General features: G+C 43.1%; 3 protein-coding genes across 19 annotated transcripts; 1 reads left to right on the plus strand and 2 right to left on the minus strand.

The window, feature by feature from the left end:
* Nucleotides 1-9,289: 9,289 nt before the first annotated feature.
* LOC109908294 (coatomer subunit zeta-1-like) lies at nt 9,290-13,420 on the minus strand. 6 transcript variants are annotated; one of them, XM_020506902.2, is made up of 9 exons: nt 13,182-13,420; nt 12,693-12,761; nt 12,405-12,486; nt 12,091-12,182; nt 11,906-11,961; nt 11,635-11,712; nt 11,383-11,434; nt 11,241-11,279; nt 9,290-9,873 (listed from the first exon to the last, which is right to left on the minus strand). In XM_020506902.2, the coding sequence occupies exons 1-9, from the start codon at nt 13,197-13,199 to the stop codon at nt 9,805-9,807; spliced, it is 555 nt and encodes a 184-aa protein (XP_020362491.1). In that variant the 5' UTR covers nt 13,200-13,420; the 3' UTR covers nt 9,290-9,804. The 6 variants fall into 6 exon arrangements, with proteins under 6 accessions (XP_020362491.1, XP_020362493.1, XP_020362494.1 ...); XM_020506904.2 differs by having other exon boundaries at nt 13,191-13,417; XM_020506905.2 differs by having other exon boundaries at nt 9,290-9,852; nt 13,182-13,402.
* Nucleotides 13,421-26,554: 13,134 nt separating this feature from the next.
* LOC109908299 (chromobox protein homolog 5) lies at nt 26,555-45,740 on the plus strand. 6 transcript variants are annotated; one of them, XR_004203711.1, is made up of 7 exons: nt 26,555-26,840; nt 28,943-29,021; nt 29,275-29,412; nt 31,614-40,082; nt 40,689-42,321; nt 42,810-42,910; nt 43,192-45,733. XR_004203711.1 is itself a non-coding variant. In XM_020506916.2 (5 exons), exons 2-5 carry the CDS (start codon nt 40,748-40,750, stop codon nt 43,331-43,333), a joined length of 618 nt encoding a protein of 205 aa, XP_020362505.1. In that variant the 5' UTR covers nt 39,728-40,082; nt 40,689-40,747; the 3' UTR covers nt 43,334-45,740. The 6 variants fall into 6 exon arrangements, 3 of the variants coding, with proteins under 3 accessions (XP_020362505.1, XP_020362507.1, XP_020362508.1); XR_004203713.1 differs by lacking the exon at nt 26,555-26,840 and adding an exon at nt 28,492-28,682; XR_004203712.1 differs by lacking the exon at nt 26,555-26,840 and adding an exon at nt 28,617-28,794.
* On the minus strand, nt 34,706-39,583 carry LOC109908298 (heterogeneous nuclear ribonucleoprotein A1). Of its 7 annotated transcripts, none has more exons than XR_004203714.1 (11): nt 39,443-39,557; nt 38,791-38,907; nt 38,297-38,654; nt 38,111-38,206; nt 37,960-38,019; nt 37,749-37,838; nt 37,382-37,540; nt 36,764-36,967; nt 36,471-36,558; nt 34,910-34,979; nt 34,706-34,805 (listed from the first exon to the last, which is right to left on the minus strand). XR_004203714.1 is itself a non-coding variant. In XM_020506914.2 (10 exons), the coding sequence occupies exons 1-9, from the start codon at nt 39,452-39,454 to the stop codon at nt 36,482-36,484; spliced, it is 1,173 nt and encodes a 390-aa protein (XP_020362503.1). In that variant the 5' UTR covers nt 39,455-39,583; the 3' UTR covers nt 34,925-36,209; nt 36,471-36,481. The 7 variants fall into 7 exon arrangements, 4 of the variants coding, with proteins under 4 accessions (XP_020362503.1, XP_020362501.1, XP_020362502.1 ...); XR_002257645.2 differs by having other exon boundaries at nt 37,340-37,540; XR_004203715.1 differs by having other exon boundaries at nt 38,123-38,206; nt 39,443-39,555.
* Nucleotides 45,741-65,365: the final 19,625 nt, after the last annotated feature.

Consider the following 65,365-nt stretch of genomic DNA (forward strand, 5'->3'; position numbering starts at 1 on the left):
GTGACAAACAAAATGGCCTCCAAATAGTTGGATTCATTGGTAAATGCATGACTAAAAATAGATAGCAAATCAACTCTATGATGCACAGGTAATCACTTGATAAAAAAGCATACTAAAATATTTCTATATGTGGCCGATAAGAAATGGTCAATCCACGAAAATACGGCCTTTTAAGTAGAAATTGTGCACCAATATAGATTTTTAAAATCCTGTTAAAGTGCCCTATAATATAGACCACATTTACAATTCAATAAATCAGATTTATTTATATGAATAGACTTGAAGTCTCTCTGTGCCCCCTGTTTGACTTCTAGGAAGATTTTAACCAGGACGGGCTCATAGTAATGGCTGGAACGGTATCAATAGAATGGTATCGAACACAACAAACACACGGTTTCCATGTGTACCCTTTAATTCACTCCATTCCAGACATTATTATGAGATGTCCTCCCCTCAGCAGCCTCCTGTGGTAGTTATTTTCGCACAATGTTGATTGGCACATCAACCTTATTACCCATAGATAGACAGGCTAGAAATGTTTTAACAATAATAAATAAAAAAATGAAGGTTGCATTCAATTGCCACTTCCTGTTGCACACAACACGCTTCCATTCCCCCTGTCACAATGGGATTTATGGATGAATTAAGATGAAATCCTCAACCCTGTTACTTTATTTGGCATTTAATAGGCACTTACTATCGTCATTATTAAATTGTTTACCTCTAGAGATAGGAAGTCTTGTTTTCTATTATGTTGAACATGTGCCCGTTATGACAGAGTGTTAAAATTAGGTGAAATTAAAAGTTTTTATTGACAAAGTTACACTTCTCAAAAGGTACCGAATGGGTGGAATGACCCTAAAGCTGTGTGACACGCCAGGTTTACACTGTCAGTTTACTACGCATTCAGCTGCTATTGACACACTTTCCCCTCTCAATTAACACTCAAGATGAATTTGCTGAAGCATATTATTCCTGTTCCTCAACACTTCTGTCCCATCTGATCAAGTCGGGAAGAGAAGTTGTCACAATCAGAGCATATGATAGGTGACAAAGGATTTGAACGAGAAACAGTCACACGAATGGCCTAATTACCAAATCCTGCATATTCATGCATTAACCCATACGACACATACTAGAACAAAATGTTCATGTTGTCTCCTATCCACCTCATGCTGAGAGAGGGAAGGTCTGTTGGTGTTTTGGCTCGATAGTCATTCACATTCCCCTGGATAAGATGGACAACGCGGCCGGAGCCCAGCCCTTCCCAGACCACCTTTCTTTCCAAGCCAAGGCACCACAGGTGGCTTTCCACCACTTCTCTCTGCAAACGGAAGGAGACGGAGGGAGTCACAGGCATTTAGCGAGACAGACAGATACATTAACACACCATGGCCAAACGCCACCCCATTAATCTGTAGCTCGTTGGGGCCTGTCGGGGCTGGCAAGGCAGGGCTGGAGCTGCTCCAAGGAATGTTGAGCCTAGGCACAATGGGTGGGTCCCTCAATGAGTAGCGTGCCACTGCCATGGTACCACCCCAGCACTCTGAAGTCAGCAAACAAACCTGTATACCTAGAGGCCTTTTGAAACCCCTGAAACGTTTCAAATCTGATGTTGAAGAAAGGCAGTTATGACAACACATTATTTTACTGGTCTAAAAATGCCCTTCACATATTCTCCTGGACTAAAAAGGCCTTAAGTCATCTGAAATTTCCAAGGGCCTCTATAAAGCTGTTACAGCAACACACCATAAAGGCATGAACCCATAGGATTCAGGACCAAGAAGCAGGTAAGAAAAAGATTAAGAAAGATATAGTAGAAGTAATAGATCTGCTACATATGAAATATGATTTTCCTTAATGTGTTCTCACCTACTGACCACGCATATCGATAGAGGAGACTTTTAACAAGGTTTTTTCTAGGCTCAACTTCTAGGCTCAGCTGTAGGAGCGTGACTTCTGGGGGTATATCCCAAATTACACTCTATTCCTTATAAAGTGCACTACTTTGGACCAGAACCCATCTGGTCAAAAGTAGTGTACTTTAGAGGGAATGGGCTTTGGTCAAAGTATTGCACTTTATAGGGAATAGGGTGCCATTTGGGATGCAAGCCTGGTATGAGAGACTGTCTGCTATGACATGCTGAAGTCTTGTGGCTGATTTATTAAAGCACTATTTCAGCCCTGTTTGTAGTCAACCTCTATGACATACTTAGAGTCATTTCTGAAATGGATATGCATGGTCATGTGATATGCATGGTCATGTGATACAAGTATGGTACGTTAAAACCAGCGCTTTAACTTAAACATAGCGACAATAGCAAATATTTTTAATGCTCACTTGATAAATATTAGATGTTAATATGATTATACTAATCTCTTGTCATAATATCAGTCATGAGCTCACAGAAGTGAGCAGCCAAGGTCATCAAAAAGAAAGGAGGACCAAGGCACTCTTCATATAATTCATTATAATTCATGTTCAATAGAAACAAGGTTTTTTTAAACCACACGTTTCGGCTGCATGGTCTTCGTCAGTGCAGAACCTGTCTTCTCTCTAAGCACGACAGTGAGTCTGCGTCTGCCATGTAACCTCGAGCTAAGCAAGTTCATATGCCCGTCTCGCTCTTCGCTCTATCAAGGAATTATGCAATTACATTAGGGTAGTACATGGTTTCTCTCTCTCTCCCCTTCTCTCTCTCTATTTTCCAGCAATTTTCCACTTGAGCAGATGGACCTAACCTACCTGATCTTAGACCACCACTCCTACTCTGATGCTTTATGAATACAGGCCATGATCTGCAGGGGATAGACTGTCTGCCTGGCTGATGGAGACATAGATAGTAATCTATCTATTGCCTATCTGTATTTATGGCTCATAGGAGATATTGTACCAGTGGGTAGATAGACAAGGATTCAAAGTGACTTTGGCGGCTTGCTGCTGTTGATCAGCTATGCGATAGATACAGTGATTTAGTGATTTAGCCATTTTAGACTTATAGATGTTGATATATTATCAGTAATATAATTCTGCCTGGTTGATTACAGGATGTATGGGCTGGGGATGGACGGGGGAAGATAGGTGGATGGTTGAGGGGGTAGTTCAAAGTGTCCACTTATCCTTATGATACTTATCTTTACTGCGGGAAAATAGAGATCTGAGGAAGGTGCTGCGGACGGACAGAAAGACAGACACACACACACTCCCAATTCAATGAAGATAGTGGAGTAGTTGTGTGTGACTGGGGCAACCCGTACTTCTCCTTTTATCTGACTCTCTCTAGTAGTGGGTCTCTACTCCTCTCTTTCTCTGTGTGACTCTAGTAGTGGGTCTCTCCTCTCTTTCTCTGTGTGACTCTAGTAGTGGGTCTCTCCTCCTCTCTTTCTATGTGTGACTCTAGTAGTGGGTCTCTCCTCCTCTCTTTCTCTGTGTGACTCTCTAGTGGTAGTCAGTCTCTCCTCCTCTCTTTCTCTGTGTGACTCTCTAGTAGTGGGTCTCTCCTCCTCTTTCTCTGTGTGACTCTCTAGTAGTGGGTCTCTCCTCCTCTTTCTCTGTGTAACTCTCTAGTAGTGGGTCTCTCCTCCTCTTTCTCTGTGTGACTCTCTAGTAGTGGGTCTCTCCTCCTCTTTCTCTGTGTGACTCTCTAGTAGTGGGTCTCTCCTCCTCTTTCTCTGTGTGACTCTCTAGTAGTGGGTCTCTCCTCCTCTCTTTCTCTGTGTGACTCTCTAGTAGTGGGTCTCTCCTCCTCTTTCTCTGTGTGACTCTCTAGTAGTGGGTCTCTCCTCCTCTCTTTCTCTGTGTGACTCTCTAGTAGTGGGTCTCTCCTCCTCTTTCTCTGTGTGACTCTCTAGTAGTGGGTCTCTCCTCCTCTTTCTCTGTGTGACTCTCTAGTAGTGGGTCTCTCCTCCTCTCTTTCTCTGTGTGACTCTCTAGTAGTGGGTCTCTCCTCCTCTCTTTCTCTGTGTGACTCTCTAGTAGTGGGTCTCTCCTCCTCTTCTCTAATGACACCAGTCAGCCCAGCAGTGTTATCCAGCAGGCAGCACCACCTCCCTTCAGGGATAAGATTTTATGACTGAAACCTGACACCGTTTCTGTGTCCTATAAGCGACAGAGCTGTAACTCAATTCAAAGGCAGTTGGCATCGAATCACAGCACAGTCATAAATTCCCCTGTCACGCCTGGGCCAATCAGGATGCGGCACTAAATCACACCTGTCACTCTGGCGGCCAATGGAAAGACAGTGGCGGTAAATCTGTCAGAGGTACGTCTGTTAACAGTGTTGTGGTGTGGTTGGGCAATCCATGGGGAAGGAGGGAGGGGAGAAAGTGAGAGAGAAAGAATAGATGACAGAGGGAGGAGGGGAGGGAGAAAGGGAGTGAACTGAAAGCACAGAGGTATGACACAGAATAAAACGCTTGTTTTCTCCATCTCTAATTCTTAGGCCACGCCATGTTCAAAGCCACATCCATAATATACCACGGTAAAAACTAAAGGAGCTTAAAGAGGGCAGGCTGAGGAATTAGTGAGTAAAACAAGACTAAACACAGCCCCAAAAGAGGAGAAACACATCCCCCTGAGGGATGGTACTGGACTTGGATAAACCAGGATAAACATCCATAAAGCCTGATGCCTACATTGAAAATCAGTTTCACTGCATCTGTATTCTACTCCTGCATCACTAGCCTACTCCTGCATCACTAGCCTACTCCTGCATCACTAGCCTACTCCTGCATCACTAGCCTAGTCCTGCATCACTAGCCTAGTCCTGCATCACTAGCCTAGTCCTGCATCACTAGCCTAGTCCTGCATCACTAGCCTACTCCTGCATCACTAGCCTACTCCTGCATAACTAGCCTACTCCTGCATCACTAGCCTAGTCCTGCATCACTAGCCTAGTCCTGCATCACTAGCCAACTCCAGGCAAACTCTGTGTTGATACCAGTTGGCTGACAGTGGGACCAGCTGGAGACATTGGGGCAGACAAAGGGACTAACTGGCTGAAGGCAGGCTGGGCTGAGGCGGACACTTCCCAAGGTCTGAAGCTCAGGGTATGTGTCTGCGTGCCGAGAGTGAGCTGGCTGACCAGGTGTGATCCCTCCTACAGGTCTCTGCAGACAGCCGGTCCAAATGAAGAGCAGTTGTTGTCTGGGTACTACAGCACAGCAGGGCAGAAACCTGGATGTGAAAGGATTTCATTCTGCTTCTAAGAAAAGATAGGAGAGGGGATAGAGAGTAAGAAGAGAGAGAAGTGCTTCTAAATCACACAAACAGAGAGAGAGAAGAGAGGAGAGAGGATAGAGAGTAAGAAGAGAGAGGAGAGAGAAGTGCTACTAAATCACACAAACAGAGAGAGAGAAGAGAGGAGAGAGGATAGAGAGTAAGAAGAGAGAGGAGAGAGAAGTGCTTCTAAATCACACAAAGAGAGAGAGAGAAGAGAGGAGAGAGGATAGAGAGTAAGAAGAGAGAGGAGAGAGAAGTGCTTCTAAATCACACAAACAGAGAGAGAGAAGAGAGGAGAGAGGATAGAGAGTAAGAAGAGAGAGGAGAGAGAAGTGCTACTAAATCACACAAACAGAGAGAGAGAAGAGAGGATAGAGAGTAAGAAGAGAGAGAGAAAGAGAAAGAGAGAGAGACCTGGCTCTAAAGAGAAGACAGGCTATGTGCACACTGCCCACAAAATGAGGTGGAAACTGAGCTGCACTTCTTAACCTCCTGCCAAATGTGTGACCATACTAGAGACAGATACTTCCCTCAAATTACACAGACCCACAAAGAATTTGAAAACAAGTAAGGGAGAGAGAGAGAGAGAGAGAGAGAGAGAGAGAGAGAGAGAGAGAGAGAGAGAGAGAGAGAGAGAGAGAGAGAGAGAGAGAATGGGAAAAACAACCATATGAACTACTGCAAAAGGCATAGGGGAATAGTAGTGCAAAAAGGTGGAGTATTTTGTCAATTTACTAACCCTTGATAACGCATGTCATTAACCTTTAAACATGTTGGAAAATGTATTTGACATAGTTTGAGAAGCAAATGAAATGTGATAGGTGGATAAATATGTTCATGCAAAAGCACTGTTATTCAATGATGGGGTACAAAGCGGTATCCTAACAAACATGTAACTTTCCCACTGGAATGATGAACAGTAGCTAACAGACCAGCTCGGGTCCTGGTGACATACATCAACACAGAATTAAACACTCACATCAGCAATTGATCATCATCTTATGTAATTGATAGTTTCACCATCTTTTTGGTTGTTGTTGCAAAAACATACATTGTATGTTGAGTTTTGGCTGAGGAGACCGGGACAGAGAGAATGTGCAGTGGTGTGTTCTCTGGCACTGCTGTTGGCTGGCTTCTCTACGGAGCAGAGCAGCAATGATTTTCTATTCTATGGGAATACATAGAATAGAAAATGTTTTCCTGGTGTAATACAGATACATTGGGGTATAGTACTAAGGTCTGGTGTGTGTAATGTGTCTGCGTCTTACACATTATAGTCTAAGACTTCAACACAGGCATAATTCATGTCCTATTTTTATGAAATGTTTGATAGGGTAGAACAGGGGTGTCAAACTCATATTACGCCGGGGGCCGCATTCAGTCTTCAATGAGGTCCGGAGCGCAACATTGGATATTGATTGTATTTCCTCGCCGTTTTTTACTCAAACCACCCGCGTATGTTTGACACCCCTGTATAGTGTATTAGACCATTGCTAATTTCCCCAGCCTTGAGTCTTTGACTAGGGCAGGCCATTTAGAAGTATATAGCTCAGTCACCAGCCACACACCATGTAAATAATTATCATTTACTGACTCACACACACACTCTCTTTTATCGTACACAGCATCGATCAATTACAAGCCTCTAGCCCATTACATGCTCCTGACTGTTTAACAGCATGTTATGTACAGCGTGTCAAGCCATGGCGTTACAGACTATCATACTCATTCCTGTATAATTCATATAAATGACCTCTCTGTCTTTTTACGACGGTGTAACTATAATTAGCAGATGAAAGGGGGTCGTTGACTGCCCCAAGGTACCGCCTGCCCTGCTGAAGGAATACCTAGATGGGAAATGAGTGAGGGGATGGCAGGACACACACTCACAAGCACATGCACAAACACACACACAAAAATATGACTGAAACATATTGAATATCTAGATGAAAACTAAGTGATGGGATGACCCAGGAGGCACCAACGTGTGTGTGTGATCCATTTGAACCCTCTCCAGTCCCTCTGCCCTGCTGGGTGAGGACACAGTGAGGTGGATCTAATCTAATCACTTACTGCATTGCTGTTGTCTAGATCTGCTGTGCTGTCTAACCTTGTCCTCTTTAACCTTCACATTCTAGCCTGGATAAACTAGACTGAACGCTAATTGAAACAATGGAGCCTTTCACATCTCCCCTCCCCCAAAATCACACACGTGTTTGGGTCGGGACATATAGAATAGGGAATAGGCAGAATTTTAAAATCTGAATGAATAGATCCAACACTATATCCTAATAATTTCATAATGCTTAAAACAAAATTATAACGCACAAATGCAATTCAGTGGCATCTCTACATCCATTTAAGAGAGTAAAGAGCAGTTGACTTGTCCACCTAGCAACACAAACTGTAGGCTTTTACAATGGATCTGCCAGATGAGTAATGTTTCATTAACTTCACTTAACTTCTTCCTCTCGCTCTGTGTCCCTGGCAGACACCAATACAAGCATCCACTCTGCTGTTACTGCATCTTATAGACAGGCTGCAGGACATACAGCTATTCTCAAGCAATCACACCCGTCAGACATGAGTGCATTTCTCGATTGGTCAAATGAACATTTGGGGGCTCAAGGGAGAATGATACAATTACTCCATGCAAAGAGAAGGGGATTAGAGTCTAGCTCCCTTTCCTTTGACTATCATCATGAATGTGTGTGATCAGGCTCCAGGACAGAAGCAGCTCGATAACTGAACACCCCCTTTCTCTTTGATCTTGCTCTTCCCTTCATCCCTCTGCCAAATCATCATTAAAGATAGAGATTAGAGGAAGGATAGAGGGATCAGAGAAGAGGCCCAAAGGAAGGGGGGCTTTAGGTGAGTAACCCCATTCACTCACTGTGTTTGATAGTAGCAGTAGTACTGCATGGTCCTAGAGACAAGCTGGGGTTGTCAACTTACAACTGGCTTTGTGAGTTACTACAGCCAAGACACTAAAGGAAAATCTATGAAGGAGTTATGACTTTTATTGGATTCAGAGGAGGCTGGTGAGAGGAGCTATAGGAAGACGGGCTCATTGTAATGGCTGGAATGAAATCAATGGAACGGTATCAACCACATCAAACATACGATAACCACATTTGACTCCGTTCCATCAATACAGCCAATACAATGAGTCCGTCCTCCTGTAGCTCCTCCTACCAATGACGTTATCATGGACATTGAATGATATACTGATGCTTCATACAAACCAGACGTCTGAAGCAGAAATGTACCGCCATCTGTTTGTGTTGCCTCAGGAAAACATGAGTAATGCTGAAAATAGAGCCAAGGTCTGGACAAGGAGGACCGCTCACTCCAAAGTGGTCCACATTAGGCATGGATGGACCAGTTACACAATACCTTAAAGACGTCAGCTTAACATGGTGTGTAGCTACACCAGGGACAAATATTTTTGTAATAGACATCACTGCCAGGTTCACAGCGACATGATAGTCTGATCTCACATCCCCTTCTCTGGAGGGCATCTTTCATTTGCATTAAGATGAGCTTGTGTGTGTTTTTGTGAGGCAGGAGGGGGGAAATTATCAAGAAGAAAAAAACTGTTAGCTGAAGCACACATTTCATCTCTCTATTGCTCAGTTTGAAATGGATCACAAGTGCAGGACGATTATCAAGGGGAAAACCTTTATCTAATTAGTCAACACCACAATTTTACAGCATCGAAACACAACACATAACTGAAAATGTCTCAATAAAGACACTTCCATGTAAAGTGTTAACCTCAGGAATGTGTTTTGGTACATTGACCAGAAGATGGAGCCCTTGCTTTAGCTGTGAGTCGCTCCCTGTCTGGCTAGCAGAGTTCTCTAAGTACCAAGAGAACTCTGCAACCGAGGAAACAGTACATGGTTCAAGTGGACTGAAATTCTACATAATCTACAGTAAATATGCTCTTTTATATATATTATAGTGGCTACCTGAGCTTCCATTCAATAAACCCTGACATTGAAATATGTTAAAGTGTGACAAGAACAAAAAGGGCAAACAACCACAAAATATAATAGTCACAACTTTAGTGTCTATAAATGTTTTTATTCAAAATATTTAAATGCTTGAATTTATCCAGTATTCTGAAGGAACAAAGTGACTAACAACAAGGTTGCCTGATCTGACCATATGTCGGTACCATAGAAATAATTCCTTCCTATTTCTGTACTATAGTTAACACATGGAATGTTATCAGAGATGAGGGACATAAAGCTGTCAACTTAACTGGTAAGAAAATGCAAACCAGGCAGCAAGAATGTATTGACACACTACCATCCAATATCCCTCTCACAGCTAGCTACATAGCCAGATATAAGAATACCCTTTTACAGTAACTACCCATGATAGAAATAATAAATCCAGACAGACAATACTCAAAGATATCCCTGGCCCTGGGAGTCTGATTGGATGAGTGATCAGCCTCTCCTGAGTCCTGATTGGAGGAATGGTGTGGAGTGAGTAGAGGGGAAGAGATGACATCAGAGAGAGGAGGCATGTGTAATGGTGGTACAGTATTAGATGAGGGGAGTTGACAGGTCCTATCGTAGCAGAGACCATTTGATCTGTTCCTTGGCAGACTGTAGCACCTGTAGAAGAAAACTGGCCTTCTAAAATAGATCATACAAATAACATACAAACACAAACGTTTGTATAATGAGCCTCCAGTCTGTGTTTATGACATCCATTTGAACTTTCTTTGCATTTAAAAAATGAGGCTTTCCCTTTCGAAACAAATGTAAATTAATACGACCAAGATGGATAGACGGAGACCAACTGTCCAAAGCAGACAATTTTATCTCAATAACAAATCATTTCTGGTTAACAATTAAGCACCTTACTGTAATAGTTTTCGATTAAAATGGTCAAAGGAAACAAAGATTATTAGCAAAAATATATTTTTTTAAATACAAACAATCTTGATAGGACTGTCTTGGAGTTGTCTGAGTGAGGGACCTAATGGGAGTGGCCTAATGGGAGTGATATGTAAGCAGAAACTATACGTGTTATTGTAAGATGTTTGAGAGTCAGTTATTGGTCTATTCATTTCTACCGCCTGGTAATGTCACCAGGCAGGCCATAATTCCACCCATGCAAAACCCGCAGATGAGAAGGTCCAGTGCAGATAGTTGCTGGTTGTAAAAACTCAGGAAATAATACTGCTCAAAACATTTTTTTAACCAATTTTACAGTGTTCGTTTCATTAGCTATTCTACAAATATGACAAAACACAGGAAACCCTCATTTTGACTGCACTGGGTCTTTAAGTAAATGAAGGGAGACCACATGATTTACACATTTACCTCAAACTTTGACAAAGACTAGATAGAGAAAGATGAGGAATGCAAGTAAAGCAAAATATGCAGGAATGAATTCATGATCAATTTGTTGAAGGAAAAGTACCACAAGGAAGACAGCCAGCCATTAATCATTAGACAGGGAGGGAGAGAGAATGGATGGGAGGACAGCAGCTTCTTAAATGAGAATATAATCAAGACTGGAGAGGACCTCAGCTCATAGGCCACACACACACACACACACACACACACACAGGAACCACCGCACCACCTGCCTATAATTAGCAATCGTGGGCTTTCCATGCATAAGGAAGAGTGGAAGCAGTAGGATTGGAGAGTGATGTTGAAGTATATGAGAGCGGGACGTTGGTAGCCTGGAAACCCAGACTTAATTCAGCTCCATTTCAGTTAGGTTTTCACTAAATTAGTTAAGTGAAACAAGTAAGGTAAAATATAGTTTGATTCAGTCTGGATTCCCAGGCTAGGACGTTGGGCCCAGCTCTTAAGCTTGTTAGGCTGGGTCCTGGTCAAAAGTAGTGCACTACATAGGGACTAGGGTGCTATTTGGACACATCCTAAGTCTCAGGAGAGTAGAGAGTGAATAATGTAATGGTGCATGATCCACACTGAACAATGTAGTATGCTGAGATGAATGAGGTAACTAGGGCTGTTGTACTCACCTGGGTGACAGTCTGCTCTGAGTAGGGCACATCTTCCCCCTGTAGAAGAGATTACATACTGGGGTTAGGCAACCACACTCAGAACATTAGAGTCCACTTGGTTGAGTGAAGAGTGTTTTCTGAAGAGGAAAGGGACCCTTACCCTTAGTGCCACGCGGTGGACGACTTGCTGAGGATCACTTTCCAGAATCACTCTTTAGGAGACACCAGAGAGAGAAGCTTGTTATCACTCACACTGTGCAAATAGACAGCCACACTGGACCAGACGACAGCTGTCTTATGACTGTGTTTCACCAAGATCATACAATCATGCTTATTGGATTGGACGGTTGAAAATAAGCAGTGGTAATACATTTTGAGTCAATATTCAAACATTTTAAGACATGGACCTCACCCCCCATCCACAATTTCATCCACAGCGAGAAAGAGACCTTCCATATTCTCAAGTAGAGCTCTCCTCTCAACATTCTTTCTACAGAGAAAGACAGATAATTATTCAAGGTTTGCCTTTTGATGAAAGATGGCAAAAGATGTGATGTAAGATTTAGCTCTCACCTCAACATTTGGCTCAGTGAGTCAAACAGACAGTTTAGAACAGCCAGAGATCTCACCTCAACATGTCTCAGTGAGTCAAACAAACAGTTCAGAACAGCTTTAGGTCTCACCTCAACATTTGGCTCAGTGAGTCAAACAGACAGTTTAGAACAGCCATTAGCATCAACTGTTGGAGGGGAACAAAACACAGAAACAACAAAAAGGTAATTTAGAGCATGGCAGAGTGCACTGCACCGAAATTAAGCATACAATTTATTAATTATGTCTCCAATCACGGCCTTCCAATATGATTTACCTCATTTTCATGCGAGCTTCCAACGACATAGAAGAAGAGATCAATGTTGCTCTTGTAGACAACTGTGAGGCCCTCTAGCAAAGCGATCTCACCTGAGTATGCACAGACACATGACAATGGCTGCATTTATACATGGAGGCCAATTGTGATGATTTTTTTCACGAATTGGTCTTCTGACCAATGAGATCAGCTCTGAAAATGATCTGATGTGAAAAGATTTGATTGCTCAAAAGACCAATTAGTGGACAAAAGACCAGAACACTATTCACTGACCTGAGAATATGTACATGTGTGTATTAAAATGCATTTCATACTGTCAGTCCGGTGTGTCTTGCTGAAGATGTTCTTCTCAAAAGCTTTCTGTTCCTTTACTGAAGGGTAGGTGTCATCATAATACTGTAAATAAAGCATTCATCAAGGAGGCGTTAAACCACAACTAATTGTTGTTTGTACATTTCATATGGTATGCTAATAATGCAGCTGTGTATTACATAATGACAGAATGAGTTACATAGCAGGGATCACCAACTTTGGCCCTAAGGTACTGGGTGTATGCAGGCTTTTGTTCACACCTTTATGTAATACACTTATCAAAGACTTACTTTAGCATAGAGTCGTTCTCCATCATTATCCAGAATGAGGACTGCTTTCACGGTGTATAATGACGGTTCCTGTTGTGAAGACACACAGACATGACTGCCTTGCAGATAATTTACACATCATCAATACACAGTAGCTAGCTAGCTAGCTAGCTAACGTTAGCAAACTAGCAAGCTACCTAACTAAAGAAAAGTACACTTACTAGCGGAAACATGTGTCATTACTACGCTGATAGCCATTCCTAGTAACTACGCATTGTAACCAGATATTTTCTGCTGTAACTAACTAGCAAGTTAGTTTTCTAAAACACCGGATGGTGAGTTCGCCAGGTAACGTTACCGTCTATAGCTAAGTAACTAACAGCTCCTTCCCAATTCTAAGCAGGCAGCAAGCACACGAATCTCTCTTTTGCAAAGGTTGCTACACTCCCAACAAAAATCGAATCAGGAAATATAACATAAAGAATGATTTTTTTAAATAATAAACGTTACCAGCATTACCGTATCCATCTTATTTGCTAAGTTGCGAGCTAGCAAACTTCCTAGTTAGCTGCCTAAACGTTTATCTCGTCTTCCATTGGATGATAAACCGCATCAATCAAAACGCCCCGCTATGACACCGCTCATTCTGTTCTGAGGACAGAGTTCAAGCACAGACAGAACAATGGCTTTAGTTATAAAAATCGTTGGTACACAAGCCCATAACAACAATTTATATACACATTAGATGACAAATTAGGAGTGCTGTGTTGAAGCCACAGTGCCTCCATTTTGGCACTCCCCCACAGTTGCGTAAAAAGGTTGCACATTTTAAAATAGTTTTCCGAATTTCAGTTTATGTGACAAAACAAGCAAGTATGGTGTATAGAATGATTTTACCATCTAACCCACTGTGAAATGTATTTTTCCATAAACAAAAAGATTGTATTTTCAGCTATTTGAAGCCCGTGTATAAAACCGAAAATAAAAGATGCAAAAACTAAACTGAGGGGGAAGCATAGAAATAGCCCACACAGAACAAATCTACGGCTTCTTAAGGCCAGTTTATACTTGCTCTACTGACATGTCTGTAGACAATTAGATTGCTACAAGTGTAGTAGGTCAAAACAACATTTCATTTATATTCCGGTGGAATGTCTGTCCATGGCGACTGTCAGTTTCCTTGTTGTACAGACTTGAAAAAAGTTTAAATGTCTGCGACTGTTACCGGACTGCCACAGCAACCAGACCAAATCCTCCAGTGACAAGATGATGCAGGAGTTCTAATATTCTCAGATAGAATTACCTACTTTTATTTCGTCACACTGTGGCAGTACGCTATTTTCTTTTAAGGTCGCTATTACATTGTAAATAATTTTCTTGTGGGTTTATTTTCCTGTAATAATGAAAGCTAAAGTTAAGACATTATAGATATACCATGGACATTTGGTTTGTTGCTAACTAGTTAAATGTTAATAAATACATACAGCATTTAACAAAGTGAAGCTGTTTTTTTTGGAACAGAAGTCTCATAAGCTAACTAGTTAGCAACACACCAAAACATTGTTTAGAAAATTGCTTTTAGTTGCCTGGCTTGACATTTACTGAATTCGTTTTTTAACGGATGGATTTATTGGTGTTAAAATAGAGAACGTATGCTATTTGGAGCACCGGACTGCTGATATCAAGCAGAGGCTGTTGTTTTGTGTTTATAGCTTTTCAGAACAACAACGCCAAGTTTGATGTCGGATGGCAATAGAATGTTCATGATGTCGCTACGAGAATTGACTACAGACATGCCAATAGATGGACTGTAAATCAGCCTTTAGACTTGCTTTTAATGAGACTGACAGATCTATAACTCATTTCTATGTGAATTTGGTTGGGTAGCCCACAATGTCAGATATTGCGGCTTTAAATACATGTAACTCTGTCCTTGAAACGTTTAATTGAAATCTGTAGATCTCCATTCATTCCTATGGAAGACTGCGCCTACTGGGGAGTGCCAATATGGCTGACCAGTGGCTTCAAAGCCTCTCAATGGTCAATACATAGCATCAGCAATCAAGGGTTTATATACATTGCATTCGGAAAGTATTCAGACCCCTTGACTTTTTTCACATTTTGTTACTTTACAGCCTTATTTTAAAACTGATTAAATTGTTTATTTCCTCATCGGGGCGGCAGGGTAGCCTAGTGGTTAGAGTGGTGGACTAACAACCGAAAGGTTGCAAGTTCAAATCCCCGAGTTGACAAGGTACAAATCTGTCGTTCTGCCCCTGAACAGGCAGTTAAACCAATGTTCCTAGGCCGTCATTGAAAATAAGAATTTGTTCTAAACTGACTTGCCTAGTAAAATAAAAAATCAATCTACACACAATACCCCATAATGACAAAGTAAAAACAGGTTTTTAGAAATGGTTGGAAATGTATTTTTTTTAAATATTTTTTATATCACATTTACATAAGTATTCCGACCGTTTACTCAGTACTTTGTTGAAGCACCTTTGACAGTGATTACAACCTCGAGTCTTCTTGGGTATGATGCTACAAGCTTGGCACCCCTGTATTTGGGGAGTTTCTCCCATTCTTCTCTGCAGATCCTCTCAAAATTTGTCAGGTTGTATGGGGAGCGTTGCTGCACAGCTATTTTCAGGTCTCTCCAGAGATGTCTGGGCTCTGGCTAGGGCTCTCAAGGACATTCAGAGACTTGTCCCGAAGCCAATCCTGCATTGTCTTGGCTCAGTGCTTAGGGTTGTTGTCCTGTTGGAAGGTAAACCTTCGCCCCAGTCTGAGGTCCTGAGCACTCTGAAGGAGGTTTTCATCAAGGATCTCTCTGTTCTTTGCTTCGTTCATCTTTCCCTTGATCCGGACTAGTCTCCCATTCCCTGCAGCTGAAAAACCTTGGAGTGTGCCTTTTAGCACACTCCAAGCATGCTGTCATGTGCCTTTTATTGAGGAATGGCTTCCGTCTGGCCACTCTACCATAGAGGCCTGATTGGTGGAGTGCTGCAGAGATGGTTGTCTCTCTGGAAGGTTCTCCCATCTCCACAGAGGAACTCTGGAGCTCTATCAGAGTGACCATCAGGTTGTTGTTCACCTCCCTGACCAAGGCCCTTCTCCCCGATTGCTCAGTTTGGCCGGGCGGCATGCTCTAGGAAGGGTCTCAAGAGCAAGTCGCTCTTGCTGCTGGTGAGTCTCTGATCCACCTCTACGCAGACGACACCATTCTGTATACTCCTGGCCCTTCTTTGGACTCTGTGTTAACAACCCTCCAGACGAGCTTCAATGCCATACAACTCTCCTTCCGTGGCCTCCAATTGCTCTTAAATACAAGTAAAACTAAATGCATGCTCTTCAACCGATCGCTGCCTGCACCTGCCCGCCTGTCCAACAACACTACTCTGGACGGTTCTGTCTTAGAATATGTGGACAACTACAAATACCTAGGTGTCTGGTTAGACTGTAAACTCTCCTTCCAGACTCACATCAAACATCTCCAATCCAAAGTTAAATCTAGAATTGGCTTCCTATTTCGCAACAAAGCATCCTTCACTCATGCTGCCAAACATACCCTTGTAAAACTGACCATCCCTACCAATCCTCGACTTCGGCGATGTCATTTACAAAATAGCCTCCCATACCCTACTCAATAAATTCGATGTAGTCTATCACAGTGCCATCCGTTTTGTCACCGAAGCCCCAAATACTACCCACCACTGTGACCTGTACGCTCTCGTTGGCTGGCCCTCGCTTCATACTCGTCGCCAAACCCACTGGCTCCAGGTCATCAACAAGACCATGCTAGGTAAAGTCCCCCCTTATCTCACCTCGCTGGTCACCATAGCAGCACCCACCTGTAGCATGCGCTCCAGCATGTATATCTCTCTGGTCACCCCCAAAACCAATTCTTACTTTGGCCGCCTCGCCTTCCAGATCTCTGCTGCCAATGACTGGAACGAACTGCAAAAATATCTGAAACTGGAAACAGAGCAGCTCACAGATTACTGCACCTGTACATAGCCCATCTATCATTTAGCCCAAACAACTACCTTTCCCCCTACTGTATTTATTTATTTATTTATTTTGCTCCTTTGCACCCCCATTATTTCTATCTCTACTTTGCACATTCTTCCATGCAAATCTACCATTCCAGTGTTTATTTTTTTAAATATTTTTTACTTGCTATATTGTATTTACTTTGCCACCATGGCCTTTTTTGCCTTTACCTCCCTTATCTCACCTCATTTGCTCACATTGTATATAGACTCATTTTTCTACTGTATTACTGACTGTATGTTTGTTTTACTCCATGTGTAACTCTGTGTTGTTGTACGTTTCGAACTGCTTTGCTTTATCTTGGCCAGGTCGCAATTGTAAATGAGAACTTGTTCTCAACTTGCCTACCTGGTTAAATAAAGGTAAAATAAATAAATAAATAAAAAGTCTTGGTGGTTCCAAACTTCTTCCATTTAAGAATGATGGAGGCCACTGTGTTCTTGTGGACCTTCAATGCTGCAGATTTTTTTGTTACCCTTCCCCAGATCTGTGCCTCGACACAATCCTGTCTTGGGGCTCTACGAACAATTCCTTCGACCTCATGGCTCGGTTTTTACTATGACATGCACTGTCAACAAAGGGAAGCAAAGCCACAAGCTGCCCAGTGACACAAACCTACCAGACAAGCTAAATTACTTCTATGCTCGATTTGAGGCAAATAACACTGAAACAGAGCACCAGCTGTTCCAGATGACTGCATGATCACACTCTCCGTAGCCAATGTGAGTAAGACCTTTAAACAGGTCAACATTCACAAGGACGCAGGGCCAGATGGATTACCAGGACGTATACTCCGAGCATGCGCTGACCAACTGGCAAGTGTCTTCACTGACATTTTCAACCTGTCCCTGACTGAGTCTGTAATACCAACATTTTTCAAGCAGACCACCATAGTCCCTGTGCCCAACAACACTAAGGTAACCTGCCTAAATGACTACCGACCCGTAGCACTCACGTCTGTAGCCATGAAGTGCTTTGAAAGTCTGGTTATGGGTCACATCAACAAAATCCCAGAAACCCTAGACCCACTCCAATTTGCATACCGACCCAACAGATCCACAGATGATGCAACCTCTATTGCACTCAACACTGCCCTTTCCCACCTGAACAAAAGGAACACCTATGTGAGAATGCTGTTCATTGACTACAGCTCAGTGTTCAACACCATAGTGCCCTCAAAGCTCATCACCTAGCTAAGGACCCTGGGACTAAACACCTCCCTCTGCAACTGGAACCTGGACTTCCTGACAGGCCGCCCCCAGGTGGTAAGGGTAGGGAACAACACATCCGCCACGATGATCCTCAACACGGGGGCCCCTCAGGGGTGCGTACTCAGTCCCCTCCTGTACTCCCTGTTCACTCATGACTGCACGGCCAGACATGACTGCACGGCCAGACAAGACTCCAACACCATCATCAAGTTTGCAGATGACACAACAGTGGTAGGCCTGATCACCGAAAACGATGAGACAGCCTATAGGCAGAAGGTCAGAGACCTGGTAGTGTGGTGCCAGGACAACAACCCCTCCCTCAATGTGATCAAGACAAAGGAGATGATTGTGGACCACGGGAAAAGGAGGATCGAGCACGGGGCTGTCGTGGAACAGGTTGAGAGCTTCAAGTTCCTTGGTGTCCACATCATCAACTATCATGGTCCAAACATGATCAGAGAAAGGCCCAAAAAATTGTCAAAGACTCCAGCCACCCTAGTCATAGACTGTTTTCTCTGCTACCGCACGGCAAGTAGTACCAGAGCGCCAAGTCGAGGTCCAAAAGGCTTCTTAACAGCTTCTACCCCCAAGCCATAAGACTACTGAACAGTTAATCAAAGGGCTCCCCAGACTCCTCTTTTACGCTGCTGCTACTCTCTGTTTATAATCTATGTATAGTCACTATAACACTAACCACATGTACATATTATCTCAACTAACCGGTGCCCCCGCACATTGACTCTCTACCGGTACCTGCTGTATATGGCCTCACTTGTTATTTTACTGCTGCTGTTTAATTATTTGTTACTTTTATTTTCTATTTTTTTCTTAAATTCTTAAATCATTGTTGGTTAAGGGCTTGTAAGTAAGCATTTCCATGTAAGGTCTACCTACACCTGTTGTATTCGGCACATGTGACAAATAAAATTTGATTTGATTTGAACTGTGGCACCTTATATAGAAAGATGTGTTCCTTTCCAAATCATGTGCAATCAATTGATTTTACCACAGGTGGACTCCAATCAAGTTGTAGAAACATCTCAAGGATGATCATTGGAAACAGGATGCACCTGAGCTCAATTTCGAGGCTCATATCAAAGGGTCTGAATATTTATGTAAATAAAGTATCTCAGTGTTTTACTTTTAATACATTTGCAAAAAAATGATAAAAACCTGTTTTTGTTTTGTCATTATGGGGTATTATGTGTAGTACATTTTAGAATGAGGCTGTAACGTAACAAAATGTGGAGAAAGTCAAAGGGTCTGAATACTTTCCAAATGCACTGTACATAATTGATCCAGACTATTGTTTGACTTGGGCAGGAGCTCACTGGAGCTGAGTACCAGAACCTCAAATTTGCTACTGCTAGAGCTCCTGTAACCACTTGTAGAATATTAGCTAATAAGCATTGTGAAGCTCCTGCACCTAAATATAAACAGTACCGGCACCCAAAATGAGTACAGGCACCTATTTCAATCAAGTCAATCACTGGTCCAGGTCATTCTAATTAGATGTAATACTTGAGAGAATATACTTTGAATGTAATGTTTCTGTTACTTCAAATTAAACAATTGGTCATATAATTAATTATGCAGGCTTTAATTGTGTTTAGGTATCAGGTTCAGGGGCCAAAGTTTGTGGTTGGAGGAGCTGACTGTATCAAATCAAGACAAAGTCATGGAGGGACTGTGCAGTTAGGTAGTAACATTTCCAAGAAGCAGAGTGGTGGTGGTATACCACATAGCCACAATAGGGGTATTATAAAAGGCTCAAGTCAGTTAGTTTTCTTTGACCAAAGGACATGCTCTTTGAGGGCATGTTCTTCAACTACACCACTGCAAACATTAGATTTGACATTGCAGCATTATGTAACTTTTATATAACCATTATATAAAGGCCTACGGTAATGGAGGTAGGCCAACTGTGTTCCACTCTTGCCGTAGATCCTCTGATTTCCTCTTTGATTCCAATGTCTGTCTGAGTATATTCGGACATGTCATATGAAACGTTTTTTTAAAGATCCTCCCACATTAAACCAACCTAATTATCCTGGTTGTTTCTTCTGGGAAGTATCAATCTGGAAACTCATGGATGTTGATGCTGATGGGATTTTCCCTGTTTTTTTCCCAATCCATTCAGCATGACATCAGTGTTTACATGTCAACCTCTATTTTGGTTAAGACATCAATTATGTCTGTTATTGCAGGCAGTATTGTGATTGTAATATTGTTTTCAGGGGAAAGGCACATTGCCATTAAAGTTATTATTTAGGTCCTAGAATGTATGCTTCCAAACATAAAGGTAAATTCATATTATAGATTATATAGGCTGCATTAAATGATAGCATATGATTCCAAAAAAATACACTTGCAACAGTCCTGTGGTTAACCGACACATTTTGCAATGTTGCAATGGTTTTTCACAATTTTACCACTAAAGATTTCGAAATGACCCTTGATGTCTGAGAGGAAACACAATATGCAGCCTTGAACTGTTCAGTTAAAAGGTTGATGCTTCTCAGAGGAATGTTGGCATGCCATATTGTTTGTAGTTTAGAAGTATAAGAACATTTTGGTTTTAACCGAATCCTCTGATCTTGTACTTGAATTGCCTGTGTTTTTACTGTATAGACTATTGGCGATATAACCATGACAATGGTGACTGTTGCTACTTTACATGCCTAATCCAAAAATGTATTAAGAATTTACCCAAAGATTTGTATAACTAAACCAAGATAGACCACAGCCTGTCATTTCCAATGGGAACAAATTAGTCATAGTGTGTAGAACAAGCAAGGAAGGGGGCAGAGCCAAGCACCAGCTAGCAAGATCCTATTGGCGCATTTTAGCATGACCTGCATATTTCCGTTAGGGAACGCCTACTATGTGAAGTGCACGTGTTCAATAACTCAAGGAGTGCCTTTAGAAGGGTTGCCTTTGCACTCCTTCTAAACAACTCAATATTTAAAAAACTTTGGCAAAGGGTAAAGTCTACAAACCTTAGTCAACTCTGTTCATAACAAATTCTAAGTTTTGGGAACAGAAAACTGTTTGAGATCAAATGTTTCGTCAATGAGAAAATGTGCAGAATGTCGGCCAAAATCCATCTTGTTCCATCTTCTCCCACTGCCCGACAGTGGGCTTGCTCTCACTACCATATTTTGTAGTGAGTGGAAACGCCAAGTGGATGCTTCACATTTAAACATCCAGTGAAATATCTGTCTCCTTGTTGTATCTGGGATTTACCTCTTTACAAGATGGGCAAATGGGTTTTCCTTTCAATTCAATAGTATTGAATCTGAAAGACAGGTCACAGAGACGGGAGAAGCCTCCATAACCATAGCTACTAGCTTTTCAAATAAAACACTGTTGTAGTGAGAGCTAGAGGAGAACATGTTTTCATGTAACTGATGGAAAATCGTAAGACGTTGACAGTGTAAAGTCTAAAGGTGACACTTTTGCATTATGCCTCCTTCTAAAGTACTCAAGCCACTTCAAATGAACACCTTAATCAATATGATGACTACATTAAACAACAGGATCTCCAAAAAGCATATACTGGTATAACAAATATCCACTTTCTCTGGTAGTTCTATCACAGTCATCATTACAGTAAACCTGATGGCGGTCTGTTGCGGTTGAGTAAAATGTTTGCCATTGACCAATCATTACACCTGACAAACAACAAATGAGGAACATTAACCTGCAGTATCATTGCATTCATTGGTAATGTCTCAATATGACCAATGATAAGATATACAGATTAGGCGACTTGTGATATTTCACAATACAGCGTCACCTTTTCAAACCTCACATTTTGAAAAGCTATTATTTTATGACTTTGTACTTCAAACAATAATGAGATGACATTATTTATCAGCAGGAAGTATAACAGGAATGTGTATGGTCATTAGTGGGGTGCGAAGTAATTGGAAGTGTGTGTGTGTGTGTGTGTGTGTCTGCATCCATTCATGGATACAGAAACAGAGTGAGAGAGGGAGACAGGGGAGGAAAGGGAGGATGCTGGGTGGCGGAAGCTCTGCTCGGTGCTGATAAAAGCAGCGTTGGGTGCTTATGAAGGGAGCTGCTAACTGCTGTGGTTTTAAGCCTGAGATGGGGAGAGGGGAGCAGCCCATGCTATCACATTGTCCCTTAAACCTCCCTGCCTTGTACCGTCCGTTGCACAATGCTGGGCGATGTCTACTGTCCACTAACTGTGAATACACATTGATATTTACTTAGGAATTGGGCTGGGGTTTATGTTGAATAGTATCATCATTGCTATTGGACCATGTCCTGTCTCTGAACATGATGTATTGTTGATATACTTGTGGTGATGCATGACATTCCCCTCCATGGTATCAATAAAGTACTACTACTGCTACTATTTCTACTTTCCATGTCATCTCTCTTTTCCTCTCTCTTCCAAGCCGCTACTGGCTCATTGTTCCCTTCTTCAGACCACAACCAGGAGAAACAAACAGAATCATGTTGTTCAGTGCTGAGGTATTTTTTCCGCTCGAATCATATACAGCATATTTTGGGAATGTTAAAGCATGACCTCCAATACCGCACCTCTTCCTCTCTAATGACACAATGGTGACAATAATTTAAAAAATACCTATTTAGAGGAATAAGGGAAAAACACATTATTAATCATGGAGTAGAATGAGTAGGACATGCACCTCTTCTTCTTATTGCTGTCCTTTAGTAGTTGTTTCTTTGCAGCAATTCGACCATGAAGGCCTGATTCACAAAGTCTCCTCTGAACAGTTGATGTTGAGATGTGTCTGTTACTTGAACTCTGTGAAACATTTATGTGGGCTGCAATCTGAGGTGCAGTTAACTCTAATGAACATATCCTCTGCACCAGAGGTAGCTCTGGGTCTTCTTTTCCCGTGGCGGTCCTCATGAGAGCCAGTTTCATCATAGCTCTTGGTGGTTTTTGCGACTGTACTTGAAGAAACTTTCAAAGTTCTTAGAATTTTCCACATTGACTGAAATTCATGTCTTGAAGTAATGATGGACTGTTGTTTCTCTTTGCTTATGTGAGCTGTTCTTGCCATACTATGGACTTGGTCTTTTACCAAATAGAGTTATGTTCTGTATACCCCCCCTATCTTGTCACAACACAACTGATTGGCTCAAACGCATTAAGAAGGAAAGAAATTCCACAAATTAACTTTTAGAAAGGCACACGTGTTAATTGAAATGCATTCCAGGTGACTACCTCATGAAGCTGGTTGAGAGAATGCCAAGAGTGTGCAAAGCTGTCATTAAGGCAAAGGGTGGGACCTTTGAAGAATCTCAAATATAAAATATATTTGGATTTGTTTAACACTTTTTTGGTTATGATTCCATGTGTTATTTCATGGTTTTTATGTTTTCACAATTATAATACAATGTAGAAAATAGTAAAAATAAAGAAAAACCTTGAATGAGAAGGGTACTATTTAATGAAGCTGCCAGTTGAGGACTTGTGAGGCGTCTGTTTCTCACACTAGATACTTTAATGTACCTGTACTCTTGCTCAGTTGTGCACCGGGGCCTCCCACTTCTCTTTCTTATCAGGTTAGAGCCAATTTGCACTGTTCTGTGAAGGGAGTAGTACACAGCGTTGTACGAGATCTTCAGTTCCTTGGCAATTTCTCGCATGGAATAGCCTTCATTTCTCAGAACAAGAATAGACTGACAAGTTTCAGAAGAAAGGTCTTTGTTTCTGACCATTTTGAGCCGGTAATCGAACCCACAAATGCTGATGCTCCAGATACTCAACTCATCTAAAGAAGGCAAGTTTTATTGCTTCCTTAATCAGCACAACAGTTTTCAGCTGTGCTAACATAATTGCAAAAGGGTTTTCTAATGATCAATTAGCCTTTTAAAAGATAAACTTGGATTAGCTAACACAACATGCCATTGAAACACAGGTGTGATGGTTGCTGATAATGGGCCTCTGTACGCCTATGTAGATATTCCATAAAAAAATCTGCAATTTCCAGCTACAATAGTCATTTACAACATTAACAATGTCTACACTGTATTTCGGATCAATTTGATGTTATGTTAATGGACAAAATGTGCTTTTCTTTCAAAAACACTGACATTTCTAAGTGACCCCAAACTTTTGAACGGTAGTGTATATATGTACAGTATATATTTATATGATGGGATGTATAGACATTATGGACAGTATATGGATAGAATATGTAGTATATCTGAAGAATAGTATATGTACAGCAATAGTTGAATAGGTTGACCTTGACTAGAATACAGTATATAAATATGAAGTCAGTTAAACAGTATGTAAACACTATTAAAGTGACCAGTGTTCTATGACTATGCACATATGGCAGCAGCCTCTAAGGTGCATGGTGGTGTAACCGGGCGGTAGCCGACTAGTAACAGTGGCTAAGTTCAGGGCAGGCTACTGGGTGGTGGTCAGCTAGTGGTGACTATTTAACAGTCGGATGGCCTTGAGATATAATCTGTTTTTCAGTCTCTGTCCCAGCTTTGATGCACCTGTACTGACCTCGACTTCTGGATGATAGCGGGGTGAACAAGCCGTGCCTCGGGGGGCCAAGGGGACAGGGACAAAGGAATAAATAAATAGTGAGTTTGGGGGATTATACTCAGAGATGTTATACAAATCATGGGAATGGACAAGAAATCTTATCAAAATCAAGAGACACTTTAAAGCAGAACAAATTGAAAAGTACTTACCCAAGATGTCAAAGACCAATTGCTGCAAACAAACACCACCACAAAGAGAGGGCGTTGAGCTAGGAACTGCAATTAGGGTGAAAACCATTGTGGTCTGGGTAATAACAGCCTAGTCTTTGGCATCCTTAGGAGGTGGGTGAGTAGGGGGCTGGGTGCTAGGAAGCTGAGAAGTTGGGAAGTCCCTTCTCTCTCTGATTCCTGGTAGACACCCACCTCTCTTTACTCTGTCAGCCACCTACTTGTTAAAATTTTTTAGAACAATGACACAAAAACATCATCATAATCTGTGGCTTGGAGCTGGGATCTGACTTGATAATATGACTTTTTAAAACTTCTGCCATGTTATTTTATGTGTACTATTAGAAGTACACTGAGTGTACAAAACATTAGGAACACCTTCATAATTTTGAGTTGCACTCAGAACAGTCTCACTTCGTTGGGGCATGGACTCTACAAGGCGTCGAAAGCATTTCACAAGGCCCATGTTGACATCAATGCTTTCCACAGTTGTGTTAATGTTGCTGGATGTCCTTTGGGTAGTGGACCATTCTTGATACACATGGAAAACTGTTCAGTGTGACAAATTCTTAACAAATTCAAACTGGTGCGCCTGGCACCTACTACCATACCCTCGTTCATAGGCACTTTAATATTTTCTCTTGCCCATTCACCCTATCAATGGCACACATGCACAATCCATGTCTCAATTGTCTCAAGCCTTAAACATCCTTCTTTAACTTGTCTCCTCCCCTTCATCTACACACTAATTGAAGTCGATTTAAGAAGTGACATCAATAAGGAATCATAGCTAGGTGTTCCTAATATTTTGTACTCTCAGTGTATGTTCCTTGTGATTTGCAAATATGACTGGTTTCTTGTTTCTTTATTCAACGTTTTGTAAATATGAACCCCACCTTTATAAATCGATTTTGTAGAATTCCCCTTTCATATTGTTTTTTGGAAAAACATTAATGTTGCATGTCGTTACTATGCATCCAGATTTGGAACATGAGAATACCACACCAGCACTTTGGACGACCGCTATATGTACATTACTGCACAGAAGTAAAACTACTCCACCAAGCTCATCAAATAATCGAGATGAGTTAAATTGGCTTATTACCAATTACCAATTCCTGTATGTGTATAGATAAGTCTAGTAAAATGTCCACCATGCTAGTGTTACTCATTAGACAGGCTAGGCTTGTCTTTATAAATACAGAGTGTGTTAGATTGGGGCAGTGTTGGGGAGAGTTTTGTAAGTCACGCTCCTCTCCATTCTCCCCCTGCTCCTCTCTCTCCCTCAGTGGTTGCTCTGCCAGATATAAGAACAATGTAGCCTTTCTTACCTGGTGGAGGTGTACATTCCATCCCTACTAAACTAAGTCTCAATCCAGCCTGTCTGCAACTCACCCCCGTCCCCCACTTGCACAGGGCCCTCTCTAACAGCAATCAATACCAGGGAGGTTTAACTCCAGGTGCTCCAGATCACACTCCACAAACCTCTCCTTTCAGAGGACTTCTGAGGGAATCTTTCTTATAGGCCTTTAATACGAAGCGGACTCGCGATCAGCTAGATTTGTATAAGGATTTGTGCATCATGTTGTATCATGTCTACGAGTAATAATGGTTCATTAGTCTGAGAATGTAGGCAACATGTAGATTAAACATCTATTCATCCTAGCTAAGACTAATTTGTATTTGTTTTAAAAGGTAACAAGGGGTTGTTTGGGGGGTATGCCGTGTTCTTGGTCTGTGGTTTTCTATTGTGGGGAAAAAGGGATTTTTTGTTGTTGTCAGAGTGCAAGTGTTTTATTAATGATAGAAGCTAAAAACTGTGGTGTGGTTGCTTTACAGGAAAGTTGCTTACATCGGAGGCAGAGACACCCCTTTTCTGCTGGGGACTGTCTATGTAGCAGAGCAGAGAGCTAGAGATTGGCAGAGAGAGAAACACAGAAAGAGAGAGTGAGAGAGAGTGAGAGAGAGATAGATAGAAAGAGTGAAAGCACATGCACTCCCTATAATGGTCGGTTAAAAGTGGACACGTTCACCTTCGTCCTCACAAAAGTGAATATAAAGTCATTTTATTCATCTCTACCTGGATTATTATGTTTCTACTGTGTCATTCTGAAGAGGTTTGTCTCCCGAACACGTGTTGAAGACTCAGAGACATGTTGCTCAGGTATGTTCTTTCTCCAGCTTTTTTTCATTGCCAGATAATGCTACTTCTTTCATGTTTTAAATATACCCTGTTTTTCCCTTTTCATACATTCATTATTACCTTGTCATCACTGTGCAAAACAGGTTCTCAAAAATATTAGAAGCAACTGATAGCTGGTTATTCAACAAACATAATCCCCTTGACAACATACAACTGACAATCAATTGCCACTAAATTCAAAAAATAGTCACAAGCATATATTTAAAACATTATGCAAATGCCCAATATGAAGAAGAAGCATATATTTATAATCACTGTCATCCTAGTAGCCTATATATTGACTAGAAAGTATTTAGGCCAGATAACTTATTGAGCCATTAATTTATCTCCAGTTAGTAAATGACCTATTCACTGTTACTATTCATGTCTTATTTGTCCTCTTCAGGAATTAGTGTCATGGTTACCTACTGACCATTTCTAAGATATTACTCTTCAGAACTACACAATGCATCCTTTTCTCTTGTCCACAGTACTCTGGGTTAGCATTGCTACCCTTGTGCCTAGTATCGTGAGTAAAAAAATGTATGCTGAGTAGTAGGATTGTGATATTCATGTATAGCCCACCACCTTCTCACTCTGAGCTGTTTTTTGTGTTAATGCAACACCTGATGTAAGGTCTGTAAGACCTGGTTGATAGCCAGGCCAGGCGACTTTATCTGCCCCCTCAGTACTAGAGGAAACAGCCTTCACCACAAACATAACAGTGGTTATGGCAGGATATGAGTTACAAGCCCATCTACGTTGTTTATGCTATGCATGGGAACCTGTAGCTACAGATCACAGAGTACAAATATAAAGATGGATGACCATGTAGTGGTTTGATGAATTAGGTGACCGTATTTACTGGGATAATGTCACATTTTTGCAATAGTGTTCAGGTGAGAGCCATCACCTCCTAGCTGTGTGAGAGTGACATGCGAATGTGTGAGCCAAAGTAATGAATCAAGTTTTCTCCTCTGAAGCAGCAATGTATACTATGTTGTAAATTACATACTTTATCACTAAGATATTTAAATCAGGAAATCTTGGAATATACAGATTGCTTGAAAATATTTTGTGTTGCCGGGGAGATGAGAATTTTTGAGAAAAAAAATTATAAAGTAAATAAACAATTGTGGTAATGGAAGATGGAATGGTCATCATTGTGCTGTTGCAGAGGATTCCTGCTCTGTTCCTGAGTATAAATAAGTTGCTTGAATGACGTTGAGTTCCAAACAAAGCCAGTGAGGAATGCTAGTAAATGCTGGAAGATGCATAACTTGCCTGTTGCCTCTCATCATCCAAAGTATCTTAGAATCTATAGTGCCAACAACAATACATAAAACTAAATATGAAATTCATGTGTGGTACAATGACTATAAAAACCAGGACAATGTACTGTCTGCTACTCTCAAATGAGCACTTATTAATGGGAATTTCCCAGATGTATGTCCACTATCATCATTACTGATCCAGAGCGTCCACAGAGGGATAAAATACATTACGTCTTATAAAGCATTTTAAAGGTTAAACCATTTTTAAAGGTTAAACCATTTATTAAGGTTACCAAGCCCTCCCTGCATAGGCCTGACTGCATAGGCCCCAGCCCCTGTTTACTGCTGCAGAGGGAGCGCAGTGCTGTCTCCCAGCAGATTGTCTTATCAGTGACTGACATAGTAGCACCACAGCTCAGCTGATAGGAGGGATCCAGCCCAACGGAACTCTGTGTGCCTGGTCGTCGCATGTCCCAAACAGTTCAACACAGAACATCACCCAAACACACATCTAGTACATGTAGCCATCTCTAGTGGCTCTACCTTTATGGTATGTGCATCTTTCTGCAGTATGAAATGAGGTGTGTGTTCAGTTTACGGAGGTGATGAATACACCAGGTTATCTTCAAGGATTGTAACATGTAGTGTTTTTCTTAGATGAGGTGAGACTTCTAGTGTTTTTCCTTTGTGTGTTAGCATCTATGTATTGAATCAATAGAGACGAGTTCAGCATGTAATCAGTGTATTCTGATGGTTAAATAAAAATGAAAAAAGCTGATAATAATCGTTGTTTCTGTCGGTCTGTTCCAGGAGGGTTCCCTGCAACCACAGCCTGTCCTGAATGTGTGCAGCAGCCAACTATATACTCCCACTGAGGAGACAAAGTGAGGTGGGTGACATCATGTAATGAAATAGACCGTTGAGACAACGTTGTGTGGTGGTTGTGTATTTGCTGGGCATCGGATTCTTTCCTGTGAAAAAGGGTTTAGTTTTGTGTTCAACTATTTAAAGAAGCAAGTAATCATTACATTACTTACATTGTAAGTATAGATATTGTCAAAATAGGGTTGTAAAATAAAGCATAAAAATGCCAGAACTCAAAGATATCTAAGATTTACAGCATTTACCAATTCATTCTCCAGGGCTTGGCGAATCCGGGCAGGCTGTGTGGGGGGGTGTCGATGCCCACCCATGCCCCTGGAGCCCGGTCACGTGGAGCCCCCCACGACCCAGAGATGGACCTGGCCTGGCAGGAACTGATGGCCATCACAGATCTTCAGGTAGGAGGATGAGTATTCAATAGCCTGATAATTATGTAACCATATAGCTGAAATGTGATTTGCATTTGATTGAAAGCCTCTCTCTTCTGCCTACATCAGCTGGTCATGTAGCCATAGCGATATGGAAAACTATAGCTATTGTTTTTAATGATATCCTTACTGTGTGAGATGCAATTTCATTCTGTTGGCCTCTCTTAGCAAAACACTCCCATGGCAGTGAATTAGGCAACCACAAACAGACAGACAGAAAAGAGAAAATGACACAATCTTGCAAACCAACCACAGTAGTGTCAAGTTTATGTATACACATTTAATCTAAGGAAAGGCTGTGTATTCCCACTTAAAAAGTAACACACACTCGACAATGGGCCAATTGAGTTATGGCAAGATGAAGAGACAGGGAGTGGGGGCAAGCACAGCACTGTACATCGTAAGCAGCCCCTTGCACAGCACAATGACCACCTGTTTCCACATGAAACTTGATAACACACCTAAGAGAGACTTGCATGGGCAGCATGAGCTATGGGTGTATACCAAGGTGGGGGTGACCTGTGTGTATACCAAGGCGGGGGTGAACTGTGTGCTATGGGTGCATACCAAGGTGGGGGTGACCTGTGTGCATACCAAGGTGGGGGTGAACTGTGTGCTATGAGTGCATACCAAGGTGGGGGTGAACTGTGTGCTATGGGTGCATACCAAGGTGGGGGTGAACTGTGTGCTATGGGTGCATACCAAGGTGGGGGTGAACTGTGTGCTATGGGTGCATACCAAGGTGGGGGTGAACTGTGTGCTATGGGTGCATACCAAGGCGGGGGTGAACTGTGTGCTATGGGTGCATACCAAGGTGGGGGTGACCTGTGTGCTATGGGTGCATACCAAGGTGGGGGTGAACTGTGTGCTATGGGTGTATACCAAGGCGGGGGTGAACTGTGTGCTATGGGTGCATACCAAGGTGGGGGTGAACTGTGTGCTATGGGTGTATACCAAGGTGGGGGTGAACTGTGTGCTATGGGTGTATACCAAGGTGGGGGTGAACTGTGTGCTATGGGTGTATACCAAGGTGGGGGTGAACTGTGTGCTATGGGTGTATACCAAGGTGGGGGTGAACTGTGTGCTATGGGTGTATACCAAGGTGGGGTTGAACTGTATGCTATGGGTGTATACCAAGGTGGGGGTGAACTGTGTGCTATGGGTGTATACCAAGGTGGGGGTGAACTGTGTGCTATGTGTGCATACCAAGGTGGGGGTGAACTGTGTGCTATGTGTGCATACCAAGGTGGGGGTGAACTGTGTGCTATGTGTGCATACCAAGGTGGGGGTGAACTGTGTGCTATGTGTGCATACCAAGGTGGGGGTGAACTGTGTGCTATGTGTGCATACCAAGGTGGGGGTGAACTGTGTGCTATGTGTGCATACCAAGGTGGGGGTGAACTGTGTGCTATGTGTGCATACCAAGGTGGGGGTGAACTGTGTGCTATGTGTGCATACCAAGGTGGGGGTGAACTGTGTGCTATGTGTGCATACCAAGGTGGGGGTGAACTGTGTGCTATGTGTGCATACCAAGGTGGGGGTGAACTGTGTGCTATGTGTGCATACCAAGGTGGGGGTGAACTGTGTGCTATGTGTGCATACCAAGGTGGGGGTGAACTGTGTGCTATGGGTATATACCAAGGTGGGGGTGGACTGTGTGCTATGGGTGTATACCAAGGTGGGGGTGAACTGTGTGCTATGGGTGTATACCAAGGTGGGGGTGAACTGTGTGCTATGGGTGCATACCAAGGTGGGGGTGAACTGTGTGCTATGGGTGCATACCAAGGTGGGGGTGAACTGTGTGCTATGGGTGCATACCAAGGTGGGGGTGAACTGTGTGCATACCAAGGTGGGGGTGAACTGTGTGCATACCAAGGTGGGGGTGAACTGTGTGCTATGGGCAGCAGGTGACTTATAGGTAAGATAGCCAGCCTGCCCCCCCCACACACACTGCTTTAGAGTTTCATTTCTTACACTCATTCCCCGTAGATGATTTATTCATTCTCCTATGAAATTATTATTATGCATGTTCACAAATACACATAGCAATTTAAACTTCAGGGATAAACATGTATAATTATTTTGTTTTATACATAAAGTAACATAGTAATGATAAACTAATGAAAAGAGAAAGCATCAACTAATGATTCTTACTTTGTTTTTCATTTTAGGAGTTTGAGGTCCCCCATGATGGCCCATATGAAAGTATTCAGTACCATCCCACAGAGCCACCTAGATCCCTGGGAAGTTATAGCATAGCTCAGTCTCACTCTCATACACAGTCTCTCCCCTGTTGTGGTGAGACAAACCGTGATGTTGCATATGAGGGAACCTACTCTGATGTAATGCCAGCCTGTCAGCATCAGGCTACCAGTGAATTAACTGAGGCACTGTACAGACAATCTGGAACTCATTCTGGAGCCCAGCTGAATCCCAGAGTTCTGAACCCTCTGCCACCACCGCAGATGAATTTTCTAGAACAAATGAGTCTGATGAGTGTCAGTGGTGAGGGGTCTGCTGGAAAAGACAATGCTGGCCTCTCTCAAGGTTCGAGTCGACACATGCTAGGGACTGATCACAGGCAGGGCAAACACCAACCATGCACTGTGGATGATCTGGAGTCTGACTCGGGCCTATCGCTGGGGTCTAGCCCACCGCTGGCCTCACCGGATGATGTCATGACCGGCGTACCTGCTTGTTCAAGCACAGAGGTTGGTCTGAACTATATTCACAGGGGGATGGAGAGTATGGGTGAGCAAGGTAGGAGAGCTAGCCTCCTTTACTCCTTGGATTATCAGCAGCATCCTACCCAGTCCTACCCCTACTCAGGGCCACACCCCTCTTACTTCCCTGTAACACAACCATCCCAAATGCAACCACAGCCTCACTTCCTGCCTCCCATGTCAATGAAACATCAACAGGGTTTACCGGGTGCATTGAATGACTTGCACCTTAACAGCTCTGTCAGCATAGGGAGCTCTTCTCAGGCGTTTTATGTAAAACCCAGAGGCAACCCTCCTCCTGTCCCTCTGAGCCGGGACGAACGCAGAGCTCACGCCCTCAAGATCCCTTTCCCTCTGGGGAAGATCATCAACCTACCTGTGGACAACTTCAACGAGCTCCTGACCAAGTACACGCTCACAGACTCCCAGCTCGCCCTCGTCAGAGACATCCGCCGGCGGGGGAAGAACAAGGTGGCGGCTCAGAACTGCAGGAAGAGGAAGCTGGAGAATATAGTTTACCTGGAGGGAGAGCTGGGTCAACTGCAGGCTCAGAGGGATCACCTGGCCAGAGAGAGAATGGAGTTCCAACACAACCTGGCTATTGTTAAACACCGCCTCACAGACTTGTATGCGGAAGTGTTCTCTCAGCTCCGGGATGAGGATGGACATCCCTACTCTATAGAGGACAACTCTCTACAGCAGACCCCTGATGGGAACGTATACCTGGTGCCACGTACTGACGTGTTGGATGGAGAATAATGTAAAGATGAAATCTATTGGACAGCTATTGTATACTGCCTCACTGTTTATATACCATTATGAAATGTTGATACATCTACAGTACATTAAGTATACTGAACAAAAATATAAAACGCAACAATTTCAAAGAGTTTCACTTCATATAAGTTAATTAAAATAGATCAATTAGGCACTAATCTATGGATTTCATGACTGGGAATAGAGATATGCATCTGTAGGTCACATACCTTTATAAACATTTTTTTTTAATGGGCCTCAGGATCTCACAGTATCACTGTGCATTCAAACTGCCATTGCCAAATGCAATCGTGTTCATTGTCCGTAGCTTATGCCTGCCCATACCATAACCCCACTATAGTGCACTCTTGACATCAGCAAACCACTCGCTAACACACGGTGTCTGCGGTTGCGAGGCAGGTTGGGCATACTGAGCTGTTTAATCAGCTTCTTGATATGCCACACCTGAATTGGAAGGATCATCTTGGCAAAGAGTAATGCTCACTAACAGGGATAAACAAATGTGCACAAAATGAGAACATTTTTGTGCATCTTATTTCAGCTCATGAAACCAACATGTTAATGTTGAGTGTATGGCAGCTAAAAGTTTATTAAGATACTGTGCTCATGTACAAGCGAGTCAATAGTTAGTTACAAGTGAAGTAATATGGCTATGCTTGTTCTGGATACATTTTATTCAATGTTGTAAGACCAGTGCCTTCAGAAAGTATTTATACCCCTTGACATAATCCATATTTATTGAAAATGAAATTTTACAAGTATTCACACCCAAATCAAAAGCTGATCTAAGTCAAAACTAAGCCACCCACATTCAATATAGTCTTGGTAAGCAACTCGTGTATATTTGGCTGTGTTTCAGGTTATTGTCCTGCTGAAAGGTGATTTTGCCTCTTATAGGGTCTGATGGAAAGCAGACTGAACCAGATTTCCTTTAGGCTTTTGCCTGTGCTCAATTCCATTGAACTAAAAAAAAATACAAAAAAAAGTCCTTGCAGATAACACCCATAACATGATGCAGCCACAACTGTACTTAATGTGTCAAATTTGCCCAAAGCATAACACTATTCAGAGCATAGTAATATCTTGCCAACTGGATGCATGGTTGGAATATTTGTTCTGTACAGGCATCCTTTTCACACTCATTTAGGTTAGCATTGTAGAGTATCAATGTTGATCCAGCCTCAGTGTCCTCCCATCAGCCATTAAACGGTTTTAAAGTCACCATTGGCCACCATCTCCAACAACAGCGTTTTGAAGGACACCTGTATCTTTGTAGTGTAATTAGTAATGTCACCATGTGCAAAGTGACATTCAATAACTCCCTGGTCTTGATGTTAAGAAATGCACTGCTCAACCTCAAAGATAATTGTATGTGTGGGGTACAGAGATGAGGTAGCCATTCATATCATACTTACTGCAGAGTCCATGCAACTACCTAAGCAAATTTACTCTGCAAAATAGTCACTCCACATTAGTGGTCGACATCTTTACACATTTCAAAAAACAATTCCACTGACATGGGGTATTGGTGTAGGACAGTGACAAAGCTGCAATTCAGTCCATGAAAGTTCAGGCTGTAACACAAGGTCGAAAAACTCAAGGTGTGAAAACTTCTTGAAAGTTCCTTGTCATGCAATCAAGACATACATTTGGGGAAATTATATTATGTCCCTGCATGAATTGTATTAGAGGATGAAAATTGTTTACCATCTATGCAGCTGTTTAAGCATAGTATTTAGCAAATGACAAACCAAAATAGAAGATATTTATGTAAAAATATTTTATTGATAAACAGATGTGGGTAAAAAAACAAGTTAAATCCTGCACAGCAGTAACAAAAACCATTGCATTTCTCCAGGCACCCTAAAACAGAAGACAAATCACAACAGCCTTAGAGATGAGGCTTCAGATATTCTCCCACAATAAAAATTGTGAATATTTCCAGCCGTTATTAAACAGTCACTTACCTTGTGCAATGTTACAGTGTGCAACGCCATCAAGCTTTCAGTAGCAGTCCTTCAGAGCAGAGTTAGTTTCCTAGGAAATATCAGAAGAAAAGGAGACTGAGACGATACAACATTGAAAGGCGTTAGTCTGTTACCATTTCATAGTTTGACTGCCAACATAAGCATGCATTACAAGGATTGTAGCATATCTTTACGATTAGTGCCAAAGGTCAATGCCCCTTGTATTACCAGATGAACAGGGGCCGGTGATTTGTACTAAAACATCTCTGCACATCCAAATAAACTGTACATGGTCATGAATGCTATACTATTCATGTCTACATTAACTACAAGAGTTTGCGCGTACTAACTACAGAACATGTTATTTAAACTAACAGTAGTTGGAAAAATCTCCTTACCCACAGACAGCATTTAAGCCATTTGGTAGCGGCTGCCTGCTAGTCTCATGCCTTCTTGCTACTCACTCTCCCCTGCTTCACACTGCTCCTGTCAGGCGATGGGCTGTTTACTATGACTCGCCCTCAGCTCAGCTGGCTTCCATGGCTGGCTAGCCTCAAGACTGCATCATGTAAGCTAGCCTTTGCTGGCAGGTGTGCTGTATGACAGGCGAGTGATCTAGCCAGCCAACTCAAATCTCCGGTGCAGTTCTCAAAGAGATCATGAACTGTTGACTGAGTATTATACTACCATAACTTAATCCATTGGGACCGTGTTCAGCAATGACTTCAAAGCTATGGTATCACTTTGCCAAACCTTCCTTTGAGTGATGTAGAAAATAGCATGTATCCAGCACATTCTGTAGTATGTGCATTGGAAGAGACTAAGGATGTCCCACGCAAGAAATAAAACATGAGGCTAGGAAAGTCTCCATTAACAAGTGGTACTTTTCTTCAAGAGTCATTGACCTAATCCATCAGTCGTGTGCACCTGTATTTGTTCTAATGCATTAAACACCCTCCCCCTCATTCCCCTAAAAGACACTAACAAGACTGAACGACAGTTTAAAAAAAACGGAAAGGTGGTTTATTTCAACTTGATTGGTTGCAGTTACACAAAAATAAAAACGACTCAAAGAAAAACTACATAAAACCTCATTGGAATGCTTGCTTTCCAGAAACATCAAATAATCCTGTTTGACAACACAGAAAAACAAATGAAGCCCCTCCATGATTTCTCTATTGTACACATCTCTTCTTGTAGCAGATGTAACCTGCCACATCTGTTTGGCTGAGCAGATCTAGGTTGTAAACCTGCAGCTGCCCTGTCACTTGTCTCGCTCTCCTCTCCTAAGTACTGAGTCCTGTTGAACAATATGGAACAACATCAAGTTAAACTGTGTACTGACTGATGGAATGACCAGAACCTACTACATGAGATCCAGAGCCAGCATTCTTAACACTTGGCTCAAGAGCTAAAATCACAACTACAAGGACTCTATGTATCAAAGTGTAAAAGAATGGATCCCGTAGTTTCAGAACACTACATATTTAACAAATTCTAGAATATGCGTAAATCTCATCTACACACGTTATGTTTCAAACAGTCACATTTAAAAACATACCTTCTGAACATTTAGAACCGTCGTCCACCGGAGCCCCCACCATATCCGCCACCGCCGCCACCCCCACCTGAGCTACCCCCATAACCACCTGAAAAGAAACATGCAAAAAGGTCAAAGGTTGAATCAGAAAGAGCCTCCAGAAAGTACAAATTAAGGTGTTAATTTACAGTCAAATGCTTTGACAAACGAACCGTTAGTGACATACTAGATTCTCAGACGAAGTGCCAAAACAACACGTCAGGCGATCAACTGCTCAGCCAGTGCTAAGCAACCAGTAAACGTGTGCCACCTACCACCATATGGGCCACTGTTCCTGCCACCGCCGCTACCCCCGCCACTGCCACCACCGCCGCTGCCACCACCACCACCGCTGCCACCACCAAAGTTGTTACCCTTCATCGGGCCGTAGTTGGAAGCCTGGTTGTTGTAGCTGCCAAAGTCATTGTAGCCATTTCCGCCACCATTGCCACCGCCACCACCACCGCCGCCGAAGTTACCTGCACACAATTTAAAAAGTCACTTAGTGAAGATTAGTCTGGCCATTTTACACAGGCTCAAGGATATTCCCAATCATTTGTGTACAGCTCGGATAGAGTATTTCATGCATCACTTTCATCAAGTCAGCTATGACCGAGTTCTCATACTACTTCTTATTTAGTAGGCCATTTCGGTTTCTGGCCCAACACTCTTAACTGCTAGGCTACCTGCCTACGCCTCTAAGGTTTTGTATGCGAAATCTCAGGTTTAATATGGTAACATTTTATGCTTACTACATGCCACTTAGAAGGGAAGTATAGGTAGATCAATACTTTAACCAAACAGAATGTAGTGTGAGAATTTGATCACAGCCTACGAAGCCATCCACTTACCAGCAACTGGTGCTGCCTCTTGTGGTGAAGCCATGGACTTACCGCCGCCAAAGTTCCCGCCGTTGCCATTGCCATTGTTGTAGTCGTTATAACCATTTCCGCCACCGTAGCCCCCACCCTGTCCTCCGCCATAACCTCCTTGTCCTCCACCGTAGCCACGGTTACCACCACCATAACCACCGGGTCCTCCTCCATAGCCACCTATAGAAAGTAAGGTTCTAGTCTAAATACACTCCCAGCAACAAGCGTACAGACTGTAGATATACACGGAACCCTGTGGGTTTGATTTCACTGAGGGGGGGGGGCATCTGCTAAATGACTAAAATGTAAATGGACCAGTCTGTTGCTGTGAGTCTCATGTTATAGCTCTTCCTGCTGTCATTTGTCCTACAGAGAAATCAAATCTTACCATCTCCTCCCCCATAACCATTGTTGTAACCACCATCTCCACCTCCATATCCACCCCCTCTGCCTCCTGAAACAGACGAGTCAGCATCACCTAAAGTAGATTGAAACAATCACAAGTGGTTAAGTATACAGGTTCAAGCAGAGATATTGAGTGGTTCAGGACCACCACATACCACGGCCACTGAAGTATCCATCACAGCCAAAGTCATTACCTCCGTATCCCCCACCTCTGCCATAGTTGCCACCACCGCCGCCACCACCACCACCACGGCCTGGGAAGAAAATTATAAACCATTAGTACCAGACCAACCTCAGAAATAATTAAAGATTAAACCACTTGCCATGAAGAAGTCATGGACTTACCACCCCTCATACCCATTCCTGTAGTCTGCATCTCCTGTCTGGACAAGGCTTTCCTCACTTCGCAATTGTGACCGTTCAGTGTGTGGTACTTCTGAACTGGGGATATAAGATGGACTTAAAATTACAGCAGAACACAAAAGGCCAGTGATTTTAATTATAAAGAAAGACATTCAGACCACTACTTACTAACAATCCTGTCCACTGCATCATGGTCATCAAACGTGACAAAGGCAAAGCCCCTCTTCTTGCCACTGTTGCGGTCAGTCATAATGTCAATTACTTCAATCTTGCCAAATTGCTCAAAGTAATCTCGCAGGTGGGAGTCTTCTGTGTCTTCCTTGATACCCCCAACAAATATTTTTTTCACTGTGACATGAGCACCTGGTCGGCTGGAGTCCTCTCTGGACACCGCCCTCTTCGGCTCTACGAGCCTACCATCAACCTTGTGGGGACGTGCTTCCATGGCAGCGTCAACCTCATTCACACCAGCATAGGTGACAAATCCAAACCCCCTGGAGCGCTTGTTGGCTGGATCTCTCATTACCTGTTGTTAATATAGAGAGTAATGCAAAAATATTTAACTTACACCGATGTTCAATGTAAGTTAACCAATCAAACCCATTCCGTAATACTGCAGCCAACTAGGTATAAAGGTTTCAAATGTGTACACAAACACTCACCACACAATCTGTAAGAGATCCCCATTGTTCGAAGTGTGCTCGCAAACTCTCATCCGTAGTTTCGAAGCTCAGACCTCCGATGAACAGCTTGCGGAGCTGTTCGGGTTCACGTGGGGCCTGGACATAAAGGGAGAATGCATTTAGAGCGAAAGAAGCAAATGAGAGCGAGCGCTACATTGTAGCGAACTAGGCCAATCATTTTGACATATTCCTGAAGTTACCCGAAACAAGTTGTGGAGATCGAACAATAACATATGATGCCGTCAGCACGGTGTAGTAAAAGAAAGGCCTTGACCACGGGTGGTGGGGGTCGACTGCGACTCCATATTGTACATTCGGCAAGTGTACACCAAACAATATTTTTTTTTAAACCGGGAAATGTGAAAAAACGATCGATTAATATTATAGCAAGTGTAGTGTAAAACACAATGGATACATTTAACGTCCGCTTTAAATGGCTAAACAAAAACGCAATAACGATCAACGCCATGAGGCCTGTAGCTAAGATGGCGGCATCCCCACAATTATAGCTGCAATAGACGCTCGTGAAGGGAAAGCCATTTTGACTAGATTGGTCAACGTGCACGATATATTAATACACTAAACGTATATATCACAAAATTGCAGGTAGATATTAATTAGAAAAACTTACCTCCTTCGACATTGTGGCTGGTAGTTTCCGATCCCTTGTTCCTTATTCGAGGACAGAAATTCTGCGACAGAGAGACGACCGTGCCTGGAAAGAAAATAGTATAATAAATAGGGACGGATACGCCTCTTGGATTCAGCAATTGGTTAGCTGTTCCCGCTGAATTATATTGTTCCTCTTCCGCTGCTACTCCGATTGGGTACTTCACAGTCAGTTATCAGCAATATCCAATAATAAAACGACACCAGCCGGGGGTGGGAGTGAGTTTACGTTTTATATTGTTTTAATGTGTACGTCAAAATACGTCACTTCAATGGAATTGAATTTGATGTTCTGGCAAGTCTGTATAAATAAACGTAATATAGTATTTGATCAAGCTTGCCAAATGATCCTGAAATGTCTGCATATTTATTTAGTGGACATCTCTAGCCATAACATTTACTTATTAAATTACAGTTATTTAGTTTGACGCCGTCCTTTTCGTGGGCGTGCACGGTCTGCTATTGTGCTTTTGGCGCGCAAGCAAGTCGTGTGGGGAGGGGGAACAAAAAGCCCAGAAAAAGCATCCAGCCAACTGCTGAAGCTAACCGTGTGGTGGAAGAAAGCAATTTGGGTTTCCAATAAATTCATCCGAATTACAAAAGTGAGTAAAAACATGAAGCTATTTCTTAGCTAGTTAAAAAAAAAAGCTGAAAGTCTTGAGCATAACGTTTGCAAAATGGCTTAGTTATAGCTAACATTATCTAGCTACGTTGGTAGTGAACGGTTAGCTAGCTGGTTGGGACAAACATGTTAGCTAACGTTTGTGTAGCTACACGCTTTCGCCTACTTAGATTTGAATGTCCCTGTGCATCGTTTTCTAACAAACTGCAATGAATTAAAACCGCAATTTGCTAACTAAGTACTTATTTTACCCATATTGAGAGGATATTTTTATGTGTTTTATCAAATAAGTCAAATATACGCATGCCGGCTAATTTAACAGTATTGGTTGACTGAGCAAACGTTAACCTAGCGTACTTTATAATTCAAGTGATTCCTTTTAAACGGACAATCAGCTGTCGGGACATGGTTGAGGAATAATTCATTTAAGCCAGGGTTTAACCTAGATGACCCTCGACAAGTTAACTAGTTTATCGGCTTTATCATTTTGATGACTTCATAGTGTGCGTAGTTAGCTAGCTATGGACAGCAGACCAGTGTGTAACTTTATTGCACACATTTGTAAACTTGTTTCGACGTTTGCTAGGTTCTCAAAAGTCGAGACGTGCCACTTAACTCACCCTAGGTACTCTAACCTAGCTAGCCATGGGAAAGAAGACTCGTGAAAATGATGATGGTGCCTCAGGCTCATCTTCAGAAGAGGAAGAATTCATTGTGGAGAAGGTGCTGGACAGGAGGACGGTGAAGGGCCGAGTTGAATTCTTCCTGAAGTGGAAAGGTTATTCAGAGTAAGTCTGTTCCTCATGTGATTGTGATGCAATGTTACTTTGACATGTTTTCAATATGAATATGCTTCCTGTAGCAGTAGCTAGCTCATTTCTACCTTTAGCCATCCAAATAAAATAAAAATATGTCATGCCTTCCAGTATGTTTCAAAACGAGAGTCTAAAATGTTACATGCGTCTTTTGCTGACTAAACTGAAGGAAAATTCTGATCAACTCCACCAACAGAGTTGAGCAGAGACCAGGCTCTGTGGAATTCAGCCCAGACTACATCGATTCACCCAAGGTCAATACTTTCAACAATTTTTAATTATGAAATGCCTACCATGTACCTACGTTTGTTCTCTGTAGTTGTGCGCCTTTGTTAGCTGAAAACCATACTTTTAAAATAATATCTAATCAAATACAAACACTGACCGTTTCCTTGTTGAAATTCAATTGGCACATGCACATTTTCATAGCGTTACCATCCTAGAGCAACAGCAATGAGTAAACAGTGGTTGTATTTGATGAACGTTTCATGAAAAATTGTGGACTTCAGCAAACAAAGGCATGCAACTACAGAAGACAAACATTGGTACAAGGTACACGTTTCATGTTACCTATTTTTTTTTGTGACCTTGGTTAAATTAAGTTATTCTGAGCTGAATTCCTCAACGCCTGGTCTGTTTAACTCGTTGGTGGAGTTAATCAGACACGTCACAGTTGAGTTTAGTCAGCTACTGTGTCTAATGTTCAACTCTGACTCCTACACATGAAGGGTAAACATTCTTTGGAGACTCGTAAAATGACCAATGCAGTTGTTTTTTTTCTTCCTTCCATAATGTGGCTTAGTTAGTGGGCTTCGTGGCCATTAGCTCAGCTGCCGACCTAACATTTGAGGCCCTCCTTATGGCTGCAGAGACTATGTAGTTTAATTTTTTATTTATTTACTGCAATTCTATACATTTTGCCATGGCTTATGCTGAGTGACCCTATGCCATGACAAAAATACTCCCGAATGCATAATTTTTAGATTCTCCCTGATTGTCTTTATTTTGGTAATTGTTAGTTCTCAGATCTTTATTAAAAAAATAGGGCCATTCTTTTCAACATGCTTTAGTTTTTCTTTGTTCACACTGAATTGTTTAAACTGTTGGGACACTAGTGTGTATACCTCCTGTCAAATGTCAAGCTTGCTTTTACAATGCATGGTTCATTGCAGAAAGCACAACACATGGGAGCCAGAGAAGAATCTTGGCTGCCCTGAGCTCATTGCTGGGTTCATGAAGACCTACAAGAAGCCTAGCAGTAGTGGTGCAACCCCCAGCAGTGGAGGATCCAAGTCCAGTGCGGGATCATCAGGCCGTAGCAAGGAAGGCAGCAGCAAGAGGAGGAACTCTGATGATGATGACGATGAGGAGGGGAGCAGCAACAAGCCCAAGCGGAAAAAAGAGGTGTGTAACCTACCTCATTAATTGGTGTAGATAAACCCTTTTACCCCTAAATTGGTTTATATACCAGGCTAGGTTGTTTACACTAGACAAGATCTAGGTGAATTGACTGCCAGGTGCAAGTCTACGAAACCAATCCTCGATTACTGAAAGGGGGTGACTTTCATTGCAATTTGTTACCTCCAGCATTTGCAGCCAACTGATAGGTGAGCTGACACTTAACAACCTCTTCAGTGGTGCTGCAGCGTTATTGTAGGCTAGAACAGTGGCTTGATCTTCCTGGTGAACTTTTCATTTGCAAAGAGCTCATTTTAAAGTGAAATGGTAATCAACACCCTCTTGATCGACTTTCACTGGAATGACAAAGGCTTTGTGAAATTAAACTGTTCACTCAGTGTCTGTGCTTAACCAGTTCCCCCCCCCCCCCCCCAGCAGTGCCAAAGTTACACCTGTATTGTACAACATAAAGGTATTACTCGTCTTTTCTCCAGGATGAAGTCCTGATTGCGAGAGGCTTTGAGAGGGGTCTGGTACCGGAGAAGATTATTGGAGCCACAGACTCCTGTGGAGATCTCATGTTCCTCATGAAGTGGTGAGTGTTGAGTACTTAGACATTGTTGACCTTGTTGTCTTTTGTTAGATTACAACACCATAAGAATTTGTTTTCAAACTGGTGACAAACTGGTTAACTGTAGTGGTTGCTCTACTGTCTTGAAGATAATAGTTTAGGTCTACTAACTTTTTGTCCTGATTGAGTTTTGCGACAAATTGAGTTGTCGACTAAGCAGTATACTACCAAATCTTGGCTTTAAATCTCCATGGCAGCAGGTTTGTAAATAAGGATGTTATATTTATTATTTCCTTACTCTACAGGAAGGACTCTGACGAGGCAGATCTGGTGCTAGCCAAGGAGGCCAATCACAAGTGCCCGCAGATCGTCATAGCCTTCTATGAGGAGCGCCTCACCTGGCACGAAGATGGGGACAAGAAAGAGAAGGGCGCTGTAAGCATGTGAGCGGGATGTCTTGCCACGGGAACGGTCACTGACCTCTTGCCCCCGACTCTGCAGGGACATCCTGAGACTCGTATAGCCAGCACCAAATCACACCCTATTCCTCCCCCTTGGCCTTAACCCTTTGATGTTAACTTGTTTCAATAGTCTGCGTAGGTATAATCAGTGGTGATAAATATTCCACAGTATTGATCTGCAAACATTGAAGGGTTAGGGCAAAATAGAGGGTTGGGGAGGGATTTGGTACCGACTGACAACCCCCACCCCATTGGTATTGACATAACAAAAACCACACAAACCAACGATGGAGAACACTGCCCACTTTCTCATGATACCTCCCTCCATGCCCCAATGTACAGGCTAATAACCCTGAATAACTAACAGTTCAACCTTGCCATTTTACATAGAAACTGAGAAGGATGCAGGAAGATTGTGGTGCGCTCGCTACTGGGAAGGGCTTGTTTTTTTGTTTCAACCTCATGCTTTATTCTTTCACTTTGTACTTTTTGTGCAGTATTTTTTTTTTATGGCATATAATTGTGTCAGGAAGACCGTAGATTCTGTGGTACCCTGTCTAGGTACAGGCAGCCATATTAAGGTGACTTGAAGGTAGTTGTCTTCACTGAGACGTTAAAATGGCATGGTCCAGGGACCTGTATTCAGTGTCTGACTGCTGATCCAGTATCTGGTCCATATATTAATTGATCTTACAGGGCAACTGATCCTCGATCAGACAATCTGTGGAAACGTTGAATGTGGGCAACGGCCATGTTTGACACTGGGAAGCCGACAGCCTTGCAAGTCTTAAACCTTAGTTAGTTATGCAGTAGAAACAATAGAATTGTATTATCCGATTTCCCCGTGTTGGGCCACCTTGGTCAAAAAACATCTTCTAGACTTTTTCTTCAGTAGTTTTAGTTCAACTTTGCTGTTCTAAGGTAAATATGGCCCCTTTATATAAAACTCCCATGGTTTTTCTCTCAAATTTGCTAGTAGTGTGGCTGGATTGTACGTTTTGTTTTAATCATCGTCATGTTAATATTTTAGCCCTTTTGTCTCAATGTTTTATTTTCTGTAGCTTTGCCCTGTCAACTATGTAGCTTTGATTCCATTGCTGAGATCATGAATATATTTTAGAGTAGCCGCTTATTGCTAACTTGGAATTTGATTATTTTGATTACCTTTTAATCAGTGTCCTCCCATCAAGCACAAGTAAGAAAATATTACAGATGAACTAGCCTCTGCTGAGTGCCCTAACAATCAGCTGTATCATTTTTCATGGAAAGGTCCTGTGATCTGACTGGTGACACTCAATCTTAACTCCACCTCCACATTTATTGGATTGGTTGAACCGTGCAGAAAACCTCCCCCTGTCAGTTTCTTCCTCTGGTTAAGACCAGTATGTCGGGGCTCTAGTTTCAGGCCATTATTTTATGCCTGCTACAGATGAACAGAAGGGTCACTTCAAAAGTTGTGCCCGGTGTTTCAAGCCATTGTTTGCAAATGTGAATGACCACTTGATTGTTGAGTATATACACAACATTATCACAGTAATACTGAACTGTAACCATTCCTATGATGAGAGGTTGGACAATCCACGTGCTCTGCAGTAATGTGAAACAAAACCAGCATTGATTTGATCAAGGTACGCCACCCTGTGGCTAAATTTCTCAGCCAAAGTGCTCTTGTCAGTGCGCTGTATGGGAGACTGGAACAAGGCAGACAGTGTTATTTCATGGGATTCTTGTTGCTTTAGTCTAAAATTTTAAGATCATGTCAGTACTTTGCATTAAATGTTAAGTGTATTTTTTTCCCACTTGCTATCATTAAGTTGATTTTAAAGGGGTTGTAGAAAGATTTGACCCCTTAGACCTTGTTTCCCATATCAACATCCACATATGTAGTGACAAACTGTAAGGTCATGTAGTCCCGTAAGAGGCAAATATCCCAGTTAATTTGGTGTAGCCAATATATTGCTGAGTTGATGGACAGAGTCCTGTTCGTCGGCTGTTCTCTAGATTTACTCGTACTCGATTTGTTCCCCTCTCTTGCAGTGAATTCGTAGTTTTTTGTGAATTCTGAGTTGTCTAGCCACTGTAGTCATAGAAACAACCGTTTTTTGTAAATGACATCCTTCCGTTGAGAAACATCCCTATTCTGGACACGTGTAACAGGGTTGTACATGTTTCATGTCATTCGATTTTTTTTTTTTTTTTTTGTGTCCCCTGAATAAAAACCTGTAAACTTTTATTTTCTCACACCACTCCTTTACTTTCAAAGATTTCATTTGAAGGCATACATTTTTTTTAAATCATGTTTTTAAATGTGCAGCATTTGTATTTTACCTTTTTGTTTATGCTCTGCAAATTTGTTTTGTCTTGTATTAAATTGTAGTAAACTGTTTCCAACATTTTAAAGGCCTGGTGATGTTTCTACTAGCTGAGTAACTGCACTAATCATATTATACCAGCAGATGGAGCCACTTGGCATGTTACTATGGCCATGTCAGATTTTTAACCAGAAATGGATCGACTCAGTACTGTTTTGCCCATAAATCTCATAGCTCACATTCGAGAGCACTTACTGGATCTTCATTTATAAGAATGCCATAATTGATATGCTGTGAATAGTTGGTTGACGAATGTGTGCAACAGATGGGAGGAAGTATTCCTTTCATGCAACTTTACGCTCTTTACATGAATTAATTAAATGTGCTTTTCTCTTCCACCTGGGCTGTATGAGGCAGCTTTACACAATGTTCAAACAGTAGGAACACCTCTGTAATTGAGTTACACCCCCCCCTTTTGCCCTCAGAACAGCTGCAAGTCTTTGGTATGTACTTTACAAGGTATTGAAACTTTTCCACAGGGATGCTGGTCATGTTGACTCCAATGCTTCCTACAGTTGTGTCAAGTTGGCTGGATGTCCTTTGGGTGATGGACTATTTTTGATACACATGGGGAAACTGTTGAGCATGGAAAAACCCAGCAGTGTTGTGGTTCTTGACACACTGATGTGCCTGGCACCTACTGTACCCTGTTGAAAGCCACTTAAATATGGCCCATTCATCCTCAATGGCATGCAGACGCACACAATCCATGTCTTGAGGCTTAAAAATCCTTCACCTGTCTTCTCTCCTACATCACCGATTTGAAGGGGATTTTACAAGTTACATCAAAAGGGATCATGGCTATCACCTGGTCAGTCTGTCATGGAAAGAGCAGATGTCTTTCATAGTAAATGCTACAGCTAGGGCCTAGACTAATTATTCCTGCTTCGATTACATGGTGGTCAGTAAAACTCCTGACCCTAATCATGGAACAATCAGATCTCTGCCACTAGGTCTCCCTTTCACTCGTTCGGTCTCTTTTTGCTGCAAAACTATATCTGGATAGTGGAATTTTCAGAGATTTTTTTGTTTGTTTTGTTCTTCCACAAATGGAATGCTAAGGTCACCAGTAAAATTGTCCAGCTTGTGGGACCATTAAGCCCAGCAGAGGGAGTGAACAGGATTTTATGGAGCCTGGTCTGTCTGTTCTCTGCTGAAGAACTGGGAGAGGCTATGTTCCTATTCTCTACCCTTCCACCCTTGAAAAGGAATTGACTGGAGTCCCTACAGCCATGCTTCCACCAATCTAATGTTATTAACTGCATGAGTTGGAGTGAACAAGTGCACACTTCTGGAGGAGGATAGATGATCAGAACGCAGCCTTAGGACCATGGTGTGTTGTGTGTGGTGTATAAACACTGAGGCATCTGGGAAAATATGATCAGGCTTAAAGAACTAGTTGAGGTCAAATAAGCGACGGACTACAGATGAGAATTTGCTGTCTAGCTAAATCAATACTTCAGCTCAGTATTGTGCGTCTGAGTTATTTGTGTACTGTAAAAATACAATACATGGCTTAACGGTGATTTTTGTTGCAGTGATGTCATGGAGTGTGAGCAGACCTAACAAATGGAGGTACTATAATGGGTTTGTGTGCTCGCGCCAGCCTCCACAAACACAGCCGGTGCGGTAAGAGTATCAGTAACTTTCAGTGTAAATGAGTTTGAGGACATTGCCTGTGACAGGTTGGTTGTCTTGCTGCACATCATCACAAATGAGTGTCGAGGTGGCTACTGTGCAGCTGGTGTTGCTAGAGTTGGGGGAAGGGAAGGATGGCTGAGGTGTGCTTGGTCAGTGTTGCATGGTCTGTTCAACAACACAGACCTATTATACACACGCTGCCACTGAATGTATACAGAATACACTATATTATTTTGTTAAATGTTCAGAAGTTATGGGGCTGTGTGTCTGAGTATCTCTGAGACCAATGCAATTTCTGGTGGTCTCACTGGTGTTCTGATCAGCTCTGCACAGCTGTTGTTCTGTGTTATTGCTGCACAGACATTATGGAAATACCTTGACTGCAGTGATGGCTTCTGCCTCAGCCTCTCACAGCGCAGAACCAGAGCTGGGTTCAATTACTATTTGAAATCATTTAAAATACCTTATCTGTGCAGACTGTGCTTGACTGATCTTTCCTGGCTTAATGGACCAACAGAATAGTCCAAAAGGCACACCTGGCGAATCTGTCACGCCAGGCAGCTTAGAGCAAGCGTTCAAAAAGTGTGAAATATTTTAAATAGTATTTTAACCCAGCTCTGGCATTAGCGCCTCACAGCACAGCGGCGCGTAGATCACTGATCCGTATGAAGGTGATTGCGAAGTGATTCTTTAATTTTACTCACTATCATGTTTAATGTGCAGTAAAGAAGGCAACAGAGACCCAGCATCTCCATATCTAATCTGCGTCCCAAATGGCACCCTGTTCCCTATTACGTGCATTACTTTTCTCCAGAGCCTATAGTCCCCCCCCCCCCCCCCCCCCCCCCCCGCCTCTCCCTTGGCGGGAATGCGACCAACCTTCACTTCCCTCCTCGATCCTTCCGTTCCTCCCTCCATTAATATCTTCTAGTGACCAGGGCAGAGAGTTATAGCTGGCATAAAAGGCAGGTAATGCATTGTTAACTCATCCTGTCTGTTCAGAGCTGATAGATCCCTCGCTCTAAATCTCAATGCTTCCAATAAAATGTAAATGCTAATGCTTAAACAGGCTAGCTAGACTTACATGCTGGAGGAGGGTGGCGCCTGGGGACGGGGTGGGGGTGATGTTTAGGCCACGCCTGAAATCCAGCAGAGAATAGAGGAGAGGGAAAAGGGAGGAGAGGAAAGAAATTCAATTCATGGAAATAATAGCATCACCAGATTCCTAAACATAGGCTACACTCAAGTTTTGTTATGTTACAGTATGTTGTTGAGAGACCCACATGTGGTGGAACAATAATAGTTATCCTCCATTCACCAGCAAAGAATCAAAGACTCCTTGTCTCCGTGTGGGTATAATGCATGATGATTCCACGTCATAGTCAGTGTAACCTTGGTTTTCTAAATGTTGATCCACTTCTCACTTTGAATTATCCCTCTCGTTTCTCTGCCGACTGGTAAGGACGATGATTTGTGTTCCTTCGTAACACCGGCTTGTCCTGTAATTACATCATTAATTAATTTGCAGAAAAGAAAGGGAGAGAGAGAAAATATTGATAGCATTAGTAAGGCCAATGCATGATGAACCAACAGTCTTACACACACAATGTTGTAATCATTTCAGAACAGAATCCTTTGATTTCAATACAACCAGTGTCTATTCCTGCATGTTTTAAAGATGATACATTTGTAATTTCGTGAGTAGCTAATAAGAGGCACAAATTATTGAAGTTAGCTAATTGTTACAACAATTGGTATTACATTGTAATATAAAAAAGTACATTGTAAGAACATTTTGCAATGTTAGAAGACAAAGTATGGGATATACAATATTAAACAGTGTGACTCTTTAGACTGTAACATACTATGGATTGACCAATTTGTTTTCTAGTGCATTCTTCTTGACCTCAGTACAATGACTGAACCATGGGTTGTGTTTATCAGGCTCTAAAACAGAAGAAAATAGACACAAACCGGGAGGGACTAACGTTACATGAACTTGTCCAATAAGAAATATTCCTTTTTTGTATTCTGTTGTACCCTAATGAATACGATCCAGGTCCTCCTTATTTACAGCACAGCAGTTAAGTGGAGAGCTTTAAAACACATTCATTCTAATTGATTTCAGAGTGGGACTACCACCATAGATAGACAATTACTACAACGGGAATTACCATTCAAGTCTACATGCACTATGTTCAAATAAATGTATTCATGTGACTACTACCAAGATTATCCCAGTGGTCGTCCCTGTTGGTAAATTACACGCGGAGATTGGGACTGTGGACAGTGGTAACATTATAACAACAGTTAATGATGTATTAGACATTACAATGTGATTCAGATTCTGATTAAAGAAGAGAAGGAACTTCTCTTGGGGTAGAAAATGCACTCTCAGCAGGGACAGACTTTGAAGCACCACAGACATAGGCTATAATGTACAGTACCAGTTGAAGTTTGAACACACCTACTCATTCAAGGGATATTTTTACGATTTTCTACATTGTACAATAATAGTGAAGACATCAAAACTATGAAATAACACATATGGAATCATGTAGTAACCAAAAAAGTATTAAACAAAACAAAATATATTTTATATTTGCTATTCTTCAATATGTGTTATTTCATAGTTTTGATGTCTTCACTATTATTCTACAATGTAGAAAATAGTACAAATAAAGAAAAACCCTGGAATGAGTAGGCGTGTCCCAACCTTTGACTGGTACTGTATATCAGCCATTTAAACGTGATCCTTTACGAGGTTGAATTGTCCAAAATCTACCCTAGCATAGCACTTTAGAATAGATGCTCAATGCATAGCTTCATTCTACGTAGTATGCTAGTGTGGATATTGGAACAGAGCGTCAGCCAGAGTGAAGATAGAGATACAGGGGGTCTGATGACATGCAGTCAGTGACCAGTAGATCTAGGTGGGAAACAGAACAGACACCTGCTTCACATGATATCCTCACTGGTGAGTACTCACTCACTCACTCACGCAGGCAGGCAGACAGACAGACAGGCAGTGTAGTTAGAATAGATATTCTGAGGCTGGAAAGAAAAGGGGAAGGTCAGCCAAAGGTAGTCACTTGCTCCCTGGCCCTATCCTGTCCTCCATCAGCCCCTCCTTCCCTGCCCTCCCTTGACCCAGAGGAATCACGGCTGCATGACTATTGGGTCGTTTCAGATAGCATGTGTCCCTGCATTTTACCACAGAGACTTATTGGCGCCCTTTTACATTGAAAAGTCGGCTTGAGTTTCCTAGAGGGGACATGTGTGGTGAGCGTTAATCCGCTCACATTCAGCCCAGACACGTTCTGCCGCTGGATATCTGGTTGTCAGCCCTGCCCAAAGCCCTGGCCAGGTGCTGCATGTCCACCACCGATCAGTGACCAAGGCATTCTAGAGCAAGCCCGAGAGAACATATCGCTATATCTGTTTACCCGAGTATAATGTTGTACCATAAAGTATCTAATGTTACGCTCTCAATGAATGTGTGGTATTATACTGTTGAGATTTTAGATGATGACTCAGCTGTGACTGTAGACGTGAGAAGCCACATCTGTCGAATGTTAAACTATGCACCGGACCGCGGTTCAAATAGGATTCGATGTCTTTCAAATACTTTAGCTACCAATGGAATGCAAACCCCGCCCATCTGGAACCCAAGGCAGGCTCAATCAAGCGCTCAAAGTATTTGAATTTTTTTTCAAACACGCTTTGAACCAGGTTGGCTCAGGCTGCACATCATACAGGCTTTGAACCAGGTTGGCTTTGTCTCCACATCCTACAGGCTTTGAACCAGGTTGGCTCTGTCTCCACATCCTACAGGCTTTGAACCAGGTTGGCTCTGTCTCCACATCCTACAGGCTTTGAACCAGGTTGGCTCTGTCTCCACATCATACAGGCTTTGAACCAGGTTGGCTTTGTCTCCACATCCTACAGGCTTTGAACCAGGTTGGCTTTGTCTCCACATCATACAGGCTTTGAACCAGGTTGGCTTTGTCTCCACATCATACAGGCTTTGAACCAGGTTGGCTCTGTCTCCACATCATACAGGCTTTGAACCAGGTTGGCTCTGTCTCCACATCATACAGGCTTTGAACCAGGTTGGCTCTGTCTCCACATCATACAGGCTTTGAACCAGGTTGGCTCTGTCTTCACATCCTACAGGCTTTGAACCAGGTTGGCTTTGTCTCCACATCATACAGGCTTTGAACCAGGTTGGCTTTGTCTCCACATCATACAGGCTTTGAACCAGGTTGGCTCTGTCTCCACATCATACAGGCTTTGAACCAGGTTGGCTCTGTCTTCACATCATACAGGCTTTGAAGAACCAGGTTGGCTCTGTCTCCACATCATACAGACTTTGAAGAACCAGGTTGGCTCTGTCTCCACATCATACAAGCTTTGAACCAGGTTGGCTCTGTCTCCACATCATACAGGCTTTGAAGAACCAGGTTGGCTCTGTCTCCACACCATACAGGCTTTGAAGAACCAGGTTGGCTCTGTCTCCACACCATACAGGCTTTGAAGAACCAGGTTGGCTCTGTCTCCACATCATACAGGCTTTGAACCAGGTTGGCTCTGTCTCCACACCATACAGTCTTTGAAGAACCAGGTTGGCTCTGTCTCCACACCATACAGGCTTTGAAGAACCAGGTTGGCTCTGTCTCCACACCATACAGGCTTTGAAGAACCAGGTTGGCTCTGTCTCCATAGCATACAGGCTTTGAAGAACCAGGTTGGCTCTGTCTCCACATCATACAGGCTTTGAATAACCAGGTTGGCTCTGTCTCCACATCATACAGACTTTGAAGAACCAGGTTGGCTCAGGCTGCACATCATACAGGCTTTGAACCAGGTTGGCTTTGTCTCCACATCCTACAGGCTTTGAACCAGGTTGGCTCTGTCTCCACATCATACAGGCTTTGAACCAGGTTGGCTCTGTCTCCACATCATACAGGCTTTGAAGAACCAGGTTGGCTCTGTCTCCACATCATACAGACTTTGAAGAACCAGGTTGGCTCTGTCTCCACATCATACAAGCTTTGAACCAGGTTGGCTCTGTCTCCACATCATACAGGCTTTGAACCAGGATGGCTCTGTCTCCACACCATACAGGCTTTGAAGAACCAGGTTGGCTCTGTCTCCACACCATACAGGCTTTGAAGAACCAGGTTGGCTCTGTCTCCACACCATACAGGCTTTGAAGAACCAGGTTGGCTCTGTCTCCACACCATACAGGCTTTGAAGAACCAGGTTGGCTCTGTCTCCACACCATACAGGCTTTGAAGAACCAGGTTGGCTCTGTCTCCACAGCATACAGGCTTTGAAGAACCAGGTTGGCTCTGTCTCCACATCATACAGACTTTGAAGAACCAGGTTGGCTCTGTCTCCACATCATACAGGCTTTGAAGAACCAGGTTGGCTCTGTCTCCACATTATACAGGCTTTGAACCAGGTTGGCTCTGTCTCCACATCATACAGGCTTTGAAGAACCAGGTTGGCTCTGTCTCCACATCATACAGGCTTTGAAGAACCAGGTTGGCTCTGTCTCCACATCATACAGACTTTGAAGAACCAGGTTGGCTCTGTCTCCACATCATACAAGCTTTGAAGAACCAGGTTGGCTCTGTCTCCACATCATACAGGCTTTGAAGAACCAGGTTGGCTCTGTCTCCACATCATACAGGCTTTGAAGAACCAGGTTGGCTCTGTCTCCACATCATACAGGCTTTGAAGAACCAGGTTGGCTCTGTCTCCACATCATACAGACTTTGAAGAACCAGGTTGGCTCTGTCTCCACATCATACAGACTTTGAAGAACCAGGTTGGCTCTGTCTCCACATCATACAGGCTTTGAAGAACCAGGTTGGCTCTGTCTCCACATCATACAGGCTTTGAAGAACCAGGTTGGCTCTGTCTCCACATCATACAGACTTTGAACCAGGTTGGCTCTGTCTCCACATCATACATTTCAATTGGAAATGGTCAGGAGATAACTGAAATGGCCATGCTTTTTCTAGGAGGGTTTAAGGTTCTGAGAGCCCGTGAAATCCTCTGGACTTCCAACTGAGATATTTATTTCATCAGGAAATGTGGAGCCCATTAATTGATCCACAAGGATTTGGATCCAGCAAAAAGTTCAAGTGCGGTACTTTCAGTGCCTTTGACTCAATAGATTGCTTTCCACAAGAGGAAACAGGTTTAAAAAGCACAGTGGATTTCTGATGGTCATAGGATTAGTGTGTTGTAGATTACCAATCCCTCTTGCTCTGGATATCTGCATTCACCAGATTAGTGCATGCATTCACAACAGTCCCAAGCCTTTACATAGATCAGAAATAGGAAGTATATTTGATTACTTTGAGAATGTACAGTATTTGATCATAGACAGCGTGTCATCATGTCATTGATCATAAACAGACAGCGTGTCATCAGATCCCTGATCAGAAACAGACAGCATGTCATCAGATAATTGATCATAAACAGACAGCATGTCATCAGATCATTGATCATAGACAGCGTGTCATCAGATCACTGATCATAAACATACAGCATGTCATCAGATAATTGATCATAAACAGACAGCATGTCATCAGATCATTGGTTATAGACAGCGTGTCATCAGATCATTGGTCATAGACAGCGTGTCATCAGATCATTGATCATAAACAGACAGCGTGTCATCAGATCATTGGTCATAGACAGTGTGTCATCAGATCATCGATCATAGACAGCGTGTCATCAGATCATCGATCATAGACAGCGTGTCATCAGCTCATCGATCATAGACAGCCTGTCATCATATCATTGATCATAGACAGTGTGTCATCAGATCTTCGATCATAGACAGCGTGTCATCGATCATAGACAGCGTGTCATCATCTCATTGCTCATAGACAGCGTGTCATCAGATCATTGGTCATAAACAGACAGCATGTCATCAGATCATTGGTTATAGACAGCGTGTCATCAGATCATTGGTCATAGACAGCCTGTCATCAGATCATTGATCATAAACAGACAGCGTGTCATCAGATCATCGATCATAGACAGCGTGTCATCATATCATTGATCATAGACCATGTGTCATCAGATCATCAATCATAGACAGCGTGTCATCGATCATAGACAGCGTGTCATCATATCATTGCTCATAGACAGTGTGTCAGATCATTTCTAGTGATTGAGAAGACGTGTCACAAGTGACATGACCCTCATTCAAACATTTCATGTCTGACCATGGACTCCATCTCCTCTCCTCTCTTCTGCCAGAAATAAACCCATTCTTCCCTGAGTACCGTGGCAGAAATCCAGGAAACGTGAGATAATTTGGGGAGCAGACCGAACAGAGGGTCTATCCACCACCAGATACCTCCCACTTCAGTCCCTTCTTATCCTCTTTCCTCACTCTAACTTTACCTTCTGTCTCTCTCTAATTCAAATGGTTCCTGCCATGCCAGTACACCCTATCAGATGTTGCCAAAGCAATACAATACATCAAACAATTAGATAATATAATAAGAAAGAAAAACTCTTTCTCTCTCTCTGTCTCTCTCTCGCTATCTCTCACCACACACTCTCTCTCTTTCTCTCTGTCTGTCTCTCTATCGCTATCTCTCACCACACACTCTCTATTTCTCTCTCTGTCTGTCTCTCTCTCTCTCGCTATCTCTCACCACACACTCTCTCTCTTTCTCTCTCTGTCTGTCTCTCTCTCGCTATCTCTCACCACACACACTCTCTCTTTCTCTCTCTGTCTGTCTCTCTCTCGCTATCGCTCACCACACACTCTCTCTTTCTCTCTGTCTGTCTCTCTCGGTATCTCTCACCACACACTTTCTCTCTCTGTCTGTCTCTCTCTCGCTATCTCTCACCACACACTCTCTCTCTTTCTCTCTGTCTCTCTCGGTATCTCTCACCACACACTTTCTCTCTCTGTCTGTCTCTCTCTCTCTCGCTATCTCTCACCACACACTCTCTCTCTTTCTCTCTCTGTCTGTCTCTCTCTCGCTATCTCTCACCACACACACTCTCTCTTTCTCTCTCTGTCTGTCTCTCTCTCGCTATCGCTCACCACACACTCTCTCTTTCTCTCTGTCTGTCTCTCTCGGTATCTCTCACCACACACTTTCTCTCTCTGTCTGTCTCTCTCTCGCTATCTCTCACCACACACACTCTCTCTTTCTCTCTCTGTCTCTCTCTCTCTCGCTATCTCTCACCACACACTCTCTCTCTTTCTCTCTCTGTCTGTCTCTCTCTCGCTATCTCTCACCACACACACTCTCTCTTTCTCTCTCTGTCTGTCTCTCTCTCGCTATCGCTCACCACACACTCTCTCTTTCTCTCTGTCTGTCTCTCTCGGTATCTCTCACCACACACTTTCTCTCTCTGTCTGTCTCTCTCTCGCTATCTCTCACCACACACACTCTCTCTTTCTCTCTCTGTCTCTCTCTCTCTCGCTATCTCTCACCACACACTCTCTCTTTCTCTCTCTGTCTGTCTCTCTCACTCTCTCTGTCTCTCTACACGTCTCTCTACCCTCTGTATCTAGTACTGCAAACCTGGTTTCAAGTCTGTGAGCTGATACAGCCTGACATATATGTTACATAAGTGATACTGAGGTTGATGTTCTGTTTTACCACGTAGCATTTGACCAACTACAAGACATGATAAGAGCCAAGAGAGGAGAGACAGCATCATGTTTCTGTTTCTGACCTCTCCACTATGGCATCTCCCCACCTGGTTTGTTGTAAAAAGACTGACGGCGTATTTCATACAATTTTGGAAGAGATCTTTTTAAATTAGAGTAGAATAAGAAACATTTAATTTATCTGTGAAACTTCAAGCTTGCATGTATGATGCATTATGTAAGACTTGTCATAAGCATTTAGGCCTATTACCCCTTCTAACGTGTTATCATCATCTCATAATGATCGTGACTATCGTTCATCCAAGATGGCACCAGCCTAGGGTTTCGTCTTTAATCTGGTCAGTAATACATCATGGATGTCTTAGGCTTTTAAGTATTGATCCAGGTGAAAAGGTGGGACATTTCCACCATGTTCACATCCAAAAGCTCTTCAATCCATATTGAGTGAATAAAGTTTGCTACTGAACAGTATATCTAGTTTCAAGAACCTAATCCTAATCCGATTGTAATAAATAAATATGTCATTTTTGACTTGAAGACTTCCTCTCCAAGAATGTGTTACTTCAAAACGATCAGCTCTAAAAAGGAGACTTCACTCAAACCACGTGAAAATGTATGTCAGATGTGTTGCCATGACGACAGGAAGGGCAATGGAGGGCTATCGCGGAATAAATAGCTCATCTGTTTCCTATTGGCTAGGAAAGAGGGAGAAAGACAGAGAGAGGGAGATTGGGGGAGAGCAAGAAAGTAGAAAAGGGGGAGAGAGGAGGCTGGAGGAGGGAGGAATGCTGGAGGAAAGGTGCTGGAGGGAGACAGCTGACAGGCTGGATTAGGAGGGAGGTGGGAAGAGGGAAGGAGGGAGACAGAAGGAGAAAGGCTGGAGGCTGGCTAGAGGGACGCTGGAGGAGGGAGACAGGAGACCGGATCCTGGAGCTCAGCCTCATTCTAGATGTAAAATGTAGGCTAGAGGTGTAGTCTAGCCTACACCTATCCAACAGGATAGGTGTAGGCTATAGGATAGGTGTAGTCTATAGGATAGGTGTAATCTATAGGATAGGTGTAGTCTATAGGATAGGTGTAGGCTAGAGGTGTAGTCTATAGGATATGTGTAGTCTACAGTGGGGCAAAAAAGTACTTATATGATAGGTGTAGGCTATTGGATAGGTGTAGTCTATAGGATAGGTGTAAGCTATAGGATAGGTGTAGTCTATAGGATAGGTGTAGTCTATAGGATAGGTGTAGGCTATAGGATAGGTGTAGGCTATAGGATAGGTGTAGGCTACAGGTGCAGACTATAGGATATGTGTAGGCTATATGATAGGTGTAGGCTAGAGGTGTAGTCTATAGGATAGGTGTAGGCTAGAGGTGTAGTCTATAGGATAGGTGTAGTCTATTTGATAGGTGTAGGCTATAGGATAGGTGTAGGCTATAGGATAGATGTAGGCTATAGGATAGATGTAGGCTATATGATAGGTGTAGGCTAGAGGTGTAGTCTACAGGATATGTGTAGTCTATAGGGTATGTGTAGTCTATAGGATAGGTGTAGGCTATAGGATAGGTGTAGGCTACAGGTGCAGAATATAGGATATGTGTAAACTAGTAGAAACTCAACAGAGTACCTCCGGCCCTCTCTGCACTACCCTCTACCCTCTCCTCCGGCCTTCTCTGCACTACCCTCTACCCTCTCCTCCGGCCCTCTCTGCACTACCCTCTACCCTCTCCTCCGGCCCCCTCTGCACTTCCCTCTACCCTTTCCTCCGGCCTTCTCTGCACTTCCCTCTACCCTCTCCTACGGCCCTCTCTGCACTACCCTCTACCCTCTCCTCCGGCCCTCTCTGCACTACCCTCTACCCTCTCCTCCGGCCCTCTCTGCACTACCCTCTACCCTCTCCTCCGGCCCTCTCTGCACTACCCTCTACCCTCTCCTCCGGCCCTCTCTGCACTACCCTCTACCCTCTCCTCCGGCCTTCTCTGCACTTCCCTCTACCCTCTCCTCCGGCCCTCTCTGCACTACCCTCTACCCTCTTCTCTGGCCTTCTCTGCACAACCCTCTACCCTCTCCTCCGACCCTCTCTGCACTACCCTCTACCCTCTCCTCCGGCCCTCTCTGCACTACCCTCTACCCTCTCCTCCAGCCTTCTCTGCACTTCCCTCTACCCTCACCTCCGGCCCTCTCTGCACTACCCTCTACCCTCTCCTCCGGCCCTCTCTGCACTACCCTCTACCCTCTCCTACGACCCTCTCTGCACTACCCTCTACCCTCTCCTCTGGCCCTCTCTGCACTACCCTCTACCCTCTCCTACGACCCTCTCTGCACTACCCTCTACCCTCTCCTCCAGCCCTCTCTGCTGATGGATGAATGTACTGTTGGCATTTAGGGCCATTTTATTACCCTCTGAAGTTTCTTGTGTTTCCATCATCCAAATGACCCTCCTACAATTTACCAGGCTTTATGTGCTTTTACTGACCTGTGGGTGGAGCACAGCACGGGTGCAATGAAGCCATAGGTGAACTGGAAACATGCATGTGTGAATGAACCAGACAAGGAAGAGGTGAAGCGAGAGGTTTTACTCCACCCAAAATCTGTCCACGAAAATAAGCCCACCAAGTGAGACATTTTTGTTTGTAGGTCAATGAGTGTCTAATTTTGTCAACAAAAAAATGTAATTGCTAATTCGCTACATGAGGCTTATTTTATCGGATAGAAGTTTCGTAATGGTTAGATTGTTATGAATGCACTGATATAAGTGGACTCGTGGCATTTCGGCAACGACTTTATGTCAGCAATATGCCTGTTTTCATAGAGATAGAGGACTCATGGATATATCCCGTTTTAGCATGGACCTTGCCATTGAGGTCTTCCACCATTTTAAAGTAGTCAACTGGTTCAAATCAAATCAAATGTATGTATAAAGCCCTTCTTACATCAGCTGATATCTCAAAGTGCTGTATAGAACCCAGCCTAAAACCCCAAGGTGTAGAAGCCCGGTGGAAAAACTCCCTAGAAAGGCCCGAACCTAGGAAGAAACCTAGAGAGGAACCAGACTACGAGGGGTGGCCAGTCCTCTTCTGGCTGTGCCAGGTGGAGATTATAACAGAACATGGCCAAGATGTTCAAATGTTCATAGATGACCAGCAGGGTCAAATAATGATAATCACAGTGGTTATCGAGGGTGCAACAGGTCAGCACCTCAGGAGTAAATGTCAGTTGGATTTTCATAGCCGATCATTCAGAGTACCTCTACCACTCCTGCTGTCTAGAGAGTTGAAAACAGCAGGTCTGGGACAGGTAGCATGTCCGGTAAACAGGTCAGGGTTCCATAGCCGCAGGCAGAACAGTTGAAACTGGAGCAGCAGCATGGCTGCTGCAGTTTGGTTGGGTGTTCCTATGTATTGGGAGCAAATCAGCCAATGAGGAACAAGAAAATGTACTACTTTAAAATGGAGATGGCCTCAATGGTGCTGCCATTTGGTCACAGACGCTATAATGGCAGAGATACAAAGAAATATATCACTATGGCCTGTTGTTTGCACGCTTATCTGCCCTCTCATTGGCTAGAATGGTCCCACCTGATCTCGCCTCCCTTCCATATTTGAGGCCATACATGTAATGTACGTACGTGATCCTGTGTCCACTGACGCAGATACACATTTATCATTTATTCAAGTTGTTTTGGTTCAGGCTGAAGTGGGTATTGACTCAATGCTGATGGTTCACCTTTCAACTGTCCAAAGAATACAAAGAATTAGCTCTGCCTGCAATGATGCTGAATGATGTCTCTGGTCATTGTCATATCATGATATCACCACCAGAGGGCATCAGCCCTCAGTGGACTGTGTTGGAGCACATTCCTCGACAATCCTCAGTCATGATTGATTACTGTGAGCACCAGAACACAACGCACTGGTGTTCTCGTTTGAGTGTCATGCTACAAGCGGAGCCATTAATCTCCTTCACTCACAGCACCTTGATCATCTGCACCAGCCCATTACAACACGCTCACATGCACATGCACACACACACACGCGCGCTCGCGCACTCAAGCACACACACACGCACACACACACACTCCTCCTCCAGATGTTGTAGCCTACTCAGGTATATGTTGTAACATGTACAAAGGAACTGTCACTCCTTCTGCCAGACTACGTTCTCCCCTTCAGTTCTAACATATCAGCTTTCTACAGTACTGCACTCTTAGCATTTACAATTCTTCTCCAATAAAGGAATTGTCTGACATAATGTTGATTATGTGTTTGTTTTATAGTGTGTCTTCAAAATGCATTTTCCAGGCAGGACAATTGTAGTTACTGTTAGGTTGCTGAATTTGCCCCTTAGCGAGCTACTAAATCACATTTACAAACTGTTACCAGAATTTACCTCAAGACTCGAAATCAGAAATATGTTATGATCAAATTAGATATTCTGTAGCTGAATGGAAACAGTTATTGGGAAACATGATCCCATCTGAAACTATTTTCATTCAGGTAGAATGTTCCAGAAATGCCCACCAGAGGGAGCAAGATGCTGTCAAATCCATTATTAGACTGGGATATTAAATCTCCTTCGTGGGATACTATATTTACAGTTGGAAACATAAAGCCAAGGTTATGTAAATGATTTTGAAGCCACAAGCTATGTAAATGTTACAAGTAGTCAAAGCCAAATCATTTGAATTGGATTTTTTTCTTCTATTTTGATTAGAATGATAGCTGATTTAAGGCAGAGAAGACAAACATGTAGGCTATTTATACCTCCTGCTCTCTGTGGAGGCAGTGCTTGAAGTGAACTGAAATAGGTACCGGTGCTATTTTTAGGATTTTAGACTCAATATTCTTGGAGGTTGTTTCCCTTTAGTATCTGAGGGACCTGTAACCCCAGAGACTCTTACAGCGCCGAGCGCTGTAAGAGTCCATCCCTAGTAGCCATCCCTAGTAGCCCTTTCCTCTCACAGACCCTGTCATCCCATATACGGGTTCAAAACAGCAGATTTTGTCATTGATAAACTCCTAATTTGGAACGCAATGGCTGTAATGCTATACATGTCAGAGCTCAGGTTCTCCACTTCACAGCGCAGGTAGGTTTTGACTGACATTGGTAATATACTTGAGCACCGTGCGAGACAAGATGCCCCCATCCCTCTCACGAATTAGGCAACTTTTTCACATTTGTTGTCTGGGTGAGGGAAATATTGTGAAGCGAGTCGATGTGTTCTGAAAGATGAGGCATTGAGGATTATAATGTATATTGCTTTGACGTCATACAAGCAAACCACAAATCCGTGATACCAAATGTGCATTAAACGTTTCCTCGTTTGAAAACCCATGTCATTTACAGTGTCAACGTTTATGATAGCTATGTTACATCCACAGTTACAATGATTACATGCGTTATACCTTGGGCTTTCATGAACACAATGACCCTATATTTGTCATGTTGTGTTCGGGCGGCAGGTCACCTAGTGTTTAGAGCTTTGGACTAGTAACCGAAAGGTTGCAAGATCATATCCCGAGCGGACAAGGCAAAAATCTATCGTTTCTCAAAAATCTAACCCACTGAAAATAAGAACTTGTTCTTAACTGATTTGCCTAGGTAAATAAAGGAATAAATACATACATTTTGAAACAAATTTTCCGCGGGACATGCCTCCATTCTATGAGCACTAATTTTAAATCTGTTTGTCTTTTGAAAATGATGTTTTATAACTATTATATTACCAACTATGTTGGTAATATAATAAATTGTCATATGATGCACATCATATCAAAACCCAGAATGCAATTTATAATGGATTGGTAAACAGCAACGGTAATGATTTTAATTTTACTAGGCAAGTCAGTTAATAAGAACAAACTCCTATTTTCAATGATGGCTTAGGAACAGTGGGTTAACTGCCTGTTCGGGGCAGAACGACAGATTTGTACCTTGTCAGCTCAGGGATTTGAACTTGCAACCTTTCGGTTACCAGTCCAACACTCTAACCACTTGCTTCAGTTCCTCATTGGAGCAGATGATATTTTAAGGCTCTTTCCCTGAGTTATCAAAGTACATTGAAATGACTTAGGAACCGTGCCCAGTTTGGAGAGGTGTGTAGCTGCTTGGAGAAGCCACAACTCCAACTCAAACAATTGTAATTGTTTTTTCTTATCTTGCGCCTACTCAAATTGAAATGAATATTCTTATTATGTACTGAATGTATCCAGATTCTGTTCAGATTTCCTCATTGACAAATGAGGTGAAAGTACAGTGAATGTGAAATGCACATAAAATCAACAGTGTAATGTTTGGATTCAGTCTACTGTCAGGTGAACTGTTGTGTCCTCAACTTTGATCTGATGATTTCCCCATAATCTCCTAACTGATCCCTTTCAAATGCTACCATGTCATGCATATGCTTTTTATAGTGTTTCCATTAGAAACATTTATGTTTGGCCCTGTCCATAAAGGCCAGTTTCCACGAGTGTAAGGGGTTAATAAAGAGGATACGTTTTCACCCAGTGAAAGAGAAGATGAAGGGAGAAGAGGAGAGCAGCTTCAGGCCGTGGTCCTCCCTAGATCTTCTCCTGCCACGTGTTGTGCTGCTGCCTGCTTCTGTGGCCAGGAGTGTTCGTCTGTACATGGCTGTGGCCAAAGGCTAGGGACGAGCCCAGGCCTGGACCATACCACTGGCTCCCAGCTTCCTGAAGAGAACCACCCTGCCCGCCCCCCTGGGAGGAGCCAACACCCCCACACCCCAAAGCCTCAGCCTGCTCTCTGGGCCGTGAACCATTGAAGTCCCCCCTCCAACCCCTCACCCCACCCCCCTGTCTCCAACTTTGCACTTGTTCATCTTCCCTCCTCCAAGTGCTCTCTCCTGGGTGATAAAATATGGAGTGGAGATCTGTAACATGTTAGTTTCAGAGATAGCGCTGGTGTAAATGACCCATGCAGCAGGCTCTGGATAAGCTTTATTTATGGGCAGCCTGTCAGGTGTTTAGGTGTTGGAGTGAGATGTGCAGCTTAAAGCATTTACTCTGCAGTCAATCAGAAGTACACAGAGGCATTCTGAGAGAGGAGGGCTGAATGTGTGTTTACGTGTGCATGCGTCTATTATGTGTGTGTATGTGTGTGTGTGCGTCTATGTTGTGTGTGTGTGTGTAGGCTAACAGTGTGAGGCCACCAATACAGATCTAGAGGCAGCGTACTTAAGTTTACTCTAGTTCAGTCACTTAGTCAATCAGAAACAGGTTTCACTAAAAGCTACAGACACTTACCTCCTCAGGAAGTCAACATAAAATACATTTGCAGCACTGTACCAGGCCTGGGTTCAAAAACTATTCATTGAGCTTGCCTCACGCAATGGAACCAATTTATTAGTGAAAAACACTTCAGGCAGGCTGAAGAAAACGCTAGAAGTATTTAAAGGAGTTCAACATTTTTGAACCCACTGTTTTTCTATCCAGAGTCTTTTGTAATAATAGTAATGAAGTCATACAGAGATGTGCACTGCATGTAGGACACTACAGGACAGGTCTTTAGGTATCAGCTGGTAGGCTGTCAGACCTGTGATGGCTTAATGAATTGAACCTCTCTCCGAAAAGGAAACTGTTGCAAACAGGCTAGTGTGAGGGGTGTCTCCTATTCTGTCCACCGCTTTGTCTTTCCTTTCTCCCCCTGACTGTTTCTGTCCTGTCTCGGTCCTGTCTCTGTCCTGTCTCGGTCCTGTCGCTGTCCTGTCTCAGTCCTGTCTCTGTCCTGTCTCTGTCCTGTCTCGGTCCTGTCTCTGTCCTGTCTCTGTCCTGTCTCGGTCCTGTCTCTGTCCTGTCTCTGTCTTGTCTCGGTCCTGTCTCGGTCCTGTCGCTGTCCTGTCTCGGTCCTGTCTCTGTCCTGTCTCGGTCCTGTCGCTGTCCTGTCTCGGTCCTGTCTCGGTCCTGTCTCTGTCCTGTCTCGGTCCTGTCGCTGTCCTGTCTCGGTCCTGTCGCTGTCCTGTCTCAGTCCTGTCTCAGTCCTGTCGCTGTCCTGTCTCGGTCCTGTCACTGTCCTGTCTCGGTCCTGTCTCGGTCCTATCTCTGCTTAACAATGAGTGGGACTCTGGTGTATCGTTTTGTTCCTTTAAGTGGGTGAGTGGTGGGCCCTTAGTGAGGGAAAGAGATAGATGAGATGTGATGGGAGAAGAAAAGAAAGGACAGAGCAAGAGAACGAGAGTGAGAGGGGGACCTTGGTCCTGGTCTGTTGGGCTGGAGGCTGGTAATGGTGGTACATCTGCCCCCAAACACAGCAGAGCGCTGAGGTGTCTCTGTCCCAGCAGCTTCCACTGGCACATTTATGACATGTCTTTGTGGAGAGAGGGGGGGGGGGCAGAGAGAGAAAGAGAGAGATGGGAGAAAGGAGGTCAGAAAGGGAAAGAGAGAGTGTGTAACTTTTGTAATATTTTGAACGATGCAAGCATACAGCAGCCATGTTGGATTCCACATCCCACCAATATCACCTATTCTGTTCTATATCTGTAAATCTTGGCCATATCTCTCATTTATCCCTCCATATCTCCCCTCTCTGTGTCTCATCCTCCTGTTATTTTCTCTGTTCACTTGGACCCTCCATCTCCTCTCTCTCCCTCTCTGTCCTCCTTTCTCTCGCTGTCTCCCTCCCTCTTATCCTCTGCGCCTCTCTATCCCTCTCTGTCCTCCTTTCTCTCGCTGTCCCCCTCCCTGTCCTCTCTCCCAGGCTCTCTCAGGGGAGAAGGGTGTAAATTACAACCCCCTGTCTCTGGAGATATCCTGGGGCCCAGCTCAGAGCTCAGCAGACTCAACAAAGCAGCCAGGGCAGAGGAGAAGGCCAAATGCTCAGCAAGCACACATGCACATATGAGTGTGCACGTATGAGCAAATACACACACATGTACAGAAACACACACACACACACACAGGGAGATCCCAGAAAGAGCAGACCTAAACCTTGTTTCGAGACTGCTGTGAAAACAAACAGGAGGAACAGGCTGCTCTGTCTAGCCTGGAGCCTGGGAGCAAAGTTCTCTCTCGCTCTCTGCTCACGTTTGGTGTGTGGGTAGATTGTGTTTAGTTTGTCTCTCTCTTTGATGTGTTTGTAGTGTGTGTGTGTGAGAGAGAGAGGGTTTCTGTGTGAAGGTCCATAAGGGAACTCACCCCCTCCCACTCTTCCCTTTGTGAATGCCTGTCCAGACAATGTTGTTTATTGCACTTGATTCTAGTGTCCATTCCTGAGATGGCTCAGATAACAGCCGAGGCTGAATTGCCCGTCATAAAACATCAGCAATGGAGCTCTGTGCTCGGGGTGGTGCTGCTGCTAGTCTAGAGAGAATCTAAGTCTTTTTGTACAGTTGACTTT

Source organism: Oncorhynchus kisutch, linkage group LG17 (assembly GCF_002021735.2).
Source record: "Oncorhynchus kisutch isolate 150728-3 linkage group LG17, Okis_V2, whole genome shotgun sequence".
Lineage (NCBI taxonomy): Eukaryota > Metazoa > Chordata > Actinopteri > Salmoniformes > Salmonidae > Oncorhynchus > Oncorhynchus kisutch.

Excerpts from the sequence above, each read along its gene's own strand:
- LOC109908294 (XM_020506902.2), bottom strand. Across the intron at positions 12,487-12,692 it reads GAGAACGACTCTATGCTAAA|TATTATGATGACACCTACCC; the intron begins GTAAGTCTTTGA and ends CTTTATTTACAG. Across the intron at positions 11,435-11,634 it reads GATGAAATTGTGGATGGGGG|AGTGATTCTGGAAAGTGATC; the intron begins GTGAGGTCCATG and ends TGTCTCCTAAAG.
- LOC109908298 (XM_020506912.2), bottom strand. Across the intron at positions 38,020-38,110 it reads AGGAATGGGTATGAGGGGTG|GCCGTGGTGGTGGTGGTGGC; the intron begins GTAAGTCCATGA and ends TTTTCTTCCCAG. Across the intron at positions 37,839-37,959 it reads CAGAGGTGGGGGATACGGAG|GTGATGCTGACTCGTCTGTT; the intron begins GTAATGACTTTG and ends AATCTACTTTAG.
- LOC109908299 (XM_020506916.2), top strand. The coding sequence starts at position 40,748 with ATGGGAAAGAAGACTCGTGAAAATGATGATGGTGCCTCAGGCTCATCT. Across the intron at positions 42,322-42,809 it reads AGCCCAAGCGGAAAAAAGAG|GATGAAGTCCTGATTGCGAG; the intron begins GTGTGTAACCTA and ends TCTTTTCTCCAG. Across the intron at positions 42,911-43,191 it reads CTCATGTTCCTCATGAAGTG|GAAGGACTCTGACGAGGCAG; the intron begins GTGAGTGTTGAG and ends CTTACTCTACAG.